At 38.6% G+C, this 72089-nt stretch overlaps 1 protein-coding gene and 1 long non-coding RNA gene across 2 annotated transcripts; one reads left to right on the plus strand and one right to left on the minus strand.

Moving 5' to 3' along the window:
• The first annotated feature begins 19858 nt into the window (after positions 1-19858).
• Positions 19859-22883, plus strand: LOC139725396 (uncharacterized). Its single transcript, XR_011710547.1, has 3 exons — positions 19859-20012; positions 21710-21954; positions 22770-22883. It is a non-coding gene; the product is annotated as an uncharacterized lncRNA (long non-coding RNA).
• An 8595-nt stretch (positions 22884-31478) lies between these two features.
• LOC139725395 (carbohydrate sulfotransferase 2-like) lies at positions 31479-32525 on the minus strand. The gene has a single exon (XM_071636474.1). The coding sequence runs from the start codon at positions 32523-32525 to the stop codon at positions 31479-31481; it is 1047 nt and encodes a 348-aa protein (XP_071492575.1).
• Positions 32526-72089: the final 39564 nt, after the last annotated feature.

A 72089-nucleotide genomic window follows, 5' to 3' on the forward strand; every position in this document is an offset into this window, starting at 1 on the left:
ACTGTAAAATGTCAAAATTTCCAAGCTCGCTCTCTTTGCTCGCTCGCATGTGATTATTATGCCATTCACCTGATGTTGCTGCCAGTAATTGCCAGCAGTTGCGCCCGGTGTGCCCCCCCCCTTAATTTCCAAAGCAAAAAAATATGGCTACAAACGGCATAATGTCAAAATTTTCAAGTTCGCTCGCTCCGCTCGCTCGCATGTAGCCGTTATGCCATTCTCCTGATATCGCTGCCAGTAATTTGTCGTTTCACACCGTCATTCCATAATCCATTTATAGGGGGTACAACCCCCTCCGGCACTTCCACACCCTCCCCCCACCCTTGCTCGCTCCCTCGCATACTACCCCCCCCCCCCCCCCCCCAAGATTAAATCCTATCTACGCCGGTGCCCTTTCCCCGCTTGGTTTCCCTCAAAAAACAGTAAAAATCTAGGGATTGAGAGCTTCCTATGTTCCAAATGTCTGTCCAAAAAATCTCGTAAACATTTAGTGTCAAAACGCACCCCTCTTGAAAAAAAGCTGGTGACGCCCCTGCATGGCGGTTCATGGCGGTTCTCAAACCGCCGTGAACCGTGTCCCAACGATGGCGGAAAGCACTTAAACGCGATGTGACTACGTTCTCAACACGTTTTGAACACGACGCTAACGCGGGTTAGCGCGGTAGTAACACGGATCTCCCCGAAAGGTGGAGGAGTCCATACCAAGCCCCTAAAGTTGGATGCAATCAAAGCCCTTTCACTCGTCTTCAATGGGTTACAACAAGGAACGTATTGCTTTGTTAGGTAATCACAATTTAAAAGAAATTCCGCAACGTTGTAACCCCCTGTGTATTTACTGATTGACATAAGTGATGTAATAAGCAATTGTCTTCAAGTTTCAAACATTTTGTTTTTTTCTCTCTATTTCAACTTTTAAAATAGAACTGTCATTAAAGAGACATACATGGCAAAGCAGAATCCAACATAGTTTACCGTTTCCCGTTCATTTGCAGGTTTATTATATCAAGTGATGTACAAGTACTTGGTTGTTTCAACACCTCTTTTTTTCTCTTTCTTTATTAAGTTTTCACATACTTATATCTCCAACAACAGTCAATAAAAAGACATACATATCAAAGAAGAAAACAGTATGTCTACATAGTTTCCTGTTTATTTACAGGTTCACGTAATATAATAATGGTGTTTTTTTAAGTTTCAACATCGCTTTTCCCTCTACTCTCAACATATCTGTATCAACACATCTGCATCAACATATATACTCTCAACATATATTCTCTGTATCAACATATCAGTTTAAACATATCTGTATCAACATGCAGTCTTACAAAAAGGCATACATAATCATGAAAGCAGAACCCAACATACAGTATATTAAATTTACATATAAAGTCTTCTGTGCATAACAATTTACTTACAGGTCAACGTAGCTGGCCATCTTTTAAGCTGGTAAGCTTTAACAAAATTATGAACACACCTTTTAATGTAACTGATGTACTATTCAACATACCTACCAACTTTTTGAACATTAAACTTTCTATGTTACTCTATGTGTTAGAATAAAAAAAGAGTACTGAAACTTTAGCATTCAATATATTTACCTAATCTTGTATTATGGGTTCATCTTTGCCTTTTTTCCATTTTTTTTTTATTGCTCCGCCACGAAGTGTCGCCGGAGGCATTATTCTCTTTTAAGTTCTACATTTGGTTTTGCACGAAAAGTTATGGCGGTGTTAACACGGTATTATCACGGATCTTGCGGTGCAAACACGGAGCATGCGTTCTTTACACGGTGAACGGCGTTCTGAACTCGGTCCATTACAAACCGCCAAGACCGCCACGTAAAATTAAACATGTTTAATTTTTCTGGCGGTTACCCGCGGTTCTCGGGGTTTATGGCCGATGAGTGACGGATGACCAGGCCCGGGTTTGTGTACGATGTGAACACGGTTTTTGGCGGAGCACGGCGAAATGCCGAACAGTCATGAACCGCCATCTAAACCGGCGCAGAGAAACTATACATTCTATCACCCGCACTTTAATTCTTCGAAGATATGAAACACTGGAAAAGGTGCTACAGCCAGTGCCCTTTTACTCTATCGTTACTGAGTAACCCCGGACAAAATGTTAGACCTTCTTTAATATATAAGTTCAGTTACTTTACTTTCATCGAACAAAAGGCGATACATAATACATGATACCAAGTATACAAGCAGAAAGTAAGGAAATACAGGCTATTCATACTAAAGTATAAAAGTATAGTACGAAACGTAGATATGCGAATAATAGTACGAGACAAACAATGCATATTTTTGCAGAAACAACATGGGCGTCTTGACAGCAAATGGGATGATATTACATGATCGATCTAAGGTTGATCAATTTTTTTCTATTTACTTTTTTGCTTTCTGTTTATAAATGTTTCCATTTCTGTAATTTTGTAAGCGCTCTGAGCCGCATGGGAGCCTATTCAGTTGTAATATTGTTATTGAATTGTATTGTATTGTATTGTATTGTATTGTATTGTATTGTATTGTATTTTAAATTTAGATTTCTAATACCAACCTGGACACAGCCCGAAATAGTCTGCCGTCTGCCAACTTCCATTGTCATTGCAAGTCATAATGTGCACTTCCCCTTCCGGGTCAAATCGACATTTGAAAGTGACATTGTACCCGGCTGGGTAGCTGTCATCATGCGTGCCAGCATCAATGAACTGGGAGTACGGAGGACTCACCGGTCGAGAGCATGTCACGGAATCATCTACAGTAATTCAAAGCAAATTATGTACACAATAAAAGACCTAACATATTGCAATGAATACATTCCCAAATGCATTATCTAGGATTACATTTTGTATGATTCATTTTTCTGATATGTATCAAAACCTGTTTGTAATGTTTCGTGCTTGATTGAAATCATTTAGAAACAAATTCAAACCATTCAAATCAAATAATGATTTGTTTATTTTGAGATTCACTTGGCATGGCTGTTCCAAAAAACTGATTAGGTTGCAGGTTCATCGGTATAATGTCTTTTATTTTCTTTCACATCAATCTATAAAATCACCGTAATCAGGGATCTTTTTTAACTCAGGCCTTTGAAAATCACCTCCCACCCGATACACACGCACACATTCTGCTAAAACAAATCAGATGAACGGTTTCAAAAAGTAATACATACAGTGTGGAAATGAAACAAACATCTACATGCTCACTAGAACTAAACAATTTTTCTTGGTTAATCCCACAAGACCGACATCCACGAGTCATACAGCCAACGAGTTTGACATTGAAAAAAGGTCCATGAGTTATACAGCCCATGAGTTTGACACTAGGCAAATAAGGCTCATGAGTTTGACTCTAGGTGAAAACAGCCCATGAGTTCGACATTACAATACGGGGCTTAATGTGTCGGTCTCGTGGGCCTTGTTTGCTTAAAAGTGTTGAACTCATGGGCTGTATGACCCGTGGGCTGTCTAGCTCGTGGGATGAATTATTTGTGGGTGTAGAACTCGTGACGTGCACCCGACTTTCTGACGGTTCTACACCAGACTAAATCTCCTCCCGGGGGAAGGGGCCAGCGTTGCCCCTAAAGCAATACACTTTTAATTATTCTGACTCTGGCGAAAATCTTGACCGTCTCAAGACAAAATTGTCTTTTCCTTTTTCAATAAACAACTTTATATTTTTCATCAAGGATTTCAAAACGAACAGTCTTACTACTGTTATTGTTGTTTTTTCTCCAATCTGTCTTTTTGCTGGACCATGTATAAGGTCGTATAGCAAGTTTGGATGTCTGGAAGAGCTTAAAAATTACAGCAAATACTTTGAGAGCAAAGAAAGCTGCCTTTCTGACCAATCATTGATTATGATGTACTGAGATTCTCACGGAATGAGAATTCAATAGTCGGTCCGTAACGCGTAATAGCAACCTGTAGAGAAATGTGTCATAACATCGCCATACAATACTGGGATGCTATTTACCTGCTGTGCACACGTGTGACCAGTTGAGCAGACATAATAGTGTCGGCATCGAAAAGACAACCGTCCATCTGTGTGTCACCATTGTCGATATCCCGTATCAGTTAGGTCAGTCTACACGGCGATAAGTGTTAAATTGGCGGCAAAAGCTGATGTATATATATATACCATGATAAAACAAAACTGAAACCAAGTTCATGCTGCATTCGCCAGCAGTTTATTTTGGCACACAAATTTTAGATCAATTTTTAGATCTGATGATATCCAAATACCTTATACCGTTAATCAGAAAACCTACCCATGTGACTGATACATCATCCACGTTGATAGACAATATTTCGTCTGTATCATCTGGTGTCATAGTATCCGATATATCTGATCATTTCCCGATATACGCCAAGGTTCCTCTCGTGAAAAGCTGTTGTCTTAAGACTCAAAGATTTACTTTTCGTGATTTTTCTGAACGCAACATCGATAGACTCAGGGAGAGATTGTTGACTGCTAACTGGGAAGAAGTTTTTGGTATCGATAATGATGTAGAACCTGCATTTAATAATTTTTGGAAATATTTTCTATGCTTTATGATGAAATTATTCCTTTACAACAATCCACCCGTTCTAGATTCGTATACCTATAAAAAAGCACCAAGAATGCCTTAGCTCACCAAATCCCTCTTTAAGTCTATCAATCACAAGAATAATATATTTTGTAAATACAAGAGGAATCCGAATGAAAATACGAAAGGTAAATATGCTCGTTATCGTAATATTCTTACAACTACTTTGAGACTTGCTAAGAGGAGTTATTTCACGAGGCAGTTTGACCTTTACAAACATGATACCAAGAGTATACGTGGAAGGTGATTAATGAAGTTCTCAGAGTTAAAGATAAATAAGAACAAGTGAAGGAAATATCTCAGCATGGTATTTTGATCCAAAATCCGGTACATGTTGCTAATGCGTTAAATGATTTTTTGATGATTTAGGCCCCAGTCTTGCTAGTAAAATCCCAGTAACAGATAAAGAATTTCATTATTTTCTAACTGATCCAAATCCTCAATCTGTGTTTTTTACTCCCATCCAAGAATACGAGGTAAGAGACGTAGTTCACAAGTTAAAAGCAAAAAAGAGTGCTGGACATGGCATTACGATTTTTTTTATTGAAAAATAATATTTCCGCAATATTGTCTCCTTTAGCTTATATATTAAATTTGTCCCTTGTCACTGGCGTAGTGCCTAGTCAAATGAAAATTGCTAAAGGTGTTCCGGTTTAAAAAAAAGGTAATAAAGAAGACGTAAGTAATTATCGTCCAATTTCTCATTTGACCGCGATTTCCAAGATTCTCGAACAGTTGATGTATGCTCGTGTAATTAAGTTTTTAAACAAATGCACTATTTTTTTTTTGTGAGTCTCAATTTGGATTTTAAAAAAAAAAACACTCTTTACTCACGCTGTGCTTGCTTTTATCGATAAAGTAGCCCACGGCATTGACGACTCACCACATGCAGTTGGTATATTCCTGGACCTGTCCAAGGCCTTTGACACTATCGATCACGGTATTTTGCACTATGGGATACGTGGAAAGGCCTTGAACTGGTTCATGAGCTAGTTAACTAACAGGAAACAGTTTGTCAATATCAACGGCTTTAGTTCCAGTTTAAAAACACTATCTTGCGGGGTCCCTCAAGGATCCCTCTTAGACCCACTTTTGTTTATTCTTTATATAAATGATTTCAAAAATTCATCTAATGTTTTATCTTTTCTTCTTTTTGCCGATGATTCTAATATCTTCTTTTCACATCGAAACCCAACAACCCTTTTAGATGTAGTGAACAGAGAAACCGTTTATATGTTAATTTAGTAACTCTGTTACCCATTTGCCTGGCGATATAAAAATGAATAATGATTGTTTAATTCAAGTTGAATCGTCTAAATTTGTAGGTTTTTATATTGACCATGAATTAACATGGAAATATCACATAGATTATTTATCTAAGATGCTCTCAAGAAATACTGGGATTCTAAATAAGCTAAAAAAAAAAATCCTAAGTATAATGATATATTTTGAAAAATTATATTCAACGCTTATCTTACCCTATCTCAGTTACGGTATACTTGCCTTGGGAAATTGTGCCAAATTACACATTGATAAAATTTTCAAATTACAAAAACGGGCTATTCGTTCAGTTAATCTAGCCGATTTTATTGCCTCACGAATTTCTTCTTTGAAAACAGACTCCTTGAGGTTGCTGATTTGCTTTTATACAACTTAGGCACATTTATTTTTCAGTTATATCAGCGGACGTATTTACCCACATGTTTCAGAAAAATTATGCCGTTCATGCTTACCCCACAAGACAAGGAGATTCATATCACCTTCCACGTACTCGCACACTCCTTGCTTTAATTTTTTTTTTTTTTTTTACTGGACCCAAATGGAATGATCTTCCCGCTGATTTAATCAAATGTTCTAATATGTTTACATTTAAACAAAAATCAAAATTAATGTTACTTATAACCTGCCTGATTAGAATGTTTTAATATGTTATATGCAGTATCCTCATTCAATGTATGGCGGATCAACCTGCAGTGTATGATCGATTTACCTCTGGTTTATGCTCCCATTATATAATCACTACATCAGTATCTGTATTTACATTTTGAACTCGTTATGAACTTGATTCTAGATTATTATGTGCTCGTATACTTGTGTATCTATACGCTATTTTTCACTCAGTTCTTATTCTTTGGGTTCTTGTTTTTCCTTTTTCTTCTCTTCTATTTCTTCTTCCCTTTGTACCTTGATATTTTAGCTTTCTAGTTTCGTCATTATTACTTTGTGTCCTATGTCCAATGATTGCATAGCAAATTTTCAATGGTATTTTTTCCTGGAACCTGCGTTTACAAGCTTTGCTTCTGCGGTTCCATCATATTTCACAAGTTATAGAGAATTGTCTTATGTACATTATGTATGCTGACACACTTTCTATTCATTACCCGATTTATATCATATATTGTATCTTGCTTGGTTTGTATTTTTTTAACCTTTTTTTGTGGATGTATCTCGATGTCAAGTGAAATATGAAAATAAACGTGCTGGAACTGTTCGCTGTGTCTCGAGTGTAAGACCAGTGCAGTTTCAGTTATTCAATTCAATATATAATATGCATGTGTTACTATTATACCATATACGTGTACTTACACAGGATTCTTATGATTTTTGTCTCAAATTATGATTCAACTACACGTAAATGAAATCAGCTTGTTTTTTGTTGTTTTAACTCACCCAAAAACTCACACAGACAGACACATGTACACAATTTTTGATAATTTCTTTATTGTCTTCGTGCCATCAATCAGTTTAAGCATAAAACATAAAAATTATACAAAAAAGTATTCTCAATGTATACACACATAATGGATAGATACATATAATGATATATACATTGTCATGTAGGCCCAATCACATATTGAACAAATATTAGGCTAATGATATATTAAAGGTCTTTACAATCAGATATAGGGTATAATATATGCAAAGATCTAAGAATTAGCATTTTACATTCTGATTTGTGCATTAGTTAGAAATTAAATCAAATTTGGATCCTATTTTAAGTTCGACCCAAACATATTCTATTCACCACTTTACCAGGATAGCGAAGAAAGAGAAACTCTTATAAACTTTTAATATACATAGGTATATGAGATTGAATCTCATCAGATTCTTTTTCTTTGGGGGGGGGGGGGATAAAATGTGCAATTGGAAGTTTTGACTTTACATGTAGATTACGCAAGCATCATGGAGCGGGGCCTCAAGGTCTCAAATTCTTGGAGCATGGTTGATTTTAACCGCATAAATACCATCCATTGCATATAAAACTACTGTTCCTATTAGGCCTATATTGCATATAGGCCTACTTTTACTTTTTTGCTTGTATACTTTGTACTCTGATCGCTTTTTTTTAATGATGATGATGATGATGATGGAAATGAATAAAGAAAGAATTGAATCAAATTGAAAAAAAATGCATATGTTTTATTCATTTCTTCTTAATTCCTTTGTGACCTTATCTGATCTTGAAGCTGATTCTGAACACACCGTGGCCACTTTGTTCCCTATGGTTGCAGAAATAATGAAAACACAGGGAATAATATAGGCATACTATCTGTGCTGCACGAATGGTAACTCCTGTTTTGCATATTATTCGCCAATGATATTCAAAATGAAAAAAATATTGTTTGATTTATAGTGTGCTTTTTTGTTCTTGAATACTTAATATTATGGGGTGAAGTCAATATCAATTTGTCATGTCTGTTGATAATTAATAAGAACTATACTGGAACTCAAGAGTTAAAAATATGTGATTTGTCAGCCATTTTGTTTATGCAAATTAGATGGTGTGTATGTTTGTGAGTGTGTGCGTGCCTGCGCACGTGTGGTGCGTGCATGGGTGTGTCAATGAAATTATATTTGGCTATACTTGTCTGTCTCCATGTATGCATACCAAAAATACAGTAAGCTTTATACATTGCATGCTTGGCAAGTCTGCCCAAAGTCTCTGATCACTTTTCTGCTCCACAAAGGTGACTACGCTGACACTGTTGGCCTCCCAAGACCAGTGTGGTTATCTCTCTGTATGAAAGACAAAATGATGATAAAGTTTTGCTTTTTGTTCATCTATATTGCACATATCAGTAGCTGACGCTTGCATCGTTTGAAAACATAGGATCTCTATTATGATCTCTTTTATACAGACAATTAGATCTATAACGGTTCGACTGCACTTAGATCTAGTAACATACCTTGGCCAAATACCAAGCAAATGCATTAGGTGGGTTTTCTTCAGTCTCCATAATGATGATGAGTATGTATAGATAACCGTAAAACAGTATCATAAACGACTTCATGATTAATTCTAGACATTAACAAGATAAGCAAAATACAGAATGAATTAAAGGTACGTAGAATTTAGTAGGATTTTAGCTCTATATGAAATGTAAAGACAAGAAAATTCAGCTTAGAAAAATTGTGATAGGTTACGAAAGAGAAATACCCGCGACAGCTCATGAATGCACTCACACCAGCCAATCTCGTGATGCTACTACACGCTGCGTTGTTCGAGAATAGGATCCTTGTCTTCATCTTTGTCACTGGGTGAGAAAGAAAGAGAGCATACTTATGTGAAAGTAATAAACGACGAGCATCAAATACAGGTTCATAGCTGACATTAGTCTGCCGCTTCTCATTAAGATAATCGGTTTTTCTATATGTTTCCTTGTAGGTTATCAATAATGGTAATTAGAAGCAAGGAGGTTCGAGAGATGGAGTTACAACGGACTATAATTATTCAATCAGCTGTCAGTTTTTATGGATGGACAGAAGAATTCCACTGGTGCATTTGTGCCTTTGATGTTCGATGCTTGAAGCCGCCATCTTTCTGAGTAATCTGAAAATTCATTTTTAACGATAACATGATATCGGGTATATGCTGCTCGTTTATATATCAAATGCAATGAAATTTCACTTAATGATAAAGCATATGAAACAAAAGTCAATTCCGTTCGAAAATACGTGCAAAAGTGTAAATCTGAGCTGTATTTTGTGAAAGTGTATGAAATTTTACACTCATGGAAACCCGGTTTTATCACTTTTCTCCTTATTTCCACAAAATGAATATGGTATCATCTTCAATATAGTTCTTTATAAATAAATGTCAGATTAGCGTACAATCACGTACATTCGAGTAATTTTGATATCTATTCCAGCAATATTTGGGCAATTTCTATTCGCGCACCCCAGTGCCTTCACCATTGTCTACCGCCAATCGTTTGTAAGTAAGGATAGCGAAAAGTAATTACCATCACAAAGACATATCTTCCTTGGAAAGTTGCTGGTGCTATGCAATGAGACACGAGTCAATTGTCTTCGCATCTGAGCTGCAGATCCAATTTGACACATACTTCAAATATTTTTGAGTGGCGGCTTCGAGCATGGGATCAAAGCGAATAAGACTGCAGTTGTGACTCCATTTCTCGAACCTCCTTGTTAGAAGTAACTAGATAGGCCTACATCCATAAGGCAGATGCAGGGGAATCATAATTATGGACATTTATAGAATAATTTGTCGACTTATGTACGATCTGCGGGTAAAGACAATTTATCGGATGTCGCATTGAGATTTCGAGAATATGAAAGTGCAACAACTGTATCGTATCAGGGCCATTACCCCCCCCCCCCCACCCCCCCGTAATTACCCCCGGCTAAATACTGGTTAGTGGTAAGGTTATAGTAAAGATTAGGATTAGGGTCAGGTTTAGAGTGTAGAGTGTGGGTTAGGGTTAGGTTCAGGATTAGGATTAGGATTAGGGGAAGGGGAAGGGGAAGGGTCCGGAGTAATTACCCAGGGCCGGGGTAATTGCCCTAGACCAAACTGTATCCTGTAAGGTACACTTAAATTGCGACCCTTCATGTACTTCACTGCTTCTAACATAGATTTATGCATTTAAACTTTTCCTGGCAAGTTGTTTTGATACCCCACTAAGAGTTTCCTGAGTATCTATCGAAACTATAGAGCTATGAAATGCAGGCAATCAAAACAGCGATACATCCGATACAGGATTGTCCTCTGACCACAGGACTCTGGTTACATGGTTCAACCTTCAGCCGCGGTTGCGGCCTGTAGGCAGTTGGTATAGGGACTGTAAGCAGTGGCGTATCTAGGGAAAACGGCGCCCGGGGCAAGCGCGAAACTTGCGCCCCTAATTTCTGAAAAAGACTAGTGTTCAACCCCAACCCCATCCCGGTAGAGACTTTAAGCAAAGTCCACATGATATGCTTTTCAAGCCCTTAAAAGGGGTCTTTAGAGGGTGATTTAAATGTAATGAATTTTGATAAATTTTGGCGAGCGAGCGTAGCGAGCGAGCCGAAAATTTGTGTATTTCAGCTGACAAAACATGGAATTCTTGTCATTTTTTGCTTATCAAATCGTACAATTCTAATCAAGATAGTGACGGCCTTATAGATAACGATTTATCTATACCAACAAACTGAGTACTTTAAAAAAATATTCTAAACCAGAGGGGCATTTCATGAAGCATTTTGTCCGACAACTTGTCGCACAAAATTTGCTTTCAGCCAATCAAAAGCAAGGATTTCAGTAGCTTTTAACAGTTTGTCAGACGAAATATCTGACAAATTGCTTCATGAAATGCCCCCCCCCCCCTCCCCCATGTACGCGCGAGTGAGCCGAAATTTGTATATTTTCGCATCATCATCACGTTTTGTTCTTATCTCCTTTTTATTTTGATAAATTTTGGCGAGCGAGCGCGGCGAGCGAGCGCAGCGAGCGAGCCGAAAATTTTTGTATTTCAGCTTACAAAACATGGAACTCTTGTCATTTTTTGCTTATCAAATCTTACAAGTCTAATCGAGACACAATGTATAGTGACGGCCTTATAGATAACGATTTTTACCAACAAACTAAGGAATTGAAGAAATACTTCGCGAAATTTGTATATTTCCGCGTCATCATCATCACGTTTTGTTCTTATCTCCTTTTTATTTTGATAAATTTTGGCGAGCGAGCGCAGCGAGCGAGCCGAAAATTATTGTATTTCAGCTTACAAAACATGGAACTCTTGTCATTTTTTGCTTATCAAATCTTACAATTCTAATCAAGACACAATGTATAGTGACGGCCTTATAGATAACGATTTTTACCAACAGAGGGCTTGAAGAAATACTCTAAATTAGTACGAGCGAGTGAGCCGAAATTTGTATATTTCCACGTCATCATTACGTTTTGTTCTTATCTTGTTTGATTTTTTTTGGCCCCCCCCCCCCCGTATGTTCGGAACCGTTGGCGCCTTCTTTTGATCCAATTGGCGATCGCTTCAGAACGAAAGAAATTGCAGCCGCTGCTCAGTGAAACATTTGTCTGCTAAATATAAAATGACATGTGTGAACACAATAGACATTGTCCTTTTGTCGGCTTCATCATCAAATTTTGTTCTTACCTTCTTCTTCTATATAAAATTTAGAGAGCGAGCGCAGCGAGCGAGCCGAAAATTGTATTTTAGCTTACATAGAATTCTTGTGTGAACACAATAAACATTGTCATTTGTCCGAGTCATCGTTATGTTTTGTTTTTATCTTTTTTTGATTTGGTTTTCTGCCCCCCCCCCCCCCTTTCCGGTGAGTTTCTTCTTCTTCTTCTTCTTCTTCGTTTTTTTTTTTTTTTTTTGCGCCCCCAAGGAGTGGCGCCCGGGGCACGTGCCCCCCTTGCCCCCCCCCCCTACATACGCCACTGTCTCGCCTTACAGTCTGTAAGGCGAGATGGCGCTCGAAGGTGCCCTTCCTCACAGCCAGTCAATACATGGACTTGTTTTCCCAGCGTATATGGGTCATGTGTTCACTCCGCTGATCTTTATGATATGATGTTCAGAGCTATACTTCCCCATATTCAACTATTTGATTTAAAGTGTATTATTGACTTTTATTAACGGAAAAGGAAATGCTTGTTTTGTGCTTTTATTAATTACAAAAAGCATATGATATGAATTGATAGGAAGTTTTGTGTTCTAAATTGTTAAAAAGTAGGTGTGAATTACATCCTAAATGTTGTTAAAATTTGCTTTAAAAGTGCGAAGTTTTGTATGCTGCCAATGGTGCAATGTCCGACTTTTTCACTTGTCTTGAGGAATCAGACAAGGTGAAAACCTCTCACCTCTGTTTGCCGTCTACTTGTCAAAATGACTTTGAAGAACATATTGCTCTTTCATATTTCATCAGAGGTTTCTCACTATCTCACAAAAAAAAAAAAAATGATAAAAACCTGAAATTAAGTCTCAACCAAATTATACGATCCCTTTAAAAGCAAATTTCTACGGAATTAAACAAAGTCAAAAAAAAATCAGAATGAAGGACTATGATTATTACATACGGGGGTACATACCACATTGTGATAAGCAGTGCAAACTTTGCTCGTCTTCTCACAAAGGTGACGAATTTCATTGTATTTCTGTTTGCCCTTTTTTCAAAGGAAGAGACATTTGTATCTGCCTAAAGAGTTGTGTGTTTTTTTAAGTTTCCAAGTGCTTTGATAGATTTTTTTTTATACTAGAGGCATTTATCGGACGAAGAATTTATATTATTTTTATTGTAAAATTTATTGGCCTTATCATGTTGCAATTTCCTCAAAATTCTGACGAAGAAAATTGTTCAAGCGTCATAGATGGTACGGAGAGTTGGACCTACACGTACTGGTAGCGGTATATATAGGATAGTGAAACAGCATGCTTTGTTCAGCTTGTAAAGACTACATTGTCTATGTAGGCCCTATATTATAGTTATTTGCCAGTTGTATCATTATTACATGTATGATTTCTTAAATCGTTTTTCCTTTTTTTTTCATGTTACTCATGTTTTTGTTCTCATACACTATATCATATTCTATATCTTTGAGTCATTATGTATAATCTACAAGAGTTGTAGTCACAAGTCTGCTATGGTATTATTAATGTTCCATGTTTGTTTGTACTCTCATATTCCGAGAGCGGATCGAAAGAGTCAATAGAATTCTTTATACAAATTCTACAAACTTTACGTATACAAGCTAGTTTCTTATCAATTCGATGTGCAACCTGGGATCGTCACAAGCTTTTGACAACTGCTCGAGCCGTATGTGGCAACGGATTTTCTACTCACTTGTTGCTGGAGACACAAAGCCAAGCCATGAGCATGACGAAACACACGCTGATAAGAACCGCCCCAGTGACTGCCACTACATCTGAATCGAGATAATGATTAATCAGTAAAAGTTGCATAGGGTTGATGAATAAGATTGTCTACTTTGCAAATTTAAAGAAATCGATTTAGATAGCTAGGGAAATCTCAACCCCATATGAGTTCCAACGTCACCGACGAGGAAGGTATTTTCCCTTTCTTTGGTTAAAGAGAGAAAGGGGGAGAAAATTATAAAGATACTCGTCATGAGAAAAACGAAACCGTCGATTTCAGAAGGGACGCGAAATCATAAACAAACAAAATGCATTATATAGTAAGAATATCTTCCGTGCATAAAGTACTGCAGGCATATAATCAATCAGCAACTTGTAATCCAGCCTGTATTAGACGTAGTTTCTTGAAAAGTAGCTGCATTCTTTCACCCGCGCTTTAATTCTTCGGGGATATTATGAAAAGACTGGAAAAGGTGCTTTAGACTCACAATGACCTTTTACTAACGTGCTGTGTAACCCCCTAGCCGTTTGCGAAGGCAGCTCGCTGTAATTTCAAATGGAATGATATCACATGATCAATCTAAGGTTAATCATTTTTATTTATTTTTTATATTCTTTTTATGAATGTTTCCATTTCTGTAATTTTGTAAGCGCTTTGAGCCTCGTTGGAGCGTATTAAATTGTAATATTGTATGTTATTGAATTGTGTTTCATGTATTGAATTATATTGTATTGTATCTTAAACTAAGATTTCTAATACCAACCTGGACACACGTCTGCCGTCTGCCAATGTCCACTGTCACTGCAAGTCATAATATGAACTTCCCCTTCCGGGTCAAATCGACATTTGAAAGTGACATTGTAACCGGCTGTGTAGCTGTCATCATGCGTGTCAGCAATGAACTGGGAATACGAAGGACTCACCGGTCGAGAGCATGTCACGGAATTATCTACAGTAATTCAAAGCAAATTATGTACACAATAAAGGACCCAACACATTACTATCAATACAATCCCAAATGCATTATCTAGGATTATATTCTATATGAATTCATTTTACTGATATATGTCAACACCCGTTTGTAATGTTTCACGTTTGCTTGAAAATATTTAGAAACAAATTCAAACCGTTCAAATGAAGTAATGATTTGTTTATTTTGAAATTCACTTGGTATGGCTGTTCCATAAAGCTGATTAGGTTGCAGATTCATCAGTATAATATATTTCATCTTCAAGATTCAATATTCAAATTTATTTTCATTTCCATAAAATAAACAGAGAAATTAATATAGGCCTACAATGTATAAGCAGAAATATTTGTAATAATTGCAAAAATGTAAATTGACAAAATGAATGTGAAATCTTCTTTCACATCAATCTATAAAATCACAACCAGGGATCTGTTTTAACTATATAGGCCTTTCAAAATCACATCCCACCCCATCCACACGCACACACTCGGCTAAAACAAATTGGATAAACGGTTTAAAAAAGAAATACATTCAGTATGGAAATGAAACAAACACCTACATGCTCACTAGAACTAAATAATTTTTCTTGGGTCATCCCTGAAGACCGACACCCACGAGTCATACAGCCGACGAGTTTGACATTGAAAAAAAGGTCCATGAGTTATACAGCCCATGAATTTACACTAGGCAAATAAGGCTCATGAGTTTGACTCTAGGTGAAAACAGCCCATGAGTTCCCGTTCGACATTACAATACGGGGCTTAATGTGTCGGTCTCGTGGGTCTTGTTTGCTTAAAAGTGTTAAGCTCATGGGCTGTATGACCCGTAGGCTGTATAGCTCGTGGGCTGAATTATTCATGGGTGTCGAACTCGTGACGTGCACCCGACTTTCTGACGGTTCTACACCAGACTAAATCTCCTCCCGGGTTAAAGGGCCAGCGTTGCCCCTGAAGTAATACACTTGTAATGATTCTGACTCTTTGTCTTCTTCTTTTTCAATAAACAACCTTATATTTTTCATCAAGGATTTCAAGACGAACAGTCTTACTACTGTTGTTGTTGTTTTTTCTCCAATCTGTCCGTTTGCTGGACCATGTATAAGGTCGTATAGCAAGTTTGGATGTCTGGAAGAGCTTAGAAATTACAGCAAAGTTTGAGTGATTGCAAAGAAAGCTGCCTTTCTGACCAATTATTGATTATGATGCACTGAGATTCTCACGAAATGAAAATTCAATAGTCGGTCCGTAACGCGTAATAGCAACCTGTATAAGAATGTGTCATAATATCGCCATACAATACTGGGATGCTATTTACCTGCTGTGCACACGTGTGACCAATTGAGCAGACATAATAATGTCGGCATCGAAAAGACGACCGTCCATCTGTGTGTCACCATGGTCGATATCCCGTATCAGTTAGGTCTGTCTACACGGCGACAAGTGTCAGTCGGCAGCAAAAGCTGAATTTCACTGACTTGGATACATGTACAGAACCATGTAAGCAATATGGCTGAAAGATCAGGACTCTCAGTCAATTTCAATGCACTCACTCAGGCAGAGCAAAATAAACTACAAAACTCAACGAACCATGTCTGTTTGTATGTGTATGGTGCATTTCGTTCGAATTTACGTTGTTGAAAAAAAATCCCGAGAAAACTGTACCATTATCCTTTTGGTTGGTCGAACTTGAGCGAACGACTCTGATTCATATTGAAGTGAAGTTCAACATTGCATGGACTTTTTGTATGGATATGTGGTAATGACACCGTGTAGACTGTGTGTGGAAAAGATTGGTTGTAGGAGTGAAGTGTTTCGACGCTCGAATACTATTCTAAAATGTAGTTCTGACTGTTGAGAAGTTCCCATGATGCTGTGTAAAGCTACAAAGAGCAGTTATCAAATAAAGCGGGAATACATAAGACTACAATGACAGTTCGAAGATGCCTGTAGCTGGACTGCAAATGCTACACAATTATTTTACAATTGTTAATTCTGTATCGTAAGTTACGGCTCAAGATATATGTTCGCAGTGCAGCTGGTATGAGCATTTTCTTTTCTTTTGTCTTTTTTTGGACATACTTGCAATATTTTTCTGTATTGCTTAAAGTGTGCAGAACAAGAATAAATGTTGATACGCCATAGCACAAAAATGTAACAATTAACAAAAAAAAAAAATATTTTGAAGAAAAAGTAAAGTCATGGCATTTTACGGAGACAGAAAGTGATAAGCCTTTGTCATGATAAAGTGAAGACATGACCTGTTATTACGAACAGTCAGGCAGTTGTTGGTTTCTGAAACACTCAGTAAATACAATTGCAGTCGCTATCAAAAACCCTTCCGGTCATCGTGTAAAGAAAAATCCGCACCCATCACACCCTGGTATAGCAACACTTCAAGAAGAGCTTCAGACTCAAATAAAAAGAGAACGCGAAGAACAAACACAGGAACAGGGAATGGATAATAGGGATAATTTGAAGAAAATATAAAATCACTTTTATTTCACATTTCTTTTGGGAGTGATAATCACAGTTTATTACTGCCCATCAAGTCCTTAATGATTACCTGTAAACCATGGGCGATTTAATGCAAACACATCACATTGTGATATGCAGTGCACACTCTGCTTGTCGTCTCACATAGGTGATGAGTTTCATCTTTGTGTTTGTCCTTATTTCCAAAGGTAGAGACGTTTGTATCTGCCCAGAAGTTAACCCAAATTAGGTTTCCAAGTGCTTTGCACATGACAGAGCTTTTTGATACCAAAAGTACCTTTCAGTTGAAAAACTTAGCAAGATTTACTTATCATGTCCCAATTTTCTAAAAACTCTGATAAAGATAATCGCTCAAGCTCCATAGATAGTATAAAAAGAGTTGGTCCCACACGGACACGTAGTGGTAGGTAGTGACGCAACCTTCTTTGTTAATTTGTAATATTCTGCTATCTTCATGTAGACTGTCTGTGTATCTTTTCATTTTAGTCATGTTTGTATTCTCATATACACTACTATCTTGTATATCGTTTGTGTCATTATGTGTAATCTACAGGAATTGCATTCACTGGTTTTTCATATTGTTATCTATATTCTTTGTTTGTACTCTCATACCCGGAGAGGGGGTCGAAAGAGTCAATAAAATTTACCAAAAAAAAAATCACCTATCATCGTTTTCACACTATTTTTTTTTCTAATCTACAAAACACCGTTAACCTCCGTTGATAAACTTACGGAAACACGAACAGAGATGACGAAACAAACAGAGTAATTAAAAGTCATTTTGAGCATAGCAAAGACTCTCTCCAATACGTAATGATATACAAGTGATATTTCACATACATTAAGCTAAAACGAGGACACAAATAACAAGGCAAAAACCAACCCATTTGAAAATACTACGACATGACGCATACCACTATAAATGTAATAACTCCAGCACTCAATTATTTTTCAAAACACGAATCAATAGGAAAAAAGCGCATACAAATTAGATCAGTATACTATTTTTCCAATTGAGCACAAAATGTATAGCTTATAGCATGCTTACAGCTACCACACAAATCATGGAATTGCAACCAATGTAAGTATGTTACCCTGTTTATCCCTTTCTTTGCGAATGCAAACAACATCAATTATTAGTCTCGGCTTATCATATACATGATATAGACATATCATGTACCCCGAACTCAAATATTGTCTTCAGATATTAACGCATCTTTGCAGGCGACATTGAGCCGGTTTAAAGCCACTACGCTTGTACAAGGCGATGCAATGATTAGGGCCATTATATAGTTGATACTTTTGGTGTCAATAATAGCCGATCTTTAATTGGTTCACGTGAAGAGTACCGACGAGGACACAGCGTTATGTTTGGAGACCTCTGCTCCCTAGAACACAAACACACCTACATATGCCAGTCGACTGATCATGTCAAAAGTCCAAAGGCTTTTTAATTGGAGACGTGTTAGACAATAGATAAAAACTAGGGACCCACACATAGTCATACTCTGGTAATACACGTACATTGTATATGATTTCTGCTGACAGTGAACACTTTGCCGCAACAAACATAATAATGTGGGTTTTCTTCAAGTAGACGATTCGAGAGCCAACATGCGCTTGGGTATTACGGTAAGATGTTACTTCCCACTTCGTGTGAAAGTCCATGTGAATTTGTGTGTCATTATCATTAATATAACGCTTGCCAAAATGGTGGTTGAATGAGGACAGACAGCATTTTGAACGTTATTTCTTTTGTGCCATCATGTAAAAGAACATAATGGAAAGAATATTTTTCTTTAACCACAAGACAAGATTAACATCACACTTGTAAATATAAATGTGTGATGTATTTGTTAATTTGCAGATAAAGTTCGAACATACTTGTCAACTGTCATTTACATGTCATTGCCTATGTTTCTCATTTCCTTTAAATAATGTTATTTTGAGCATGTTGAGAGTACGCTGAGACCATTTTTTTTTACCCGTCGGGTTAGCATTCGACTTGGATATATATACATCAAAATCAATGATATGTGGTAGGGAAGGCTGTTCAAAGTCCACATGCATGATGAGTTGAGCTGTATTCCATTACGTGCGTTTTAGATTAGAGGATATCATCAACTTGATGCAAAATTACACTATATATTGAGCTCAAACTCAAACGTATGACTTCATTCCTAAAGAGTTCGAAATCATTATACTGGAAGTGACAGAAATCTGACCAAATTCATGAAATTCTTGCGTCGAGTTGTTTTTGTTAAAAGTGATTGACAACGCAATCAGTTGGGTTTATTTACGTCGATGAAGGCGATTTGTAAATGAGGCAAAAGTAATTTCTGTTTAAGACAGACTACCATTGTCGTCAATGTTGCAATACTAGAAATTTGTCCTGATATCTTGGCAAAAGTCTGCTGTCTAGAGGGTAAGATTCCAAGAAAGATATAATTTTCAAATCAGTAATTTCCACGTTGATAAAACGCGATATGATTATTACTTTCTGTTACATATCTATAAGGGGGTAAAGACATTGATCGATATGGAGCTGGTCTGTAAAATTCTACTCAGATATTGTCTTGTACATTGGCATTTACGTTAATGATATACTTAACGAGTAAGAGAAGTGTTTTCGACATTGACTTACAAATTACATAATGGTACAACTCTATCCTGTCTACATTGGAATGTACTAACTTGATTAATCAATATCTTGTTTTTACTCACTATCTAAATTCACTGTGTGTATTTCGTACAGATCATTCATAACTGCTGCTCATTCAGCTGATTCCAATGTTGTTTAGAAGTATCCAGTGATGTCATGGCTTATTTTGGTAAGACATTTACTAGTATTCATATAATTCCTTCCTGTATTACTCCTTGCACGATCTGCAGAGTCCTTTAATGTAAGTTTTTTCCCGGCCAATTTCGCACTTTTGTCAGTCCATTTGATAAAAGGTTCATTTAGCGAAAATCCTCGTCACTGCACATCCTGTCATTCAAAATTGCAAGTTGGTCGTTTAATTTAGCATTTCGATCAATAAAATTTGCACATGTGCCTTTCGGATTCGTAAAACGGGCATTCAAATTGGCACGTGCTCTTCATCATTCAAATTCCCAGCACTGGCCGAAAAGGGTATTTCAGTCATTCAATTTCCCGGGCAGTCAAATTCCAAACATGTTCATTCAAATTAACATCATGTTATTTCTTTTTTTGACAAGGTGATAAAATTTAAACGCGTGTTTCTGTTTGACTTTTTGTTTCATCCACGCACTGTTAAACAGTAAAAGTATCATATTTTTGACCCGATATAACTCGAGTTTGTTGTTCTGCAACGCCCCTTTCCTTTTATACATGTCATTTTAGGTCTACATGTACCATTGCTACAGATCAGCTTCATCTTCTTACAGTCATGACAGCACAAGTTAGATACAGACGTATTTCTCAAGAAGACAGAAAAAGAATTATAGGAACATTTGATAATCATAACCTTAACTTCCTAGAACTGGCCAACACACTCGGAATAAAGCGCTCAACAGCCAGATAAGTTGCGGCCACATGATGAACTATCTTCGGACTTAAAGACTCACTAAGCAAATTGAAGAAAAAAAAAAACCGTTGCCAAAATCTCTAAAATGAGTACGAAAACATGAAATGTAATGACACTTCCAAAACAACAACTATGTTAAAAAAAATAAAGAAAGAACCAAAGCATAAACATGCGTGCTAAATTAACTGCAAAAGATGTTAGATTGGATGCCCAAAAATGAATTTCAGTGAACGAGTGCAGCATGTCCGTGATCACGTGACTATATCATTCTAAATTGAATGAACGAATAACGAAATGGTGCTTGTTTTACGAATTTCAATTGAAAAGTGTTAATTAGAATGAAGCTAAAGGTAATTTGAATGCTCCAAAATGAATTTGAATGAAGAGATCATAAAATTGAACAACTGAACATGTCATCTACGCTAAATTTTGCTAAATGCAGCAATTAGGAATTGGACTGACAACAGTGCGAAATTGGCCGGGAAAACCTATTAAGCTATAATGAATATTTCTCGAAAAAAATATGATTCAGCAACTTCAAAACCTTGAAATATGTACGAATTGCAGAATATGAACCTAAAATGGTCAACTATACATACACTTCCCCACCAAGTCTAAATGAGGTCCAGTAATAAATCAATGTTTTGCAAACATTAATTTTGTCTGGTCAAGTTGACTTTTGACCACGTAAAAGATGGATCAATGAGGACAGTACGATAAGAGTCTAGTCTTCTTATACAAGTTGTTCTCCTTCATGTAAACTTTAAACATAGGTCCACAAAAGAGACGAGAATCGGTACTGTTCAAACATTCAGTGCAGTATAGTATACGAGACATGTATGGTAGGCCTACATGTATCATTTGTATAGCCCATAGGGGTTTATTTTTCCAAGAGATAATGTAATTTGATGTTCAGGTTCATATCTCTCCGATTATAGCAGCAGATATACACAATATTCCCAATATCAAAATGCCTACAGATTTGTATGCCTGGATAGCTGTCTCCACAACTGTATTGTACCTTTGTTGCTGCTTGATGCTGTGGCGGTACTGTAAACACACGATGTCGCCCACACACATGGTGGCCACAGCACACCCTGCATTGACAGTTCGACACAACATGGATCCTCAGCTCCGTAGTCATAATAGACGTCAGACAGACCCACCAGAGTCGGGATCGTCGGAGACTTCGGTGTACAGCCAACGTCCTCTTTTTCAAGTTGAGGTGAGAGGTAACAGGGAGGCCATCCCCTTGGAGTGAAAACAAAAGTTTGTTTCCTCAACTCACGAGCACAACTACGGAATCTATTCAAATCATGATGTCAATTTCTAAAATTGCACGATAAATTCTATTTTGTGAGTCTTTCAAGAACTATGAGAGTGAAGTAAACATGAAAGAAGAGGAGCACATTCATTATTCCTAAAGGTGGATTGACCGTATTGGTTTATTTACCCTTTTCCTGAGCAGGCATATTTTCTTTACTTACCCCACTGTCACTATATACATGACTTTGTGACATTTTGATGCCTTTTAGAGATTGAAACTAAAACTACAGAAAGAAAATGCTTTTTAATCGTAGGAGGAAGCAAGAAGAGAGATTGTTATCGTCGCTGTAAGTATTGGTCTACCAATCTCTGTTGATCCATTCATTTCAGTTGGCACACATGCGCTGCTGTGAGATGGATGAGCTCACGCCGACGTTCATTGTCTGGTGATGTTTACGCAGTCGAGCAACTATAGTCCTGTGTATTTTTTGATGTCTCCAGTAGGAGTTATTGGTCTCCCTCGCCTCCTTTCGCCTTGCACTTAACCTTGAATGAGAGTCTTTTCCTTTTTTTTTTCTTCTCATGATGTCTCCAAAAACATACATTATCAATGTGGTTACAACGCAATATGGGGGTTATGCTTATTTCGTGCGATACTTCTTTCTTTTATTTCCATACCGTTTTGGTATCGAATTGCGCCCCCCCCCCCCCCCAATCAGCTGGGTTTAATTTTCTTCTTCTTTTCTTTTATTTGTTTACATATCTCTGTCAAAGGTTTTTGCTGCTCCGTACTCCCCACGCTTGGAGTGTATAATGCATTCTTTCCCGCCGCCCAGTTACAGTGAAATGCTTGTTCAGACGTGTGGATGCAGCGAAACGAGTTTTCAGCGTTGTTCATGTTCTCTGTCGGCTGATCCCATCGACAGACCTCCCTCCTATGATGACGTCATCAATCAGATGGCCAGTCTTCTTCAAACTCTTTGACGACATGACACATTCAATCCGTCAAGAGGCGTAGCATATCGTAGATTTATGTATAAAGTAGAGGTAAATACAACCATAACAGTACGAGGAGCCGTTCTATTGTTCATGCACGACTATATAATAGTGTTGTTTTGAGTTATGAGTCATTCAAACAGTATTACCGTCACTCGAACGTGAAGCTGGAGGGTAATTTTGGCCATACCATGTAATCCACCAGGAATGACATCAGCATTAAGTTTAACATTTATGATCGCAATCAACAGTTCTTTGAACGATAACTATTGACAGTAATGTCGGTCTGTCTTTTCAACTTCTTTTATTTGATTGGTTATATTGACTGAGTTATAAGTATGCGGTGCATCTATTGATTTTGTTTAGCAAATTACTAAGATACAGGTGACTTTGCCAGAAAACCTTACTTTAAGTCGAGCTGAATTTGGGATTTCTTTCATCCCGAGACCATAATGGTTTGTACATTCAGAATAATCTATACTTGGAAGGAAGAAAATACAATTTTCATGTTGAGGTTGTGATCGAAAAACACAGTATAGAGTCAGAGATCGAGGTAATCATCTGGTCAGAATTACAGAGATATCATTCTCAAAGTTTATCACGAAGGAAATACTACTGCTTTGCCGTTTTTTAATGTTGACAATCGCTGCCTGCTCGGTCTACAACAGCATTACGGTTGACTAGATATCGACAAGCCAGATTTTTTCACTAATTTCTTTAGAACCGAAACCTGCTTTATGAATAACACATGTCTCAACAATGCTGCATTTTGTTACATATTCAGGCATAGAAAGTAAATCATTTTGCCTATGCTCTCATAGATAATGTAGAATACCAGATGATAAAGTTTAATTGAAAGAAGAGCGGTAATTGTTGTCTACTAATGTATGGGCATGATGTATACCATTTAATTTCAACTGGAAAAAAGTGCAATTTTAACCTTTAACCTGCCTTCATAGTCTATTGCCAGGTACAATTCACTCATGCATTGCTACATACATCTAGATTCGCATTTATATTTGTGTACATTTTATATATGTATGCTTGTGACAAAACCTTAATTACATATATGTATATGTATACATGCATACATGAATGTATGATACACATATATATTATACATTTATGTGTAATTAAAAGCTTTGGTGAATGTAATGGAGCAAATGAGAGTGAACAATGGTATATTAGAATCGGACAAGAAATAACAAGTAATTCATTAAATTTTGAAGTTTTGCATATCTTCGTAGACCTGTGATATCAGTCACATCAACACACACCATTTGAATTAGGTGGTACATGTAGTACAAACTACTCTCAATTTTACATTGACTTTTAAAGGGAATTATCAACGTCATGTTTTTGTATGATTTTTTTTTATTACACAACCTCTAAAAAGTTGTAATCACATCATTACATCTCTGCAAATACAAAGCAAAATGAAATAATGTCTCAGGTTTATTTTTTATTTTTATCGTTACCTCATGATAACTTACATGTTTTAGTGATTTCGATTATATGTGTTTATAGTTGCTTTATTAAAACGTGTGATATTTGAAGCGTCTGAGCAGTTGTAATTCATGTCTCAATTTCCTACGGTTCTGTGTATGATTTGACTATTTTTAAAGTTAATTTAACATATAGTGTGTACTTTTGGTACAAGTGAAGGCATTCTTTTACCTAAAAAATCCTCCTGCAAAATACTCCGAAGAATTATACTTTGGCAGATCCCACATAATGCTTGATAAACAGTGTGAAAGAGGCAAATATTACAACGTAGAGGTTAAAAAAATCGGCTTGTATGATTCCTCAAGATCACATTTGAAAAATTTGAATACATAATATCAGATCCGCAAAGTTATGAAGAATTTAAAAGCTTGACAAGTTGATTGTCTGGAAAGAAGGATTTCAACTTTTCATAACGTCTATAAAAAGACACATTTTAACACCGGTGTTGTCGCTGACAATGTTGGCTCTTTTTCTTCTTTTTTTTCTGGGTGTAATTTACCTCCTTCACAACTGAGATTGTTGCAGATATCAGCCGATTTTTATTTCTCGTGTGTGTGTGTGTGTGTTGCAGGCAGTAGAGTTTATGACTGAAGTGAAGTGGGTTTTATACGTGCGTAGGGTATGTCTCTCCTACACACGAGACGGAGCAGTCAGGACAGATATAGCCAAGAAGTGTATCTCCGCATTGGTCAATGGCTTACAAGAGACCTCCGGATGATTATTCGACTTTTATATTGAACATCTATGAACTGGTTATATTGGGTATGAAGTTTCAGAATAAAATAGCGAGTGGGATGAGATATTTTTAAAAAATGATTTCAAAATTAATAACAAATCACAATGAAGAAAGACGATGACATAGCAGCTTAAATCCGAATCCATGATTGGGTGCTCTGAGAAGTAGCACCAAAAAAGAAAAAAAAAAAAAAGAAAGCATGCATAAAATTCCACACCAGATGAACTTGTTAAGCAAAATGATGTTGCAATGGAATAAACATTGATATTACATTACTGAATGTGTGAGCTTCCTGTGCCACTATTCATTGTTCAGTGCATTTTGTTTTTATTGTTTGTTCGTATCTGCTGAAGGATACAACGAAATTCCATGAATCTCACAATACACATGGTACTGTCAGTTTATGTACTACGTGATATGAAATTATAAGAAATCGTCTGAAATGGCCCCCGTTAAGATTCATCACTTTTATAATGTAAACTGTTTCAATGAAGTCGATACGCTGAAGTAAAGAAAATTTACATGACCACTCGATTTGATAAAACAACGTTGGAAAATTGAGGAAAAGTTGTGGCCCTAGGATGCAAAGTCTTTGTCTGAGCAAAAGTTATTTCATTTACTTATTTGTTTCTGAGTAACGATAGCCTTTATACAAGGTCAACCACTCCAAATTATTGGGCGCTGCCACCAAGTAGCGGTAGTCAAAATCAATGAAGCTATCACGAGCGTTTCTGTGTTGTCATTTTTTATTGACAATGTGACACTGTGAGGTCAACTACGATCGTATGGCGAGTCGATACGACTGATTGTCATTCATGTGATGAATCGATTGAGGTGCTGTGGAGAAAGAAGACCACTACGGAGAAATATCGATTTAGGCACTGTTGAACACTCTCACGGACCCAGAAAGTGTTGTATGAGGTCGCTTCAGGGAAAAAACGAACACTTACATGAAAGTGGTACCTAAAACTTTTTAACTTAATACCTCATTGAAAACCCTTGCCTTTTGAAACAATCACTCATTTGTATGGTATCACGCAAATCGGTGTTACTAGTTTGTAATTGCACATCAAGTCAAATTATACATAATTTTATGACTTGAGGAAACATTTTGTAGCATCGGTTGAGATAAAACTTGTAGCTGTCTCCAAAAGATGATTTTTTATATTTTAGGGGAAACGAAAAAGACACGAAGTTGTATGTTATTCTACAATATCTCGCCTTGCCCTGTACCTTCCTTCCTCTCTCTCTCTCTCTCTCTCTCTCTCTCTCTCTCTCTCTATCTCTCTCTCTCTCTCTCACTAAGTCCCTCTTTTCCATTTTATCATTGCCTTTTGTTATTCTCTGACGTCACAATCGATAGAGCAAAGGACATGTAGACACTTACTGGGCATCGGTTGTGCTTCAGTAAAAACACTCTCTATAAGTAGAGAAGCCACGGCATTCTAACACCGCAAAGAAATTTTGTAACAGCAATTCGAGTTCGGGTCATCGGAAGGCGTTTTCTGGAGATTTATGAAGACTCTGTCTACGTCAATAGATTAGGGATAAATAATGTTGCCATCAAACTGAATTAGCAGTGGTCTATGATAGAGGGCAGAGCATCGACTTAGCCAGAGTAACCAATTCAAGTCAGTCATGGACTTTACAGGTACGCATTCAATTTCGGTGGTAAGCAGTGGTATTCACTCGATTTGGGCAGCAGAATTAGGCCTACAAGATAAATTTGCCCTTTTTAATCACTTCACAATATGATGTTCACTGAGAGTTTTGGATGTATTTGTAATCAAAGTCGTCATAAACAGCAACGTCTACTGAAACAGTGTTACTGCTAATGAGGAGTAGCAGTGTATTGGTATATGAAGTAATGTTAACAGTGATTATAGTAGTTGCAGAGATAAGTGGAAGTTGTTGTAATAGAGTAAAGGTGAACGTATCACTTGGAAATACCGGCGAAACTTGGTTAGAATAGAAGCTGCGGAAGTGATTGTTGCACTAGACGTTACTAGGTAATAACTAGCAAGATGGGATCTAGTTGCGGCAGGTAGATTTTCGATATAATATATAGTATTTTTCTTTCGCTTCAAGGAAATTTGCTTTGATGTGTTTGTTGTTGTTCTTCTCTTTTTCCTTCCAGGATATATGCCGATTCTTCTGATTCTTTTTGGATTCACGCTTCTTCTCCTTCTCTGCTCCGCGTGCGGACGATATTTCCGGAAGAGAGCCATGAATTCTTCCATTTCGGAAGACACCTGTTCAGATAGGTTCCATGTCGATAATCTTTCATTGCAGTCTGCATCTGATTCATCTCGAGACGCAGCTCACATCATCCACGTGGAAACAATTTATTCGCCATCCTCCCCGTCGTTTAGTGTCGATGACTTCTCTGCTCCGCCATCATACCATGAATACTTTACATTTGACTTTGATTTCGAGGCCGCAAATAAAACGCTGCCGTCGTCGTCGGTGACCAAATCACGATCAAGACGAGCGTCAGTCGGAATCAAGTCAAAGTTGGATGTGATTGCCAAGACGTTGGGCAAGAATGCCGTTCCGCCTACTTTACGAGCGGACAGAAAACTTTCTTTGCCCTCTGATAGAAGATGGTCTGTAATGTCAGATCGGATGTTTTCGACAGCAAGTAGAAGACTGTCTGCATTTTCCTTATCCAGGGAAAGAAGGTTTTCAACAACATCGCGAGTATCCATTGTCACATCATCATCGGATATGTCAGAATATTCCTGCCAAACAAACGAGGGATTCGTTGACGAGCCACCTTCGTATGACGCAGTGATGAAGGCAGATTCATCTTAATTAATCGTTTCACGCAGCCGACTGCCGAAAAGATTATAATGCTACCATCGACTTCCGAGTTTTGCTCATCAGAATTCTTCTTGTGTCTTATCCCTTGAGAAGATCTCTAGACATTGATTAAGTCCTTCACTATCTGCAATTTCTGTGAAGATGTACATGTTAGCAATGAGCTCACCGCCTCATTTGAAGACTTACTCTTCCCTCATAAAGTGGCTAGTACATGTAACTGCTTAAAATGAAACGAGAAAACCTGCCTAAAATATAAGTGATCACACTTCAACACATGGAATTCAAACCTTTTTGGAAATAATATGATGGTTGCAAATAGGAAGCATTTATCCTGACTTTAATGGAAACAGGAGCTTGCCAGTGTTAGACCACTTCATTAAAAATTGCACACAGGCGAGAAGCACATATTGTGGTAAAGCAATAAGGAGAGGATATGATCCGCCACTTTCACCCTTTTGTTAACGTGTATTTGAGATGGAAAGTCAAGTCTGTAAGTAAAATATAATTGTAGACTTCTCGCCATTAATGGTGTCCTGTAACGGAATGTATTACAACATATCACTTGTTGATCGTGATAATGTTCACTCTGTATGGCCGAGCACAGGGGAAAAAAAAATCAATTTTTGATTGCAGTGAGTGAGGAGTTACAAATGTATCAGTTATAAGTTTTAAAGTTACTAACGTAGATTACCCATAGGAAGCTGCCAGGGGACGACAATGGGTGAAGACACTATTCAAGAAGCCATCACCTATCATCTGTCAATTTGGCATTCTAAGGCTAGGACAATAACTTTTATACATCGTTCTGCTTCAGCTAAACTCATATACACCAGTGCTTGTTTTGGAGGATTCCCCTTTGTGCATGTGTGCGGAGAGGATTTTTGGATTTCGTATACTGAGTAGTGATAATTACAATTCTGGACGCAGCGACATGTTAGAATCTTGCAAACTCACTTTTACTTTATTTCTGTAATAACGTTTGTCTGTACATTTTTCATTTATTCAAAACACTCCTTTCCAGGCGTGGTATGCAAGGGAAACGTTTAAATGCAGGAAATGTATTATAACAATATAATATTTCATTTTTTTTCCTGATTAATAATAATAATAATAATAATAATAATAATTCTTTTTGGATATAAACTCCAAATTTTATTGTCCAAGACTGGAAATTCATTTTGCCCAATTGATCGTGGGCCCGGCAGCCACTGAGCAGCGCCAGATCGACGTTGCTCTAACTTTTTCAACTGTTGAACGGCAAACAAGGTAGCAGCAACTCCCATCTTTTAACGTCTAATGCGCATAGAAACATCAGTATTAAGCGCTACATAAGTGTTATTCATCATCATTATCATTATCATTATAACAAAACCATTTGATATAAAGATAATTTGCATGTTTCAAAAATATTGGATCTCAGCCGACACTTATCGCAGCATCTTGGTTTTCTTTCAACAACAATATGCAAATCATGAGAGACCATACACTTTTGCCGTGTTACCCACCTGCCAAAGAATGTATAATTCTATTTGACTGCAGTTTTTATAGATAATAGTCAAGCGGACAGACCGCCCCCTCTCCCCACGGTGTCTAGGAAACATATCTTATTGTGCATGAGGTATTTGATATGCCTCGGCTTTATGTTATTATTATTATTATCATTATTTATTCGGCTTTCATTCACAAATTTCATAGTACATATTTCGAAATCAGAACATACGCTGGAGTGGTAAGGGTGCACCAGGTTGGGCAGCCCGGGTCTGGAAAGAGCCAACTAAATGACTTGGGCCCTCAGGCCATCCTCCCCAACCCACCTGGTGCACCCGAAACAGTCAGTTTACAATACAAAAAAAATACAAATTTCATTAACTGGCATACATCTTGGTTTGATTGAATAGAGTGATTATACGTCAGAACAGACAGGATCCATACGTTCTTCTTATTCGTAGATTATATTTGACTGGTAATGGATAAATCCGCTATATCGAAGAACTGGTACATTATAAATGTTTAAAAAAATGAATGAATGAATTATATTCGATACATTTATTTCGTTGTTAACGTTGTGAAGATTGCGCATTATAAATTCATAATACGTGTATTCATACAAAATAAGAGTATATATATATATATATATATATATATATATAAACCCCTCAATAAAGTCCTGCAATTCCATTTCCATATTTCTTTTGAATCTGCATCATTTTATCGGAGTGTGACATCATAAGAAAGCCTAGTTAATCATGTTAATTACCTTTAAAATGACAGCACACTTGCTTTCATTGTGCATTCCTGGAATGCACAGTACGTCAGACTATCATTTCAAATGTGAAATGTTGCAAAACGGAGCAAACATAATGTAAAGCAATAACTAATCCCTATTTTTTCTTGTCTTTCAGGGGAGGCAAGTGCTTGAAAAGAATGCATGTGAGATTATCATTAGATTCAAGGCTTCGTTCTTATCTTAGAAAACTGCAATAGTGTTTGCAGATTAATATCAAATGAAAGGTAGACCAAACAATCACATAATGTTTAAGAGACGGGAGCTTTTGAAAGTGCTCACATTCAGACATTGCTTATTCCAGTGGCCTATTTTCATCAAAATGGTACATTATCAATAGCGACTTTTTACTTTTGATATGTCCCCATACTCGGCTGTCTTGCACATTCCAGGAACACCCAGTCATAGCGAGAGAGATGTTAGTTTAAAAATGATTAAACAGGCTTTCTCATGATGGCATATTTAAGATACGCGGTGGTATAAGGGAAATGTGATACATCAAACCTTAATGGCAGAATTCATTTTGAGGAGTATATTAATATACTTATATAGATACATACATACATATATGTACATATATATCATATATGTATGTATATGTATGTGTATAAATATATATATATATATATATATATATATATACTGTATATATCACATTTTCTCTTCTGATGGTTATAACCAAACATGTTTCACGGGTATGCGCTGATTTATTGAAATCGCGAATATCACCTTCATTATAAAAAGTATTGAGTTCGAATAGGAATCAAATAGATAGTATGTTTCAACATTGATTTTGACTGAACACCATGGTCAATCGTTCCTGATGATTTTGTTCGTTTATTCATATAATCTTTCATCAGTTAACCTTACACACCCGGATCACTTTAGTTGCTGTTCTATCACTGTACTATTTCATAGAATACATTACCAGGTTACACTACTCGAGGGGATTTGATATCATAGTTTGTATTCTTTCCTTGAAGCAATACAGCTAATTTCGGACGAGAGATATTCGTTTGTGATGTCCATTGCGCATTGATACGAATTATGTTTGAAATGTGAAGGAAAGGAAACAAAAGTTAATGTACAACAAAATGAAAGTCTTCTCTCTCCTCGAGGAAAATACAAAGGAGAAACATCAGTTGATTGCACCTGATTTTACATTTTCTTTCAGTTTTCTGTAGGGCTGGTACCCCAAAGCATTTATCACATCCATGCATTCTTCTTCGACCTGTTCAACCTCACTCTCGCTGAGATCGAAGATCCACTGCTGAGCTCTTTCCTTGAGGTTACTTTGTAATCCATTAAGTTTCGCAGTGTGAGTGTTGTTTCTGTACAATTCGAGCCATTGTTCAATCTCCAATGGTACGGGTAGTCCTACAAAATTGTAGATGTCTTTAGTAACCAGAATAGGAGAACTGGCAAATTCTTCGAATTTTAAGAGCTTGTAGTGATCTTCTAGCCACTCTGGAAGTCGTGCAGAGTTAAAAAGGTTTTGTCTCATCCACAAGCAATAAGCTTGAACAGAATTTTTTCCTTTTATCGTCTGGTTAAGTAAGCCCAACGCTTTGAGTCTACCCTTTCGGGGAAGTTGGTCACTTAAAGCTATGAGGTCATCGTCTGGGAGCCTTGTTATGACGTGTTGGATCAGGGAAGAGGCGACACCGCGTGGATCACGGACAAGATGGAGGATCTTGACATTAAGCTGGTCATCGACAACCAAGGATTTTAGCTTGTCCAAATCTGTGCGAACCACTTTAATTGCCACTCGCCCACTGTTCCTCTTACATGTTTCATCAAGTAAAGTAGTGTTAGATATCATGCACTGTGTGCCTTCACTAACTTCGCACACTCGCCGAGTTCGGAGCATTTCGTTATATTTCGTCAGCATCATGGTAAAATCTCCCCGAAACTTGCATCGGAATATTTCTCTCAAGATATCTCTCTCCGTTGCTGTCGATAAGGGGTTCACTCCATCCCCTGCCTCGGCTTCATTGCTCATCATCCACAGGGGCTCGAAAAGGTAGAAAATCTTAGGGTTTTTGTTGAAGATTTCGCCGACTGTTGAGGACCCGAATCCTCTCTGAGACATGAGGATCACAAACACTCTTTCGGACCTTTCCTCAAACGACTTTTCTATAGCGTGCTCGGGCATAGCAGGTCTCAGCTTGCCGCTCTTTCCCATGGTAGCTAGAATCCCCTTAGCTGGCTGTTTTTTGCTTCGGGCCTGGTCAACGGAAGAGATTCCATTCTTTAAAAAGTACAATACAGCGACCGCGAAAACTACCAGAATTGAAACTCTTGGAATTCGCGTACAGTAGAGCTTGTTATTTGCCATTTCTTTTGCTATACTGATGCTTCAGTGCATCAATGTTATTACTGCTACGGTTTCTGTACGAAATGAATCACCGACAATCTTTATCACCCTATATTTGAACAGGTTTACTTAATTTGTTGATTGATCTACAGCTGTGGAGCAGGCAGATGGTCAGATTTTGTCAAACATTAAATAATCGATAACACAGGCACGTGTATGGATGTACATGACAACGAAAAATGAAATTCTATGATAAAATAATGTACTATTGAGGGGAGAAATACAAAAGCTGAAAACACTCGTTTGACCTTCATGTCTGGCGTCACCTACATTAGTAACTACATTAGTTAAGTAATGGGAGAATTAGATGAAATGAAGTTAAAAAAACTTGCAAGGCAAACAATTTCAAGTATATCCACAGACACTGAAGTGAATCCGCATGTCTGTCTTCGAAGTATCAGCCGTTTGATATTTCTGCAATAACATATAATTATATTAGAAACAAAACCGAGGCCTTCCCTTAAATCTGCCATCAGTCTTTTATTAGTCCCTATATATAATTCAACTACAGAGGTATAACACTATATCCTATAGCTGCGAACAGTTTTATGCTGCTAAACAGGTTCACTCCTCATCTCATTCCTATTCTGGGACATATCATACCCATAAAATGTTTACCTGCCACTTTGGTATAATTATTGCCCATGCGTTTTTGTGTTTGTTTTTGTTTTTCAATACAGTTCATTGGATATTCCCTATACTGTGTGTTGTTGTATAGAGGCACTCTTTCGTTTGTTTGTTATTTATTTTGTTGTGTGTATGAAAAACGAATTCACTGATATGGTCTTGAAATATTGATAGAAAGAATTAAACAAATCTGAATGAATTTGCTGGCTTTCATTTTGATAATTTCATGTTCAGGTGTAAAACCCACTTGCTCAGTACAGCAATACTCTCACATGACTAATATGTGTTTTGCCCATTTCTATCAAGTGTTTCAGGAATTTCCATAATGAAATGCAGCAACGACTTCTGTTTGTTTGTTTAGCACTTATATGTTCTTGACAATAACTTGTTAAAAGAAGACAAGAGAAACCGTATTCATCGGGTGTTTGATTATCTTTAGACTTTTGGTGGTGCAATATGAGGCTTGGAAAAAGCGATTGTTAAAAATTTATCCAGTGGCGCCAAATTATAGCTTAATCAAGGCAGCATGATATCAGAGGAAAGCAAGTGTACGCCCGTTATCGTATATATATATATATATATATATATATATATATATAAGTAGAGTGTGAACTGCAATATGGCTGACAGTGCTCAACTATATAGGAGCCCATGTAGTACAATATATAGTAGGATGGAAGGCGTTGCTTTATTAGTGACTTAGCTGGACAGTCTGTTTCGGCCGAAGCCTCGTCAGCAAGTTGCTGACGAGGCTTCGGCCGAAACAGACTGTCCAGCTAAGTCACTAATAAAGCAACGCCTTCCATCCTACTATATATTGTACTATATATATATATATATATATATATATATATATATGATATATACATATTTTATTATATCAAATTATGTGTGTAGGTGTGTACGAAATGGTACGTGTGTGTGTGTGTGTGTGTGTGTGTGTGTGTGTGTGTGTCAGACCACTACGGATAACTCTGCCGAATTAACCCCTGTGACGTAGTCGGATACATGCCTTGCACAGACACATGTCATTTCTCATCGTAAACATAGAGTCTGACAAGTAATGAGATAAGAGAGGGATTGTCGTCACTTACAATGTAAATCAAAGAGTAGAAGAATATGAAAACGAAGGTAGGCCTATATGTACGTTTTTCAGATGACCTTGATACGCTGTTAACCATCATCTTATTTTTGAAGTTGCCTATATTTTAAATTTCATTAAATGGCCCAAACAAGACTATTTGCAACGGATGACGTGTGCACCATTAGGAGGAAATTATGTCCCTTCTATTCATTGATAATACAATATTGGTTTTCAGAAAGATCAGCCGGTGTATCAGGTTCCACTACATAATATTCTGGATCAGCGCACTCTTCGTTATGTAATGCCTTCTGAAAATTGCTACTTTCGTTGGGATTGTCTTCGACTGGATCAAGCTTCCCGTAGTCATCTGTTTCCTGCGTCTCGGCATGACTACTGAAACTTGCAGCCTGTGTCAAAGAACTAACGTTATGGAATCGTTGAAGATGTTGATAACCCTCGCTTTGTGACGAAATCACCGAGGTGTGTAGCGTTTCATAATCGTCGGACTCGATTACTTGTCCATGCTCATCCCATTTAATTGAAGACACACAATGACTGTCAGAAGTACGTTGCAAATCTTTGGACATGTTACGCTGAAGCCTGTCGTATTTTCCTTCCAATCCAGCCGCATTTCTGTTTCGTATGATGACATCGTAACCATCTTCTCGCATAGCTTGCAGTTCCATTTCCTCTCGAGACGGAAGCCCACTCTTCTCGCTGTGTTTACTGTCAGATGTTTGAGGTCGCTTGAGAGAATCATACAGACCGTCTTCATTATACACAGAGAAATCTGCACAAGTGGGTCTTTGTATTAATTCATACTCGTTATCTGCCTCATCCTGCTTACCTGGTATTGTGCTCAATGAATCTTGATAAACGGACTTTTCTTCCGTCCGTTCTCTTTTTTGTTCTGAGGAAGCGTGTCCTGATAAGGCATCGCATGTTCTTATGTTCAGCTTCTCATATGAGTCTTGAGTATGTGAAGATATGAGAGCGGGGTCTAAATCAGAGTAGTCTGTAGTTTGTATGTCTGATTCGATGTTCAGATTTCCATTTTCTTCATTAAAGTCAGCTTTGCTCGCGACGGGATATTCTGCATACCGACGGCAAGAAACCTCGTTCTCTCTGCTAGCGCTGAAAGCAGGGTTTGCCAGGCATGAAGGGTCGGACCTTGTGATACTGCGACCTCTGCAGGAGAAAACGAAATACAACACTGTACAGTCAGAGCTTCATCTTTGTACAACCCGGTTTCTCTCGTTCTTTCTCTCTTTTGAAATTTAATGCCTGAAAGTCTAAGTATATCCACATGTCCATTCAGTGGACTATATGAGTTATCAAGTACATATAGAAAAACGATGCCGCATGAGTTACACCAACACTAAGTGAAATTTTAAAGGGGAATTATCTGCATATGACTTCAGTGAATGCAGTAATATTACAAGAACGCGTTGGTTAAGGTTGAGGAAAGTTTGTGAATTTATGACAAGATGAAGAATATCTAAAATGTTGGTGCTAACATCGCTGCAAATCAAGCCTATGACGACAGTTTATGATGTGAAAAGCGATCAAAAATATTGAGATAATTCTGCATATTCTAATATTATCATTCTATCATAATCAGGATTTGACTTAACGTATACCTTCGTCTGAAGGCAGGGGAATACGATAAACCCTTAAATGTAAATTGCAATTTGAAGAAAGCAAGTTTCTCATTATTTCTTTATAGCGTACACTATTTTATAGATTTACTCGATGAGATATCTATTTCGTCGAATCTATATATACATCACTCTCTTATATTACAGTGATTCTGTAATCTATTCTTATTATTATATCATTATTCCATCATAATCAGGATTTAACTTAACGCCACGATTGGACATTCGTAACTGATCGTGGAAAATTTCTTGAACTCGTCTGAAATTTCACGTTTGGATACGAGGTTATGCGAGTCAATACGTGTTGGTACGCTTGGATGCGATATGGTCACGATTGGTCTATTTCAAGCGATACGATCTGTCACGATCTGGTCTGCCGTTCAAATACGATCCGACAGGATTGTCCTGATTGAGTTCACGATTGGTACCGATCTAATATGACCATTACGATCAGGATCCCCGATCTGGTACGTGCAGCAACGTACTGATACGTTCCAATACGAATACCGCGAACCAATACGGGCTGCTGAGATAAGATACGATATCTTTTACGATCGGGATCAGAAGCGACCCCCATTTAAGGCGCGATTGGACCCGAATGGGAATATTATAGTCCGGCTGACGATGGATTTCACTGTTTCCCTTAAATTATGCAGAGTGATTAGGCCTATTAATTTTATTCACAACCATTGATGATGGCAAGGCTTGACAGGTTGACGATGATGACAACGTAGACGATGATGACAACGTAACCTTTGCAGTATTGCTAATGACGATTATGTTATCAGAGAGAAGCAGCACCCAGGCCAGCCATTACCTCTGATATTCCCTCGTCTAATATTAAACGTAAAGAAATTAGTAGATTGAATCGACATGCTCACCCTCCCCCCTCACACAAAAATGAAATAACGAACCCAAATACATAAGATCAGATGATTGCTCCTCTTCCCCAGAAAAAAAAAACCAGCAAGACAAAATGACCTTTCTCTCCAATACATGAAGAAAATAATTATATGATGAAATGGAAGCTAAGAAAGAGGATGGGATCATTTTGAATGTTATGTAACATAGTATTATGTGTTATATACGCTCGATATAAGAAAGTTGGCCGAATGGATAGTATTGCTTATATGTTCGATTTCATATTCGCAAAGTGTATGTATCATATGCCTTTTTATTTCAAAATTTCGTTATCTCATGGGTTATCAAAAGTTTGGTTTACTCGGCGTGATTTAGTGTTTTACTTAACAACGTTTAACATAACTGATACACACACATAACAGAAAAGTGACTCCCTAATGAAAATGATGTCACTTTTTGACAAAAAAAGGAGGTTTTACGCAAAATTATTTCGCAGGGGTATATTGCTACACTTATTGAATAACTAACTGTGAAAAATAATAAGAGTGATCTTCATTGTCATAATCATACGAGTGATCTCACATCCACGACAATGGTCGCTTTTACATTTGCAGTAATAATGAGAGTTGAAAATAACCATTTTCCTCTAAAATTATGCTCTACCAAACAGACAAAAAAAAGACATTGAAAAGTGTCAAAATAGATGTAAAGGGGTCAAACGATGGCTGATGCCAACAACTCTTAATTACTATGTACAATACACAAACAGCAAGATACTGCACCCCCCCCCCCCCCAAAAAAATACTCTGTAATATACTTTAAAAAATTAACCATTTGCCTTTGATATGTACCCATTCAAGCACGATTCATTAAATTATTCTCATCTTTGTACTGACGTTAGTCAATACGTGCAGACATACAATTGCCATTTTGTTTTTACTCATTTTTTGTTTTCGTTACAAAAGTTATCCCATATCCTGTTTTGTGTGTCTGTATAATGGTAATAGCAACTCATTAATGAAAACATCAATAACATAATGTATGAAAACATCTAAAAATCTGTAATACAACTTTCATTTTATGAAATCATTAAAAAAAAAATGATTTTGGTAATGTACCTTAAAAATTACGACAATTAAACCCCACACCGTCATACAATTTACCGTTTGGAAATAATAATCTAAAGATGCAGGCTACCACTTATCAGAATACAAAATAAATCAATTTATGAGTAAAATAAGGGCAAATGGGCAAAAAATGATAATAACAATAAGCGGAAGTGAAGTGAAAAAGTCGATCCCGATCAACAAGATTAAGAAGCACGATTAGAAGAGATTTGCTGCGTTTGGATACGATCCTAGACGATCTGATGCGATGATCACGATCAAAAACTAATCGTGTTAATCGTAGAAAATTTTTGAACCGTCCAAAATTTTCCTACGATTAACGCGATTGCCACGATTGACCTTGAGATCTGATACAATCTGATAAGACCATCACGCTTGCTGCACGATTAAGACCACGATTTCAATCGTGGCGCCAATCGTGATAGTGGGAACCCCGCTTTACCTTCGTCTGAAGGCAGGGGAATATGATAAACCCTTAAATGTAAATTGCAATTCGAAGAAACCAAGTTTCTCATTATTTCTTTATAGCGTACACTATATCTTATAGATTTACTCGATGAGATAGCTATTTCGTCGAATCTATATACATCACTCTTTTATATTACAGTGAGGTTTAATACGGCGAGAAGTACTAGTTTAAGGGATGATGTTCGTTAGTCAGGAGGTCCCTTAATTTGAAAAGGAAATGAATTTCGTTGTTCAAAAGGTTCGTTAATCCCAAAATAAAAGAATGTTCGTTATTGCGAAGGTTCGTTGATCCTAAAATGAAATAAGGTTCGTCATTCCAAAGGTTCGTTAATCCTGAAATTAGACTTAGTCCATTCATCCGAAAATGAAAAGAGGTACATGTCTATATTAGTTATTTTTAGGCGAGAAGTACTAGTTTAAGGGATGATGTTCGTTAGTCAGGAAGTCCCTTAATTTGAAAAGGAAATGAATTTCGTTGTTCAAAAGGTTTGTTAATCCAAAAATAAAAGAATGTTCGTTATTGCGAAGGTTCGTTGATCCTAAAATGAAATAAGGTTCGTCATTCCAAAGGTTCGTTAGTCCTGAAATTGAATTTAGTCCATTCATCCGAAAATGAAATGAGGTACATGGCTATATTAGTTATTTTTAGACCTTCTTGATAACGAACTATTTTTTTCATATTTGGGCCATTGTTCGGAATGATAAACCTTATTTCGTTTTTGTTACAACAAGTTTTCGGAATAATGAACTGTAACCCATTTTAACACAAGACACATTATTTTAAGTTTTTATTTTATACATTGTTATGGAATAAATAGATGAATTAACTATTTCATCAACTAGAATTAGTACATTTTGATTGTCTCTTATATTACAATGAGATTTAATATGGGGGCGTACCATTTTAGACAAACAAACGAACAAGGTCAAAATGTATTCTAGTTAATTGAATTAGATCCCAATAAAAAAGATTGTCAGTGGCATGAGATATAAAAATACTAATAATCGTTAGCATGTTCGTCTGTGTTTACATTTACTGCATGATGAAGACAATTTGGAACTTCTTTCCATAATGCAATAAACTTCGATTTTATGCCTTAAAGAAGGGTCGATCCCCTAATCGGCAAATACATAGCAATGCTGAAATAATAATGATAATAATAATAATAATGACAGTAATAATAATGATGGTAATTATAATTATCATAATTGCATTTATATGGCGCTTTATACTGGTGTTTCTAAGCGTTTCAATGAGCATTTACGTGCTGTTATATGTTACTGACTAATGGGCCTGGTTATTTTAGATATAATTTTAAATAGAAATGGAAAGTACAGTCTATGCCTAACTGATATCTCTATTCCTTTTAATTTGAATTAGAGGGTAGTTAGGGTTAGTTCAAGGAAAACCGTAGGGTTCTTGCTTCCAGCTCGATTTCTGACCTTCTCTTCAGACAGACGACCGTTACGATGATAACAGCGATGAGCACAATTCCAAGCGTCACAATTACTGCTGCCATTACTCGTACATCTGCCAATTGCAAGGGAAGGTTGAAGTACTGAGTATATGACTTTGCAAAAGAATGTGCAACCAATGATGATAATTATAGTAGTCATAGTAACAACCATACTTATATTAAAAAGCAAAAGCGTACATATATATACTATAGTACATAAAACTAGGGCCTATTACTAGTATTATCTTGCAATCACAATACCGTTCAGAGCGCGCTTTCAGTCATGGTAAACAAGACCGACATCACAAGTTAATGGGGAGAAATCTATGTGCGGATATCCTAATAAGTTGTATGATGAAACTTTTTCTTTCGGAAAAAAAAAATCCTCTTCTTCCAATATCTGAAGTGTGTCAGATAACACAGCATTTCAGACTACAGCAGCTCAATGCCTATAGCACACGTAACGGGTAAACGAAGACGAGAGTATACTGTTGTCCGAGTAAACGCGCGTCGTTGTTGAATCTGCAAAAGTCAGGTGGCTATATGGACACGACAATCGATATAAGTGTTCCCTGCCTATTCCCTTATCTGGTGAACGAGATATTGTGACGAAGTGATGATTGTATGAAGTCCCCGAATAATGAGTATTCTAAACGAGGGTATCAGGATCAAAGTTCACAAAAGTTCTATAACAATGAGGTCATCTATTACATAGCGAAACAAAGATAGAGTGATCATTTATCTTGCACATTGGTCGATATAAATACTTTACAAAATGAGTCGAAATGAGGATAGATAGACAAAAGAGATGCTTGAGAAGACAAGATGACAGACAACTGATAGGTATATAATGGCTTCTGGTAGATTAACAGATAGCTAACTTGGCAAGGTGACTGAGGTTTGTTTATGAACAACAAAAAATAGATAGTCGACATTTCGATGAATTGATAGAAAGTGGGTTGTTTGCTCTCACTATTACCGTTCGTAGATGATTCCGACAAGGGCAAACCAGTCGCTGGCGATGAGTGAGATCTAGATCTAGATGACGGTCGAGGAGTCAACGTTGTCACGGTATAGGGAATTGAGGCACCTTGGTCATAAACGAGTTCGTAAACAGTGACATTTCCAACGTCGAAGTTTGCCTCATACCTTGCCTCGAATCGAATCTGAAAAGACTGTTTGAAATTAACATCGTAGACATCTCATGATGAATATGTTGTCTTGCATTTAGTACTCATGTATTACGTAGTGTTAAAACAGTGGCAGGACCAGGGGTGTGCGCCTCCTCTTTAATTTTTGTTAAAACAAAAGAAATAAAAAGAAAAATGCGGGCGCGTGCCCCCCCCCCCCCCTTTAATTTTGTAAAGGCGCCCCGTTTTTACGGAATTCCTGGATCCGCCCAGATTAAAATAGGTAGAATAAGGCTAATATGCTATTTCTATTTTTCCTAGAAGACGTTATATTTCAATGCTAATAAGCCTTTAGATAACGATTTGCGCCGAAGTACGAATACACAAAAGGATTGTGTAGATTTGACGCAAAACCTTGTCAAAAAAACCCAACCCGACATATACCATTATATAGATGATGACTGGCGGGAAGGGAACATACCGAATGTTCCACCCGAAGGGTTTGAAATGCTATTGAGGGAGGTTATAAGTCCCTCGACTTCGTCTCGGGACTTATAGCCTCACGAAATAGCATTTCAAACCCTTCGGGTGGAACGTTTGGTACATGTTCCCGACAACAAAAGTCATCATCTGTTATATTATATGGGTTAGTCAAATACGTCAACGTCAACCACCAGCACAACGCACTCGATCACTCGCTCGCGTAGCATACAGAGCCAAATTCACTGCGCGCGCGGTGCTAGGCCTTCTGTCATTAATAATTGTTACGTGAAAATTTTTTTCCAGGGGAGAACATTCACAAGAATGTTCGCCCATGGGCGAACATAACGAATGTACCTCCATCACGTGATTGTGTTTAGCCAATCACCTTCCGGTATTTGACTAACCCATTTAATATAGTATCGATGATGCGCTCAGCCATGCAGAATGTAATGATGTGCATTTTTGTATGTGAATCAGACCAATTACATAGAGACACCTTGCAAAATATATGGCTGGTACTGGTGAACACACTTTTATATAGATCTACAGTATACTGATATTATACATCTTGTCTACTTTAGTCACCTTATCTAAGAATAAGCACAATACGTGCAGGTAGGACTCCGAATCGTAAGTGATTAAACTCCTGCTCTCATTGCTGTTGTACACGAAAGAAAACCGTCCTTTCACCGCATCCCATGGTCCTAGCTTGGATATATCATAGGAGAATGACAGGAAGATAGGTCTCGCGAGACGAACTTGGCATGTGATGACCACTGAACCCACGGAAGTGATATTTTGACCGGAATATCCTGCATATAAACACAAAATTACAACAAAGATATGAAATATAAATTGGTACAAACAATGGAGAGCAATCTCCATCCCAGCAAAAACAGTAGTATTAGATGCCGAAAAAAAAAAGATCGCTCAAGAAATGCCAACGGAGAGCACTATCGTGGTGTATTTATAATATGTCAATGAGTGTGTGTGTGGTAGACGTTTTGCCGATGTGGACATCAAAGTGTATATTCATGGCATACAGAGTACTATAAATACATCATTCATGTTATACTATAAGCGTCTAAATGGTCTGATTATACTATAAAGTTGTCTTAATTCTCTCTTTACGTTATGGCACATCACAGGTTTTGAACGATGATTAGTTTCTGCTCACTATTTCTCTACAATCTATGTAGTAATTCACATTTTTTAGTCCCACGTTATTGATGATAAAATTCAATCCTACTTCCAACTTCCAAATATAAGCATGCATGTATGAATAATAATATGTAATACTAAGCAAGCAGAGTTCTTATCTGATCTCATTATTCTGCTTATCTAAGAAATAGATGAATACGGCAATTAAGATAGAAACAAAAATCATACCAAAGTCTGTCCAGAGTGAAGTTTGATTTATGTTGCAATTGTTGTTTTGGCTTGTTTCAACCATCACTGCAAGGTATAATATAGAAATATGGATATATGCATGGTATGTGTGACTGCATCAAAAAGTAAACCTTGCAAACTGACAGAACATTGATATATTGATTTTTGGTATAATTACATCTGAAGTATTGATATGATGAATCATATATTTTGTCCCATTGTACTTCATTTCCAGTTCCTTCAAGAGAAGGTTTACGAAAGTCAGCCAACCGACAACAGTTTTGGGCAGGCTCAATTGTGTTTTGGCACCAGTACATAATAGGTGAATTCAAAATGGGGCCTAGGCCTATATAATGCCATATGACACACACAAAATTTGACTTTCACCCATCCTTATTAGCCTTTGAAATTCAAGAGGAATTAAGTATGTAAATTGAGATTCAAAAAAAGTTTTGATTTTGAACGAATTTCAATTTTTTATTTATGTATTTTTAAATCACTAGATTTGGAGGTTTTGAAGGGTAGCTCAACGACTGGTCTGTTACTAATATCTCAGCGTAACATGAAATGCGTATGATAATATATCAGAATACATCATGTGCTCATTCAACGTTCATCTCGTTGAAAAGATCCAAATAAGATATAACTAAATCAACTGGAAGACTTTAGAAGCACTCAGAAAAAAAAACAACTTAGTAGTTCGTGTAGGTAAATCCGCAAACAACTATGGCTCCAATCTAAAAATGAATATTTCATATCGCTAACAATCCCTGCTAGGTTTGACTATTAATCTTAACCAACTCTTTCATAGACACTTTTGAACAAACACAAACACACTTCCACAAACACAGTGAACCAGAAAAGATTTTATTCACCAGTTGCATTAGCGGTCCTAGCCCACACTGTCAACTCATCCACACTACTAATTGGACTTTTGTAGCTGGCTCGTCGGGAGACTCGAATCCACATTGACGTTGACTGTGAAAAGAACCGTCCCGAGCCTCTGATCCTCGGATTCCCGATGGAGTCGTAGCCGACCTCGTCCGGACGTTCGCTGTCCCCTGACCGCACCTGTGCAAACGGCGAACTTTCGATGCCGAAGAGAATCCTCCAGTATTCTGGGACTGTAATTTCCCACTCATACGTATCATCTTGATTGGGATCCTCACTCCAGTGACAGTTGAACGTTAATTTGTCTCCCGGGTCTGAAATATTGATAACTTGGAGAGAGGAGGGATTTCAGACAAGAAAAAAAGAATACCGTTACCCTACTATTTAAAACAAGGGTGAATGAAAAAGGAAATGATATTGCTTGACATGAAATGTCGTGAGCTTTTATCTACTTAAGAATCTATAAATCTTAAAATAGTTTTCCAATTCTGATATTCCTTTTCAAAGAATTAAGATGAGTGTCTTTCAGTGTATCTTTACTTCACATAGATACCAAGAGATTTTCCGGTATGTAAACATGCTCGCTGTTAGCCGTGGTAGTCGTTTTCGTTTTGGACAATTATCTTATCATTTTTTAATCGTTAGCCGTGGTAGTCGTTTTCGTTTTGGACAATTATCTTATCATTTTTTAATCAGCTGAAAATAGAAACTATCTTAATATCATGTGGACATTGAGCTCATAATTCAATTCCTTGGAACAAGTGGAAAGTTTGTGATTATAAAGATGAAGCTCTTCTCACTGTTTTTATTTGGCTGTCACTGTTCAGGTGAATCAAAGACAAACACACCAAGCGAACAAACACTATTATACTGTATGTCATGAAACAAAAGAGAATGAAAAAAAAAATCCTGCAGAAAGCAGCTGAATCAATCCTTGGGTGTAACTCACATTAAATTTTATAAATAAGAAATTCATTATTTGAGATGCATTATGATTTCAAGTAAATACTTATTGACACATAAAAGCACACAGGCGTTACATCACTTTTTTCTCCCTTTCGAAAGGCAAACTCGGTCAAAATTAACGACCACGGGGAAAAGGAAATGGTATTCAGGCAAACTCACGTAAAATTTCTGCAACTTCCACTTAGTCACTCCATCATAATTTCTTGGTCTCTTGTCTTCTCGAAAAGAAGAGACCACCATGAAGAATGAGAGCAGAGAAGCAAACCTTTGTCGTATCAAAATATTCTCTCTAAATTTTTGTTGTTTTAAGAGGTGACTCGAAATCCAGATATCCATCATGTTATGAGCCTTAATTGGGGCTATACTCACTATTGGCAAATCCACACAGGAGTTGAAATAGAAACAAACCTTTCAAAGATGAATTTGAATCGCAAACACTGTTTGTCGCGTAGACGACCACTTCCTCACGCTTATCATGGGAGTCATTTTCAAACACGTCGCACTGGAGGATATTGTCATCTGCAGAATCCAGAGACAAAGAAGAGCACCTTGTAATCTAACAGATGAAATCAAAAATCAGCTACACTGCATTATGCCTAGCTGATACCATCGGGAAAGATAGAAGACTTTCATATAAGGGGGCATGTCATTTTATTGGAAAATTAAGCTATTGTCAATTTATTTCGTATATGGTACACACAGAGTCAGCTATATAAGTTCAAGAGGTTTCTGACTTATTTTAGTTGCCCATGATGGTTGATAGCTCAGTGACGACAGTGGGATGGCGCTAAACATTATTCAGCTGGTTTCATTGGATTGTGACATGGTTGTAGGGCAGATCCACTACTTAATGCTGATCCACTTCACCAATGTTACTGGAAATTATACATTACCCACATGTCATTCCTACGCTTAACGATGATTCGGACCCTTCACCATCGAGTCGTGATGACAATGACGGTTTCTATTTGATTTTTTATCGGCACCCTGAACTGATTTACAGATCCGTTATTCGCATTTTAATCAACTCCAATTTCTGTTTTTGGAATAATGTTAATTGAACAAAAACTATCAATCCAATTAAAATCTAAGTTCATATGTCGGTGCTCCCTTTACTTCAGAATTTGTATAAAAACAAGGCCTAGGCAATTTCCTACGTCATATTCAAATTATTTCACCAAAATTAGATGATTATGTCCTGTTCATACTTTGACTGCTATCATTTGCCTTCAGTATTAATTTCATTGCATTCAAAGGAAGTAGGTTTCCAATAGTATTCTTCTGAATTATCAATTGTAGAAGTAAAGCAATACCAAGTACTATATCAACCTTCTATTTTAATCGACAGGACACTGTTATGCTAGCAGAGTTGATAACATTCTGATGAGATTATGTAATTTGCTTAGATTCATTGCCAAAGATTGCCTACATATTTAGATCGTGGATTTATCATTTAAACATTAATATCAACATTAGTTTGCTAAGTCAATTCAGGTATATACAATGTATGTGGCAACATTGATTATCGCGCACATTTTGCTCACATCCATCTGTCCATTTTGCCTCTATATATCAATCTACCTTAACCTCCGCCTTATATCCACGCAGCCTAAATCATGTTCTGCCTATCTCCGTTATATCATTCAAGAATATGCTATACTCAAGCTGAAATATACGAAGAAAACAATGGAGCGACACAATTCAAGTATCATTCAACACCAATTTTTGAATGTAATATAAAAAAACATACCTTCGAGGTGTATTTGAACGTCAGCTTAAAGGGATGGTACAGTATTGGTGAAGATGAAAATTGGGTTTTAACTTTTTTGCGAGATACCAAGAAAACACTTATGAAATAATACAGAGCATACCACTTTAAGAGGAAGACAAAGTTTATTTGACGAAAATCGGGTTTGAAATAGCTGAAACATCAAAAAAACAAAGTAAAGCAAAACGATCGTAATAAAATGTGGGTCTCACACTTTATTAGGATCACTCTCTTTTGGTTATCTCGGCCTTTTCAAAATCAATTTTCATCAAATAAACGTTGAAATCCTCATGGAATTACATGCTCTTTCATTTTTCATAAGACGTTTCTCACTATCTCACCAAAAAAAATGACAAAAACCTGAAGCTAAGTCTCAGCCAAAACTATACGATCCCTTTAAAAGAAGTTAGAAAATATTCTTTGTAAAAATTACTGTAAATACACCTCCCTCGCTTGCAACCACACTATATAAGCCACCACTTCCTTGGCTTTCAACAGCCAACACAACGAATTTCACTCTATGCCTAATGAAACTTTGATAATTTCATTATATTATATATATATATATATATATATATATATATATATATATATATATGTATATATCATTAAGATATAGAGATATACAGAGCCATGCCACAATGATGCAGTTTCTGGGACTTTCCAATTCTTTCCAATATTAATGACGTAGGAAGTATAGTTAACAAATTCCACTATTACTTGTCTTAATAAAGTAAATTGAAAGTAATCAACTAATACCACTTATATACGTCATTGTGTGTAATATGGGGGAGGGATTCTGTGCCTACAATCAATATCCTGTGACCAGCTGAACAGATACGCAGTAAACACAAAACCGTTTTCACATAATAATGACTTATATCAAAACGGATATCCCTGGAACACCATCAGCGGGTTTACGACGCAAAAGGACAAGTCATTAACTTTCAAATTTGTCAGTATATGTATATGTTAAAAGGTGGCCGTACTATAAAACAGACCTTAATGGCAAATAATTGCACTTCGCTGGGCATTGGCTATAAAACTGTAATTGGCTTAAGATCACAAATTGTCTTCGGTAAATATTGTTAATTGCTGGTCAAATTTATTGGGTTATAGGGGAGGTCAGTTTGACTTACAGTCTATCATAAAACTTGCGTGTTCTTTATATAGACAGACCCTTTACAGGAGACAGTTCTAGACGTATTGCATTGAAAAAAAAAAAATACAACCACAATCACAATTAACCTTTTCTCACTTTGAAAACTTTGAGTTCCCGAAACTTTGTTCTCAAGTTAAAAAGAATGGATTCATTGAGTGGTCAACTGAATCGCCAACGTCTGTTTGAGACAAAAGAAAGATGACAAACTTATCTTGACTATGATTGTGTGCTTGGTTTACATTCATGTATAGTACAGAATGCAGTAATCTATAGCTGTTAATGTGCAATCATCTGTCCCACAAAATGCATTCCTTTGTCCTATAAACTGAAGCATTCATCATGCATCTTTCCTATACGTTCATCTGTCTTACACGTATATAGGCTCCTTTCCTCTGGCGTGTGCCTCTATTCTATCCTAAAAACGCATTCATCTCACATTGATCTTATGATTTCGCCTTTCCTAAACATGTCCTGAAAACATCCGTTTGTCCAGCATCGCAACAGTACGTTATTCCGAAGGTTCGTTATGAATTATGAATGTTGTAGGAATCCCACGGTCTTCTGGTCTCTAATCTTTGATACACGTATGGTCATTCTTTTTCTTTGTTTGTATTGTTGTTATTTCCCCCCTGGTTTTGTTTTGTCTTTACTAGATATTTTCCATGTATATGGATCGCTTGTGCCGTCTGCTCTCATCTTTTCTCTCTCTCTCTCTCTCTCTCTCTCTCTCTCTCTCTGTCAGGTATTGAATGATAACCTCTGTTAAACGTATGCCTATTTTTTTTTCTTATCTTTTCACGGGAGATTCCAGCTGGGAGTTCCATTTGGTCCATTTTTATTACAGAATTATTCACGCTATATCTGACTTAGCCACAGCTTTGTGCAGTGAGTGTCGAGGTAAGAAAATTTTGTATGTACCATTTAAACTATTCTAGTAATTGAAATGAAATTAATGGACTGGCAAAGATGGCAATTCCCTTCAAAAGTTGGCGGTTTCAAATCTGTAGAAGAATGTAGAGGAACAACCAAATTTATTGGCATGTCTGTGACTACAAGCCTCACACATAAATACGTCACGTAGAATGCTTGTATGGAGTTATGTATAATAGTATTATATGAATACACTATATATAGAATAGAAATGCTTTATGCGCCCTATATATTCTACTAACCTCTCTGTGACAGAATACATAATTAGTTTGTCCTCCATTTCGCACAAAAAAGTAAGGGAACCATAATTGTTGTTCTTTTACTACACACTGACGCAAGTCGTAAACTACGGATATAAATTGGCCATCTCATTTTAACAGGACTAGTGAGATAACTCGTGTAATAATTTTGGAGGACTCTAGAACGTGACGGAACAAGATGCTGACAAGATATGGTCTGACGATGTGTATCCTGTTAGGTAAGATTGTACTTTACTGAAAGAATTTTGTTAATTTGCATGAAAACATTTACTCTACTCTATTATGTAAACAAGGGGAAGGAATCAGCAATTGTTAATGAAGATTAATCATTAGTGAAACTGTCATAAACTTACATGGGGGCATTCTACAGAAACACTAAAACCAGCACCTGTCACCTCTCGTCATGGGTGAAATGACTGTCACGTATTTCTTACTTGGTATAAACTGACGTTCTTTTGTCTAAAAATGCAAAGTGCCATAACCACAATTCCTTTTTATTCAAAAACCGAGAAGATATTACTTTTCATTGCTTTATTCACTTGACTTACAATCACAAGGAACGTCGTATACCCTCAATTTGTCTTCATTCACCATGGAATGTTACAAGACCAGTATATACTTTTCCTGATTTCGTTTTCATTGTTATTTAACAAATCTGTGTTATTTTATAAATGAGGGAAACATATTCAAAATAAAATCATCTTGTAAATTGGTTGATTCAAACACATCAAACACACACACACACACACACACACCTTTGTTTTTTGTTTTTTCCTGTTGAGATGGGATAATACGCGCGTGCATGTCGTGTGTATTTTTCTAAGGGTCGGTCTGCATGTACAGTTTGTAGTGTAATTTGCGATGTCCTCTCCCTATTCTTAAAACTAATCATGATATAAAATGCATCAACAAGTTTGAAGCACGTGCACATTTTGGCGAGTAACTACCAATATACTAGTAATGAAATTATCTGGTTCTATATTCGAATGACAGCAAACTTTTAAGGGGATATGTCTCAATATCAAAAGTGAGAAGAAGTTTGAAGGATGATTTCCCTTTTCTTTTCTTCTTTTTTGTCCACCACAGGCTTAATCCATCTGATACTAGGTGGCCAAATATCAGTGGTGACCTTTCAAGAGAATAGTGCTCACCCAGAAGATTGGCTCGACATAAGCGGTATCAAATCGACTGCCATCAGAAATAGGTTAAGAGGACATGCCAGGCTTGTTTCATCACCGAGTTTCGTTCTTTGCACCAAACAATTAGGTAGGCCTATTAACTACATCCTCTACATCCTTTATCATTTAGACGTTTGTCAGGGTATTTGTAGAACTATGTAAGATTACTTTTTTTTTGGCGGGGGGGGGGGGGTGTATTGATATAAACGTGATCGTGACTGAGAGAATTCCGATGTAACGGACTTCTTTAGACCTCCCAATGTCCTCCTTCAAAGCTCAGTACGAGCTGAATAATGGAGAAATGTTAAGATACTTTTTTCATATTGCGCGTTAATAGGATTGTGTTAACAAGGTTTGCGCGAAGTGACTAACCTGGAAACTACTAACATGGTCTTATCTGTTTCATATTTAAAACAAGAAAATCACTCAAAAATGCAAGAGAGGAGAAGGTAAAGCACTCGTGTGAATCACCCTCGAGTGTAAGACGACATTAATATAACATCCAGTACTCTTGTTTTCCTGTTTGCCTCTGTAGAAATAAATTTTAGCCAAGACCCTTTCACTGAGGACGAATCGCCCAATCATTATTTAGTCTCATGAATCTGGTTTCAACAGTTTGTTTGACGGGTTTGGGATTGTCTGAATTATCATTTTTCTGATTTACAAATTTGGTTCCCAATGTCAAATTTGTGAATCACGCGTTATGGTTATTTGATAACAAGTAAAATCTAATGAAATGAGAATAAAAAGAGCCTTTTTTCGAGACATATCAGGACCATAATTATTGTCATCATTCCCCCTTTACGCCATAGAGTCCGAGCCCTGGCAATACATTTCAATGTCCAACTCAAAGTCATATACCTTAGGGCTATTATTGCCATAAACGTTGGCAAGCGCGCCAGAACACTTTCAGTTTGAAAGAATGGTGAATTTCTTTATTTTTTTTCTCCAGGGAGATGGATTCAAATTTGGGGGATGCAACTCTTTAACACTGAGGGTCTTAGAATATCCAAAATGGCACCCAAAATTTGAAATTTCATTTTCTTTTAAATGGAAAAAATTGAAAATAGATTGATGGTTTTTCCCTAAATATTTCGAGGAGCTGAATTCAAGTCTGGTTGAAAAAAAAAAAAAACTTTCTCTTCCCTGAGGGATTTTGAATATCCAAAATGGCCACCAATTGAAATTCCAGTATAAGTATTTCCTTATAGAGTGAATAGAATAGAAATATAGGAATGGTTTTGCTCTATTTCGAGGATGCTGAACCCAAGTATATAGCTGATTCCTGTGGGTTTGGAGGTTGTCAATATTTTCGGTGGCCATTTTAGCGGCCACTTATATCTCAAAAGAGTTGCATGACCTAAATTTGGATCCAGCACCCTCGAACTAGGATAAAAGATCTAATCATTTCAATTTTCGATCATTTATACAAAAATATATGGAAATCTTCATTTTTGGCGGCCATATTGAATATCTCAAAATCCTCAAGGTTGCAAAAGTTACGCCATCCAGATTCGGATTCCACACTCTCGAATTAGGGAAACCCATCTTTCTGTTTTCATTTCAGATTTTGAAGGTTATTTTGAATATCTATAATCCGTCATTGATGCAAGAGTTGCATCATCCAGATTCGGATTCAGCACCCTCGAAATAGGGTAAAACCACCAAAAATCTTAGTGGACGGTAAAACAAAGTGTAGCCTCTGGTATCCTTACTCTGTGTTCGATGAATAAATCGTAGATGACACGCAGAGTATGACGACCAATGCTTAGCGAAGGCCTTATCATTATTGTGATTCACTCATGTCTTCACGAGATGGGAATTTATGTTCGGACAAACGGGAAACTATCTCACAAGTCCCCTTTATTAGACAAATGATCGATGAAAATTAGATTCAAAATAGACAATGACTCTATACAAAGATCTAATTATTCACTGAAAATGTGTCGCACCATCTGAAACAATCACAGTCAAATTAAGTAACTCTGTGCAGTAGCTAAATGTAAGATAAAAATGGCTCTATGTCGTGAAAATGCACATGTACACAATAATGATGTATGTGAACATACTTGTGGGATAATCATTTTCTCTATTAGTCATTGCGTTTGTTTTGTCTTTTATTAACACATCGCTATCACTGTTACTGTGCAGAGACCTCTCAGCGTGTATTAGCATTTCAGTAATACGAGCCTCATCTACCTTGTTTCTTGTAAGTTATGTGTGCACATATTTCTAAAAGTCGTCGTTGCTTGATAAGGCATTTAGGGCACATAAAGTTATAAATGTGTATTCATAGAATTTGTTTTAAAACATGAGATTACTTTCCGTGTACTCTATTTTATCCCAGGTACTGCATCGTGTCTGAATGGAGGAACTGTCATACATGGAGCATCGCAAGTAGCCTGTCATTGCCCCTCAAATTTCAAAGGAGGACTTTGTCAGTGTGCGTAATATCTTCATTTCATTTCAATTAATTTCATTTAGTTTCAACGAAGAAGATAAGTCTACACAACATATCATGCAAGAAAAAAAGCAATATACGCATTTTACTTATATCGAAATATAACATACCTACTCAATCATGAAGCCTAGATGCATGATATTGACTTCATAATGTTGAAAATTTCGAAAACGAAGGGGAAGCTAAAAAGCAGAGCTTGTAATATGCAATTCCCTCAAAACTAATATCAGTAATTAAGGTACAGAAGCATGTTATCATATACGGGAAGAGAAACGTTTATAAAACTCCATAGGACAAAGAGAAGAAGAAAAAAAGAAGAATTTGTATTATGCGTATAACAGACACGTCTGTTCACACAAAATAGAATGAACTACTTTCCATTCTGATTTCTTCTTCACGATAGACCATGAGTTGCAAGTCTCCAAACAGGAACCATTTACCATTGACATAGAACACAACGCAACGGACATTAACTTCCTGGTTCGAGGACTATACTTCCAGGTCAAAATGTCCGCCATGAACCCTAGTGGGTCTGAGGTACTCATAAGTAAGTGCAGCTCTATGTATTCCCAAGTCTTATCTTTTCTTCTTCTTTTTTTTTCAGTCAATCACATCATTACCTGCACTGTATAAGCCTATGTCAACACCAGTTCAATCAATATATCAATGCATGTTTCTTTAGGATGATTGAATAAGGGGTCAAAAATAAACTTTAAGATTGGGTTTTTTTTTCGGATAATTGCATTTCTTTTTCGAGCCACCAAAACTTTAAATCCAAAGATTTTAGTGGACCTACAGCCCACCGGAAAAAAAATAGTGTCAAGTCCTGGTACTATATTATGTCAACATATTTATATTTGAATATACATACATTTTACATATGCTACTCCTTACAACCGATGATAAGCTGAGGATTGCTTGGTGGATTCCTTGGAAATAATTCAGTCACAAATCGATGGAGGGTCATCTGCTTGAGCAGTGGATTGAGACATCCTTCATGGATTGTGCATATATGAAATACCGTAGTTACATGTCTAGGTATCGAATTGAGCTTCAGTATTGCAGCTTATTTTTGACATTCCCTTGATATTTCAGAAAAAAGACATTTCCTACTCGTGCTCAAAAAGAGAACATTTGGAATAATTTTTCGTTTCTTGTCATATCCAGAGTATCATTCCTTGAATAGATCATTTAAAAGCTGCAACTAAGGTTAGGTAATGGTATACTACTTGGAGAGAAAATAAGGGATAATTCCAAAGGGTTCTCTTTCGAACAATATTAATAATCACAATTTAACATATTTTCATGATTTTTCATGGTATGCACAAGCAGCAAAAAAAAAACATGCAAAACATGGTGAACACATGTTCGCTTAAAAAAAAGATGAAATGGGTATGAAAAAGCAAACAACCCATTTCCTTGAAAATATAAGCAATTGTGTTTTTTTTTCTTGACCTTCACACCTAGCGCTATAATATATATATATATATATATATATATGTAACCCTCCCTTGGAGTAGGGTGGGGCTAGATGAAGAATGTTTGAAGGGAGTTGAGTCTGTAAAATAGGAGGCGTGGAGCGAAGAAAGGTTAAGAGGATACCGACGTCGGACGAACTGCCATTTATTTACTTAACTTCAACTTCCAACCGGAAGTAAACAAAGAACACAAAATAATAAACAGCAAGTCAGCCGCCGTATATGTACAAAGAGTGCAGGGCAAGAATAAAACAAACATATTATTATTAAACACTCTCTCCTCGATGCCGACTCAAATGTTAAAACACAAAGGAAGACTGTCACTTGTGATGCATCTTTACCTCGAAGATGTTCAATACCACTCATTTACTATCTTAATTCACTACCTTACTACCTAACTAGCGCATTGGACTTCCCTAATGCTCGTGTACTGTTACAATCTACTTTATTGCATTGATTAAACTATTCTAAATCCAATTATTGTCATTTCCCGTCATCCTTATTCATTATTAATGCGTATATTATTATTACTATTAACCATTACCGTTGTATACTAAACTATGCAACTTGATGACTTCATAAAATCACCTAATACAAAAAATAAACAAACACATGATTCACCTTATTAGCTCGATGTATAAATAACTTTACGATTGTATTTTCTAACGCAAAGTTTAATCAAACGAACTATCCGTAATCATATAAAAACTGCTTACTCTGAGTCGCCATATTAACCCAAACAATGCTAAAACAATGTATTTACTCTGTTATCCAATGAAATGATTTTATTTCTTCATTATGAAATAATGCAACTACTTCAACTGAATAATGCCTTAATACTGTACTTACTCCAACTACAAAATATTACACGCCGTCCTTGTCACTCGACATCCGTGTCACTTGACATCCATGCCAATTTAATGGACTAAAGCTATACACGACGACTAACAGAAAATAAACATATATGTACAGCAAAGTGACAATAATAACCGGATATTCATCGATCGTAACACGAGCGGAAAAGGGAAAATCATGCTCATATATCTGATTGTAGACGTTTACTCCTAAATCATCTACATAAGCATTCAACAAAACTATACAACTGCAAACAAGCCGTCACATTCAACATGTTAATGATGCAACGTTTATCGTACCATCGAATCGAATTCGCTAAGCCGCCACATTCTCTAAACTACGATCACGGCGACGAGTACACTCAAAACTTATTTCCCCTTTGAAAGTGAAAACAGCGTAAATCGAACGCGAACAGAGTCGGATTCGACTTCTGCAGTCAAAAAAGAGTTACATAGACCAAGGATGTACATAGTACGAAGCGAGCCCCCTGTTCTCTACGAGTAACCCTTAGCAACGGCTGTGATCCTCTTCGTCCCTCTCTCCCACTCTTCCTCTCTCTCCGTCTGTCTCTCTCTCCCTCTCTCTCGCGCTCTCTCTCTCTCTCTCGGCGCGGCATACGGTACTTTAGGCAAGATTTACAACATGAACAAGGGGGGGGGGGTGGTGGTCAGTCCCAACTGTAGACAACTACTTCCACTATCACTCACATACCTTTGGAATGATGCACGTCGGTCAGACCCAACGTGCGGATAGTCTGTCCACCGCCTTACTCTACCCTCATGATTGACCGTATGAAACTTTAAGAAAGCAGTTCGCTGGCGTACTTGTAATACATTTATAACACTATTATGAACTGACTCCACAGAGGACCTAGTTCTACAGTTAATACCTCGTACACATCGAATATTATGGCATAGGGTGCACTTTTTGAAGACTTCTTCCCCTTCAGCAACTTCTACTGAGACTAGCTTTTCCCCGAACATCGGTACTTCGAAACGTTTCGATAGTCTACATCACGAACCTTGCGAAGCTTCGTCTTAGTTCGATCGGCAATCATTAACATTATAATGCACATGAACTTTCACATTGATGTTCACATTTCATCCCCTACTCGTCCACGTTTTCCCGATCAAAATACGTATTCCGTATTGACACTGACAGCCTAACTTAGCATGGCTGTCACCTCGGCCGGTCTCGGCGTGCAGACTACTCTTACTGACCGCTCCTAATGTTACTCGCCCCACAGGAGCGGGGCACATACTCGTACTCGTACTCTTCGCGAACAATGAATTACTTTCATTCAAGTTTAAACAATTAGATCAATAGATTTAGGATCATTCATCCAGTGTAAGACAATAAAACATCCATCATCTGCGCTTGACCCGACAAATACTACAAAACTCTGCACCCACAAGTTGTATATCGGTTGCCTAACACAGTCATGAGGCATGCTCTCATAAACTTAAAATGCGGAACATGTATAACCCTTCGAGTACCTATCGAATATGTTCTCTCGCGGAGCTGGTGCTCTGCGGCGAGCTGATACAAGACATATAGCGAACAGACGAAATTAATGAAGGCAGTCGTCGACTTTACGGAGCTAACTTTCCACTTAAATCTTGTGTTTACTACTAAACACATCCATGGAAGACTCGGTTCAAAACAACCAATGAAGTTTTACAAAAGTAACTTTCATCATCGATTAATGAATAAATAATACGAAAAGTGTGATTTTACCTGTAAAATAGGAGGCGTGGAGCGAAGAAAGGTTAAGAGGATACCGACGTCGGACGAACTGCGACAAGTCGCCGAGTGGTGTTCCTGACTTCCGGTTTGGGGGGAAGTTATTTGCATATTTGAAAGAATTGGTTAACGCTATAATTAGCATAAAATAAAGGCTGGCGAAAAGGGGGTCAGGACCTCTCTTGACCACGTGACAAGTCTGCAAAGGAAGGTTCCAGAACCCCGTGAACCCGTGACCCACAGCGCGGGAAAGGGAGAAGAGAAACTTAAAGAATATAATATTCTTGTCACCAGTCGTCTGGTTACACTCTCCCCTTCTTCGAATCCATGCCGTCCCGGCATGCCTCCAATACAAATTAAGTTTTACTTACATCGCCATGAATTATTCACATGTAATGAGCGACGAAATCACCGTAACAATAACTTTATCGTCACTACTTAAGCCATACCCAATCTTGCCCTTGCGGCCGCCATGCGGGGACTCTTCCACTGTGCCCACAGTCGTCTACCGGCTTGTAATTTCATGTGATAGACAGACCGATTACTACTTTGACCAAGGGTCTCATACTGTAAGCGATCTACTGGGTGGCGTGTTCTGGCACTGCGCCTGGTCAGGGGTGTAGGGGAAGGGTTCTCTGCGGGTGGAGTGTCAGTCAGGACGGGTGATGGAGGTGGGGACGAGTTTTGATTTGCGTCGGGGAGGCGTCCAGGGGTCTCTCCTATGTCACTCACTTCTTCCCCTCGGTCGTGCGGTTTGGGCTGATTAAAATCGAGCTGACCAACATCAGGGAGTTCTTCATGGGGCCCTTCTATCCCATTTGCCTCTTCCCCTACCTCATTGTATAGCGGCTGATTAACATCAGGCTGAGCGGTATCGGGAGGCTCTTCAGGGGGCCCTTCTGCTTCAACCGCTTCTTCATTTCGATGATGCTCGAGGGGTCTTGGTCCTCCGGTATCGGAGGTCTCCTCTTGCCGAAGGAGGATCCAATCCCCGCATTCTTCATTTGGTAAGTCACTAGCCACTTCCATCGGCTCTCCCGCTGGTGTGGTTGTCTCCTTGGCCGGGGATTGAGCTTGGTTTGGGGATCCTGGGGGGTCGGGGTCCATAGGGATGTCGTCACTTGGGAGAAACATGCAAGGTGCCAGCAAATTCCGGTGGACCGTGCGTTCGGCACCAGTGTCAAAGCGCCTGATCGTGTACACTGGTAGGTCTCCGTGTTTTCGGAGGACTGTGTACGGAGTAGCTTCCCATCGATCTGCTAGTTTCCGCCCATTGTTCACCTTGTCCATGACGAGTACCCTGTCCCCGGGGGAGAGAGGGCCAACCTTTGCCCTCTTGTCGAACTGGACTTTCTGTCGGCCCTTTGCCACCTTCGCTCTCTCTGCTGCTAGGTCGTAGGCCGCCTTAAGCCCATCCCGAAAATCAGCGACATAATCATCGTACTCCTCCACGTCCCTGTCATTGTCTAAGCCGAACATTAAATCCACGGGAAGGTTGGGTGATCGCCCAAACATCAAATAGAATGGGGCAAAGCCAGTGGATTCGTGTCTCGTAGCGTTGTAGGCGTGAGTCAGATGCCCAAGGTGTTCCTTCCAGTCTGCCTTCTGAGATGGGTTGAGGGTTCCGACCATATCAATGAGGGTGCGGTTAAATCGCTCGGTGGTACCATTTCCTTGGGGGTGGTAGGCCGTTGTTCGGGATTTCTCAATGCCCGCTACCTTGCACAACTCGGAAATGAGGCGACTCTCGAAATTGCGACCCTGGTCGGCATGAATTCTTCGAGGGAATCCATAGTGGACGAAGAAGTTCCGCCACAAGGTCTTCGCCACCGTCAAGGCGAGCTGGTCCTTGGTTGGGTAAGCCTGGGCATACCGCGTAAAGTGGTCAGTGACAACAAGAACGTGCTCATAACCACCCTTGGACTTCTCAAGCTTGAGGAAGTCAATGCACACCAGCTCCATGGGTTCCGAAGTGTGGATACTGGAAAGTGGTGCACGGTTTCCAGCGGTTGGAGTCTTCCGCAGGCAGCATCGTTTGCAGGTAGTTACCCAGGCCTGCACATCACCAGCCATTCGGATCCAGAAGAAACGCTGCCGTACAGTGTCTTGAGTCCGCTCCACCCCAGGATGGCCGATGTCGTCATGGAGTTGGGCAAGCACCGTCTTCCGATAACACTGAGGGAGGACAGCTGCAACCTTCGAGCACCAGTGGGATCCTGGACTTGCCGATGGAGCACCCCATCCCTCACCACCAGTCGAGGGAACTGCCTGAGTAAAAGACGGGCATTTGGGTGGCAGCTCTGCCACTCCTCCTTGGTAGGCCTAGAACCCTGTTCCACAAAGAACAATGCTGGCCCGATGTCTGGGTCAGCCCTTTGCTGGCGGGAGAGGGTCTCTGGGGTGATACTCTTGATGGAGGGCACTCCAGGCACATCAGTGCTGAGGCTGGCTATGAGTTGTTGGGCCGATGGGGGGTCAGCATCTCGGGGTCCATGGTATAGAGCACCCACCACTACCTGTGGGTCGAGGCAGTGGCCGTCCTTCTTGTGTCCCTCTTCCCCTGTGGGTACTCGCGACAGAGCATCAGCGGCAGCGTTGGTGCGTCCACTCCTGTACTCCACACTGAAATCGAAGTCTGCTAATGCTGAAACCCATCTCTGGCCGGTGGCATCCAGCTTTGCCGAAGTGGTGACGTAGAGCAGGGGGTTGTTGTCGGTCAAGACATGAAACCGCCGGCCCAGCAAGTACTCCCTAAATTTATCTACCACTGCCCACTTGAGGCCCAGGAACTCAAGTTTGTGTGCAGGGTACTTCCTCTCCGATATGGTCAGACCCCTGCTTGCGTATGCGATGACCCGTTTGGTGCCACCTTGCTTCTGACTCAGGACTGCCCCCAGACCCACTCCAGATGCGTCCACCTCCAGTAAGAATGGTCGTTCGAAGTCGGGGAAACCAAGAACGGGGGGCTGGACTAGTTTAGCCTTCAGGGAGTTGAAAGCATGCTCACAATCATTGGTCCAGATGAAGGGTGGAGCTGGTTTCTTCACCTTCCGTCGGCCACCACCCCCTTCGGTGAGGTGAAAGAGTGGACGGGCAATCTTGGCGTAGTCCTCGACAAATCGCCGGTAGTAACCCGTAAAGCCCAAGAATCGCCTGACCTCCTTAACATTCTCAGGGCGTGGCCATCCCTCCACCGTACTTGTCTTCTCTGGGTCAGTCTCAATCCCATCCTTGCTGATCACATGCCCCAAGTACTTAACTGAAGTTTGGAGAAGATGACATTTCTTCGGCTTAAGTTTGAGGCCATGCTGGCGAAGGCGGTTGAAGACCAGACGAAGACGTTCCAGGTGCTGAGAGAAATCCGAGGAAAAGACTACTACATCGTCCAGGTAGATGAGGAGGGATTCGAAATTGTAGTCACCGAGGCAGGCCATCATTAATCTCTGGAATGTTGCGGGGGCGTTCTGCAGACCAAACGGCATACGGACGCACTCGTAGAGTCCCATTGGGGTCGTGAAGGCTGTCTTCTGACGATCCTTTTCCGCAACCTCCACCTGCCAATACCCACTTGTCAAATCCAGGGTCGAGAAATATTTGGCCCTGCCTAAGGCGTCTAGTGATTCGTCAATCCTGGGCAACGGAAAGGCATCTCGACGGGTCTTACTGTTGAGGCGTCGGTAGTCCACGCAAAGGCGGATAGATCCATCCTTCTTGTGGACTACAACAATCGGGGAAGCGTATGGACTGCTGCTTTTCTGAATTACACCAGCATTCTCCATTTCCGTAATGTGCCGCCGTACATCCTGGAATTGGGCAGGGGGAATTCGCCTGTACGGGAGTCTAAATGGATCATCGTCGATCAGCGGGATTTCATGTTCAATGCCTTTTGCGCACCCATAATCAAAGTCGTGCTGTGAAAATACGTCGGTGTACTCCTGTAGAAGATTAACCAGCAGCGTCTCCTCTTCTTGATTGGCAAAAGATGCGGTGGTGAGGTCAACACCAGGGACGGGGATTGCTGGGGTGGGTTGAGAAGTTGATATTGGGGCCATCCTCACAGGTGGGGTACTCCTTAGAGCTTGGGGGTCGTCGTAGGAGCAGGCTACGCACAATTGTGCTATTCTGGACCGGGGCGAAATGGTGATTGCCTGTTCTGACGGGTTGAGTATGCGGACAGGGATGAGTTTATCCGGAGTGACATCGACAAGTGTCCTACCTACCAGCATTCTGGTTCCTTGGGGCATTCTAAGGGGCTCAACAATGGCGGTGCATCTTGGCAACCTCTTCGTTGTGCAGCAGAAAACGTCTACCTCCTCTCTGGGCTTGATTATTTTCGCAGTTTTCCCCTGGTAGGTGAGCTCTCCCATTCTTCCAAGGTGGTCACCCGGCAGTGCAGCTTCTACTGCTGCGCATGCCGTATGCCATGCGGGGCTTACCTCCTTCAGGTGCGCCAGGTACGCTGTTCCCCGGACACGTCTCTCTCCATCCTGGAAGGCGCGGATTAGATTTGTGCCAATGAGAGCATCGATTCCTGGGCCGTAACTATTTGGTGGGACAATCAGAGCAGGTACCTTATCGAACCTCTGCCCTTGGCATTCAACGGTGATATGGACAACGCCAACGTGAGGGAGGGTGTGTCCGCCTGCACCGTTGATTTCAATTGCTGAGGGAGTAGGCGGTATTCTGGAGAGTGCTGGGTGTCTCTTGGCGAAGGAGGCGGAGATTGTAGTAACCTGTGACCCCGAATCGATAAGGGTGGTGCATGACACACCATTTATGTTGACGGTGTCGATATTACTCGGGCCAACGACTGGGAGGTTATTCTGTAGTCTACTTATTGGGGTCTTATATTGGTGACTCTCGGGGTTTGGGTTATTATTATTATTGGGGTCTAGTTGGGTATTGCCCGCGCAACTATCTATAGACGGCGCGGGCCCGACCAGTTTAAATTCTGCGCCTGCTGGATTGCGTCCAACCGTCCGTTGGTGACGTCGCGGGTGTTGGGAGCCGGTCTGTTCGGACAGTTTGACTTCCAATGTCCCGGTTGGCCGCAATTCCAACAACCTGCTGGCCGGGTTTGGGTTGCCGATCCAGGTCGGGATACCTCCAAAGCTTTGACTCGTGACTCCAAGCTTGCCAGCTTTCGGTCCGCTTCTTCCTGTCGGTCAGAGATACCCTTTACTAACCTGAGGACGTCCTCCGATGTCCGGCTGATCTGGAGCAAGTGCGCCTGGGTTTCATTCTGTTCGTCACTCTGTTTCGCCTGTTGGGAGAACACCGCACCACCATGTCTCCTGGCTTTACCATGCCGCTCGTGGGATATCAGACGCACCTCCTCTCTAACAGCTCGAAACGACATCCCGCGAGGTCTCATCGGAGCCAGCCTATGACGCAACTCGTCGTCCTTCAGCCCCCTCATAAATTGCGTGGCCAGGACACAATCCCTCTGATCCGGTCTGATTGCGTTGGGATGGTGTTGTTCGATCCCCCTCAGTAGTGCCTCGAGCGCAATCGCGAAAGAGGTGGCCGATTCCCCATTCCGTTGCGTCCTCTCGTAAAAGGCTGCAAACGGATCTGTCGCTGTCACATCCCCGTACTCCTGTTTCAACTCGTTGAACGCCCCTGCTGGTGTTTGCTCATCGATTGGTAGGTTGAGGATGAGGCGACGGGCTTCCCCACTCAAGTTTCGTACAATAGTTGGGAACTTGAGGGCGGCCGGGGTCTTGGTTGCCGTCAAGAAGTAGTTCATGTCGCGAATCCAATCATCTACTCCTACCTTCGAGTCGCGCCCATTAAAGGCAGGGACACCCCTGACCTGCGTGAATGCCGTCGGACCGGGTGCGGGTTGGTTTTGTAGGGAGAAGTCTATCGCTTCATTTTGGTCGAACTGCAAGCTGGCTTCCTCGCGTGTGACCATTTTGTCTCTATTTGCTAACAAAGAAACAATTAATGTCAAAATGAAAGAAGCAAGGTGATGTTATGTGGACACGGGTGGGTTAAACGAAGCCCGTACAAAATGAGGCGGCAAATAGAATGGGTATGTACCTTACAGGCTGTAATATAAGCAGACGTGTCCACTCAAATTCAGAAGATACGTGAAAGAAGAAAAATAACATAAAACAACAGATAATTACAGGAGTGCATCCACCTGAAGTATTATACAAATTATTACAAATGTAATATGTAGCTATTATTGATCGGATTCGTCCAGAAACGTCGCTCCCTCAGTCCAGTCTCCAGATCATCTGTTCCAGTCCTCTCGGTCCTCCAGATCACCTGCTCCTGCCCTCTAGGTCCTGCCTCTGGCCAGTCAATGGTGGGACACGGTCGTGTGTCCTCCCTTTCCCTCAGTAAAAGAACCGCCTTCCGCTATTTTAAGACTCGTCGCAGCCCGTCCGATCCTGCCGACTACGCCAGAAATGTAACCCTCCCTTGGAGTAGGGTGGGGCTAGATGAAGAATGTTTGAAGGGAGTTGAGTCTGTAAAATAGGAGGCGTGGAGCGAAGAAAGGTTAAGAGGATACCGACGTCGGACGAACTGCCATTTATTTACTTAACTTCAACTTCCAACCGGAAGTAAACAAAGAACACAAAATAATAAACAGCAAATCAGCCGCCGTATATGTACAAAGAGTGCAGGGCAAGAATAAAACAAACATATTATTATTAAACACTCTCCTCGATGCCGACTCAAATGTTAAAACACAAAGGAAGACTGTCACTTGTGATGCATCTTTACCTCGAAGATGTTCAGTACCACTCATTAACTATCTTAATTCACTACCTTACTACCTAACTAGCGCATTGGACTTCCCTAATGCTCGTGTACTGTTACAATCTACTTTATTGCATTGATTAAACTATTCTAAATCCAATTATTGTCATTTCCCGTCATCCTTATTCATTATTAATGCGTATATTATTATTACTATTAACCATTACCGTTGTATACTAAACTATGCAACTTGATGACTTCATAAAATCACCTAGTACAAAAAATAAACAAACACATGATTCACCTTATTAGCTCGATGTATAAATAACTTTACGATTGTATTTTCTAACGCAAAGTTTAATCAAACGAACTATCCGTAATCATATAAAAACTGCTTACTCTGAGTCGCCATATTAACCCAAACAATGCTAAAACAATTTATTTACTCTGTTATCCAATGAAATGATTTTATTTCTTCATTATGAAATAATGCATTTACTTTAACTGAATATTGGTTTACCTGTACTATAACTACTCAAGTTTCCAAATAAATACCCGACATCCGTGTCACTTGACATCCATGCCAATTTAATGGACTAAAGCTATACACGACGACTAACAGAAAATAAACATATATGTACAGCAAAGTGACAATAATAACCGGATATTCATCGATCGTAACACGAGCAGAAAAGGGGAAATCATGCTCATATATCTGATTGTAGACGTTTACTCCTAAATCATCTACATAAGCATTCAACAAAACTATACAACTGCAAACAAGCCGTCACATTCAACATGTTAATGATGCAACGTTTATCGTACCATCGAATCGAATTCGCTAAGCCGCCACATTCTCTAAACTACGATCACGGCGACGAGTAAACTCAAAACTTATTTCCCCTTTGAAAGTGAAAACAGCGTAAATCGAACGCGAACAGAGTCGGATTCGACTTCTGCAGTCAAAAAAGAGTTACATAGACCAAGGATGTACATAGTACGAAGCGAGCCCCCTGTTCTCTACGAGTAACCCTTAGCAACGGCTGTGATCCTCTTCGTCCCTCTCTCCCACTCTTCCTCTCTCTCCGTCTGTCTCTCTCTCCCTCTCTCTCGCGCTCTCTCTCTCTCTCTCGGCGCGGCATACGGTACTTTAGGCAAGATTTACAACATGAACAAGGGGGGGGGGGGTGGTGGTCAGTCCCAACTGTAGACAACTACTTCCACTATCACTCACATACCTTTGGAATGATGCACGTCGGTCAGACCCAACGTGCGGATAGTCTGTCCACCGCCTTACTCTACCCTCATGATTGACCGTATGAAACTTTAAGAAAGCAGTTCGCTGGCGTACTTGTAATACATTTATAACACTATTATGAACTGACTCCACAGAGGACCTAGTTCTACAGTTAATACCTCGTACACATCGAATATTATGGCATAGGGTGCACTTTTTGAAGACTTCTTCCCCTTCAGCAACTTCTACTGAGACTAGCTTTTCCCCGAACATCGGTACTTCGAAACGTTTCGATAGTCTACATCACGAACCTTGCGAAGCTTCGTCTTAGTTCGATCGGCAATCATTAACATTATAATGCACATGAACTTTCACATTGATGTTCACATTTCATCCCCTACTCGTCCACGTTTTCCCGATCAAAATACGTATTCCGTATTGACACTGACAGCCTAACTTAGCATGGCTGTCACCTCGGCCGGTCTCGGCGTGCAGACTACTCTTACTGACCGCTCCTAATGTTACTCGCCCCACAGGAGCGGGGCACATACTCGTACTCGTACTCTTCGCGAACAATGAATTACTTTCATTCAAGTTTAAACAATTAGATCAATAGATTTAGGATCATTCATCCAGTGTAAGACAATAAAACATCCATCATCTGCGCTTGACCCGACAAATACTACAAAACTCTGCACCCACAAGTTGTATATCGGTTGCCTAACACAGTCATGAGGCATGCTCTCATAAACTTAAAATGCGGAACATGTATAACCCTTCGAGTACCTATCGAATATGTTCTCTCGCGGAGCTGGTGCTCTGCGGCGAGCTGATACAAGACATATAGCGAACAGACGAAATTAATGAAGGCAGTCGTCGACTTTACGGAGCTAACTTTCCACTTAAATCTTGTGTTTACTACTAAACACATCCATGGAAGACTCGGTTCAAAACAACCAATGAAGTTTTACAAAAGTAACTTTCATCATCGATTAATGAATAAATAATACGAAAAGTGTGATTTTACCTGTAAAATAGGAGGCGTGGAGCGAAGAAAGGTTAAGAGGATACCGACGTCGGACGAACTGCGACAAGTCGCCGAGTGGTGTTCCTGACTTCCGGTTTGGGGGGAAGTTATTTGCATATTTGAAAGAATTGGTTAACGCTATAATTAGCATAAAATAAAGGCTGGCGAAAAGGGGGTCAGGACCTCTCTTGACCACGTGACAAGTCTGCAAAGGAAGGTTCCAGAACCCCGTGAACCCGTGACCCACAGCGCGGGAAAGGGAGAAGAGAAACTTAAAGAATATAATATTCTTGTCACCAGTCGTCTGGTTACATATATATATATATATGTTTATATCTATATATATATAAATTATATATATATATATATATATATATATATATATATTCCACCGGAACGAAAAAACAAATGTGGCTCTGTTCCCTTTTCCCTGATATGGTTTCTCAGAACTACGTCTTAGCTTTAAACAAGGTTTTATTGTTATGATTGCCACTTGTCACCTCCAGCAGTGATTTTTTTTTCAGCATTTTGCGCTCACCAGAAGTCGAATCGCCACAACATCTACCAATATAACGGCCTCACTGGAAGGGCAGTTGCACATTCAGCTTCGAAGATTGCGTGTTCAACGGCCAATTACCTTTCAATGTGGATCGGTTTCGCCAACGGGGTGTACCAGGCCCAGGCGTCGGGTGAAGCGACATTTCTTCAGTGGCACAACCGAAATCCGCTCCCACTTAAGAGAATTCAGCTCATGTCTGAGTTTCCATTCCTAACCTACTGGCTGTACGATACCCGTCAGTAGGTATAGGCCTTAATGTTTTTTTCTCTCTTTTTTTATTTGCGATTAAGAAACATAGTAGTATTCATCCATCATCCATAATCAAATATAAATCGAACATATCCTGGCATTTCAAACATTGTATTAGTTTTTTATATCACAGAATGAATTATAAGACTGCCATTGTGTCAAATTCCTGATTATTTTATAACAAAATGATAGATGATACATATCAATACAGTCATAAATTCATCACAGCAATAATCCTTTAACAGCGGCATTAATCATTGATATCACATGGATCAAGAAAAAAAAATTATAATCTTTGTGTAAAATAGGCTATTATGGACATAAATGCGTTATCTGTACATAATTCATGCCTATAGAATGTTGTTACCTTTCCATCACTGAATTCATCAACGTTTCCACTCCAGGCACACCACAGGTATACCTTACAAGTGATAAAGCACAATCAAGTGCACAAGCATACACACACAAACACACGCACACGCACACAAACACACACACACACACAAAGATAACTGTAGGGTTAGATTTGTAGATGTAATTATGTCAATGGCAATGAATCTATCAAAAGTTACTTTAAGAGATCGAGTTGTTTGAGGTTGATTTTATGATTCTTAAGATTGCATAGTTTGCAAATAACGAAGTGATTTTGTTTTTGGAACTTAAAATAATTATATGAACGAAGTTGTTACGACGATGTGTATAAATGGAAAAGAAATTAATTAAGCACATCAAGTAACTTTATGATGTAAATCTAACTTGTAAATATCACGTATTTCTGATAAGATTTCAGAAGTAATCGGTGTCTTGAATATACTTAAACCCTCACCTTACCAGTCCTGTGGCTCATAAATCGCCAAGGTTCTCTCTCCATCGCTCCCTGTCTTTGGCAGTTGGTTTGGCTGCTGATGGCTTCCCAATGCACTTACTTCCTTTCCTTCTCTATCTTGTGTCTATTGTTCGTGTTCATGTTGTCGTTATAGGGCGCCCTACTTTTCTTCTACCGTCTGGTACTCATGTTGGATTTGCCATGCAGTGAAAGTTATCATCCAGTTCTATCTTCTGACTTTGACTTCGTCACTGATTCGTGTCATGCTGGTTTTCTTAAGTATCTCATTGTTGGACATGACATATTGCCATCTGAATATAAGTATTCTCCTCAAACATTAATGTTGAGATGTATCCAGCCTCTTATCATCACTCTTGTCAGGCTGCTTGTTAAATTTCCACAGCTCGCATCTGTATAGTAAATAGGACTGATACTACAAGTGCTTTGAATAATCCTTCTTTGGTATAGTTCTGCAAATTTTGAAGAATTCCACATTTTCATGAGCTTGATGAAAGGGTGACATGACATTTGTTCCTGCCACAGTTAATCGGGTCTTTTTCTCGAAGGACCCAGGCTTAGGGTTGTGATAGGGTTCTGGGTAAGTTTCATGTGAAAATTAGGATTAGGGTTAGGGTTATGTGTATGGGTAGAATGTCCATGTCGTGTGCAGATATTTTATGGGGTTAGCAGGAGCAAATATCATGGAACCTTTTGAAAGACTCTCTTACTTTTTAAATTATGTTCCACATGCTTACTGTTTCCCTCTCTACCGTGCTTGCCTAGCTACTCTGACTCCAAGTAAGTAAACTGATCTGCTTCGTTTATTGCTGACGATCTATACGACTATTCTGCTGTTAGACTTGCAGTTTATTCGCTGTACTTCTCTTTTCTCGATATTGCTCTTGAGCCCAGTTTTAGCAGTAAACGTATTTAGTTTAGATACTTTGGACTGCATATTATTATGCTGAATGTTTGATGAGAAAATTGCAATGTAATAAGCAAATTCCAAATCTTCTTATTTTGACATAAACTGTTACCTCACACCTGAGTTATATCTTTTTGTATTATTCTTCATAGCCCAATACAAAATAACTCCCACACAGTTCTCGCAGGACTGATATTACAAGTGCTTTGAATAATCCTTCTTTGGTATAGTTCTGCAAATTTTGAAGAATTCCATATTTTCATGAGCTTGATGAAAGGGTGACATGACATTTGTTCCTGCCACAGTTGCTCGGGTCTTTTTCTCGAAGGACCCAGGCTTAGGGTTGTGATAGGGTTCTAGGTAAGTTTCATGTGAAAATATTACAATCTGAAAGATGAAACCAGACATGACATGATCTTGCCTCTTTCTATGTTTCTTGTCTTCACTTGGAATCATTCAGACTCTTCCCTTCTACTGATACAGCATATTCATTATCTCCTTTCACAATTTCCAATGTTTCTTCATGATGTTTTCACCGCCCTCATAACCCTCACCAAACATCACATTAAGTTTGTCATGTTCATGAATACTGTTTACAACAGTACAGTCTGCAGCTGCTCGTAGATAGCATATTTGTCTTCATCACTTGCTTCATTTGTGGGTGCATATTCCTGAATAACTAAAATCTTTATAAATCTAGTGGAAACAACTGCCAGAAGTGATTTTTCATCAAGAGGATTCCATTAAATCAATGCTTATCTGCTTTCTTAAACATCATTACTTCAGCTCCATGGTGGTGTAAATTATCATCTTTCCACAGAAAATCACACTCTGTTCTGTCCTCAACCTGACTTTTCCATGACCTGTCCATCTGCATTCAATAGTACTAAAATGACAATTTGGTTTCTTTCCATCTCCTTGGCAAGTTAAGCATTTTTTTTCCAGTTGAGTACCAGGTATGATGTTCTAAAATAACATTCCAACACCAAATATTTGCACTTTCTTTCTTTCAGTATATGTAAAATCTGGCTTATAAATATTTACATTTATTAAGTTACAATGTACCTGTATGATTTTATACATTTAATATTGCCCGTTTGTATATAAAGATTATGTGTTCATATTTATGTATGCTTTGTCAGTATGCTAGCATCTTAGTTGTATTATTGTTCTAATCCATATCATGTTTTTTGTAGAAACAAAGGAGGACCACACTGACAGGCCAGTGATCTTTTCTGGTCATTCACATCCCTGCAAAACCCATTTAACCTCTGTTGCTGTATACAGTGTTTCTGTCGGACATGTAATAATTTGTATGTTTGTATGCACTGCATTGTTACACGTTGATTTTAAGGATATGAAATAAACCGAATGAATAAAGGAATGAATGAATGAATGAATAAATCAATCAATATCAATCAATCAATCAATTAATGAAATATTTACTGCCACAAGCATCTTTTCTTCCTGTATTCTGATGCGTAAAAACATTGGTGTGTATAGTAGCCTACACTGTATGCATGATTAGATGATGACCCTTGTGTTAACCATAGTGGTTTTATAATGGAGGTTTCCCCCTTTCCTTTGTTTGTAGTTTGTTCGCATGACTTAACTGTTCTCGCTAAGAACACAAACTCCTAGTTTTTTTTCTCCTTTCTTGAAAGCTACAGCCGCGTTTTAACAGTCCCCGCAAAATGTTACTCCGACGTTATCGCGGTAACTTTTGCCAAACTTTACCCGAGCCAGCTAGGGTTATTACCACGACATTACCCTGACATTAACCACGTTTTGTTTACTAACACGATTGTCTACCTTGACGTGCACGGTGGGCGGGGTAGTGAACACACCCCCTTCGTGGAAACCTTTCCGGATAAGGTTTCCCATGTGTGTCTGTTAAAACGGTACCCTTAGCTGTCTCCTGAAGTTTAAATCTAAATTGTCCAAGGCAAGGAATTTTGTTCTCCGGACGTTACCGCCGACGTTGTCGCCGTAAGGTCCGTTAAAACAGGGCTTTTAGAGTCTAACAGTGTACCATTCTAACAACATGCAAAATATTTCCATCTTTCTTGTAATTCATAACTCATTATCTTCCTTCCCTAACAGCAGAGAAAAAAAAATTCAAAGTGAAATCCATTTGCCAATTAGGAAGATCTTGAGAAAACGCTTCAAATCTCGTCATCAAAATGAAAGTGAATTCTCAGTCGATACCACAGTCATGAAACACCCACATGATAAAGAGATACAGCATAACACCACTAAGGTGCTGTGACTCATAGATTGTTACCAATATTGTAGATGTAGGGTGACTAATAGACAAAATCCACAATTGCTTACGTTTATAAGGTACATTGAAAGTAATTTTCTAATCCAAGTCATGCACTTTTTTTTTTGTTTTCAGTGATCTTTTTATTAATTCCATTTCCTTTGAGAATATAACAATTAAAAAAAATACACACATTCTACATAACATCTGTCATAAATCATGTAAATGTTCCTACAGTTATGAGACATAATCCATCATCCATAAAACAAGAATAATCATTCAATTCATTTTAAGGCAGAAATCAAACAGAAGAAAGAAAATAGAATGACTTATCCGATCATTCCTTTTTAACTACAAAACAAACAAGAAAAATTCATATACAATTGTAAGCAATTTAGCCAGACACTAGAAAAACAGGAAATGAAATTTCTATTATATTAAAAGAACAATAACAACAACAACAACAACAACAACAACAAAAACCACCCTCATTCCCACCTTTCCACCATACCCAACCCTCAACTACTCATAACTTTAAACTTTAACCCCCCCCCCCAAAAAAAAAAGAAACCGTCCCTCTCATATCTAAACCACCTCCCCACCCTCTACACCACATCCACCTCCTTACCCGAGACAGACACACTCCCTCTCATCCACCTCTCATCTCATCCACCTTTCATCCACCCACCCATTCACACACCCACCCTGCACACACATCCACTTAACACACACACACACACACACACACACATCCACTTAAACACACATCCACACCCCCTGCACACACATTCACTCAAACAACACACAATTATGCACGTATATTCAAACACGCAAACACACACACACCCACACACACACACACATACACACACACAAACACACCACTCACAGATTATGTGTACGATACATATAATTTACATCTTGTGTTTTCTGTACCAACAATCAATATCAAGTCAACTGAGCAGATGAACAATAAACACAAAACAGCTTTGGCATTAATAATGAATTATCAGAACGCATCCCTTGGATACCAGCGATTTACGACGCTGAAAAAAGTCATTAACTTTGAAATTAGTCGGTATCAAGGATTGAGAAAGCGGGAATATTGCCATCAAACGTGACTATTGAACAGGTAACCAAATCATATACTTCGTTTGGTATTAGCTACAAACCTTAAGTTCGCTCAAGGGCACGAATTGCCTCCTATCAATTTTGTTGGTTGCTGTCGCAATTGTTGGGATGTACAAGGAGTCGATTTATTGGAAAAAAACAACAACAAAATAAATCATATGCTGTTTCGGAAGCGGTCCCGCTATCCATTGTCTTGCGTGGATGAGTGAATAATGTGTGTGGATTCATGAGTTTTCTTATCTGTATTCGTTAAGAGTAAAATATTTTTAATTGTTTTATCCCTAACACTTAACATGAGAATTATATTGTTACGTTACTTCATGCTACTTCCGTTCGACGTAAAGGGGAAAACATTCAAACAATGGAAATGAATTGCCACCGATTAACAAATTGCCCTTCATCGACGTAAACTCGGTATTTATTTGATTCGATGGGGAGCATTTGCAAACGTCAAATAAGATTTAT

The sequence above is a fragment of the Diadema antillarum genome, unplaced genomic scaffold, assembly GCF_040938485.1.
Source record: "Diadema antillarum isolate AM-2024a unplaced genomic scaffold, OU_Dant_1.0 seq00000039_RagTag, whole genome shotgun sequence".
Taxonomy (NCBI): Eukaryota; Metazoa; Echinodermata; class Echinoidea; order Diadematoida; family Diadematidae; genus Diadema; species Diadema antillarum.

What these genes read in the sequence shown, in the direction of transcription:
- LOC139725395 (XM_071636474.1), bottom strand. Translation starts at nt 32,525, where the DNA reads ATGGGAAAGAGCGGCAAGCTGAGACCTGCTATGCCCGAGCACGCTATA.